The 72,089-nt window shown below is 48.4% G+C and overlaps 1 protein-coding gene across 1 annotated transcript; it reads right to left on the reverse strand.

Annotated features, from left to right (window-relative positions):
- Positions 1-18,262: 18,262 nt before the first annotated feature.
- Positions 18,263-37,540, reverse strand: NHERF1 (NHERF family PDZ scaffold protein 1). Its single transcript, XM_075349665.1, has 7 exons — positions 37,217-37,540; positions 31,018-31,053; positions 28,283-28,444; positions 24,654-24,807; positions 24,013-24,053; positions 23,033-23,140; positions 18,263-19,110 (listed from the first exon to the last, which is right to left on the reverse strand). Exons 1-7 carry the CDS (start codon positions 37,496-37,498, stop codon positions 18,940-18,942), a joined length of 954 nt encoding a protein of 317 aa, XP_075205780.1. The 5' UTR covers positions 37,499-37,540; the 3' UTR covers positions 18,263-18,939.
- Between the last annotated feature and the right edge of the window lie 34,549 nt (positions 37,541-72,089).

Genomic DNA, 72,089 nt, shown 5'->3' on the forward strand with positions numbered 1-72,089 from the left:
AATTGCATTTTTAAAAAGTGTTGTATTTCTTCACTAAATTGTTTCATCCTTATTGTGGTGCTATACTCCTTTCCTCTTGTTTATCATTAACATATTAGGCTATAGTTTAAACTTGATGGACTTGCTTCATTCACCCTGATTATTACACCTTGCTGTTAGTACTAATGTTTCCTTTTACTATACAGTTAGGTCCAGAAATATTTGGACAGTGACACAAGTTTTGTTATTTTTCTGTTTACAAAAACATGTTTAGAAATACAATTATATATATAATATGGGCTGAAAGTGCACACTCCCAGCTGCAATATGAGAGTTTTCACATCCAAATCGGAGAAAGGGTTTAGGAATCATAGCTCTGTAATGCATAGCCTCCTCTTTTTAAAGGGACCAAAAGTAATTGGACAAGGGACTCTAAGGGCTGCAATTAACTCTGAAGGCGTCTCCCTCGTTAACCTGTAATCAATGAAGTAGTTAAAAGGTCTGGGGTTGATTACAGGTGTGTGGTTTTGCATTTGGAAGCTGTTGCTGTGACCAGACAACATGCGGTCTAAGGAACTCTCAATTGAGGTGAAGCAGGACATCCTGAGGCTGAAAAAAAAGAAAAAATCCATCAGAGAGATAGCAGACATGCTTGGAGTAGCAAAATCAACAGTGGGTACATTCTGAGAAAAAAGGAATTGACTGGTGAGCTTGGGAACTCAAAAAGGCCTGGGCGTCCACGGATGACAACAGTGGTGGATGATCGCCGCATACTTTCTTTGGTGAAGAAGAACCCGTTCACAACATCAACTGAAGTCCAGAACACTCTCAGTGAAGTAGGTGTATCTGTCTCTAAGTCAACAGTAAAGAGAAGACTCCATGAAAGTAAATACAAAGGGTTCACATCTAGATGCAAACCATTCATCAATTCCAAAAATAGACTGGCCAGAGTTAAATTTGCTGAAAAACACCTCATGAAGCCAGCTCAGTTCTGGAAAAGTATTCTATGGACAGATGAGACAAAGATCAACCTGTACCAGAATGATGGGAAGAAAAAAGTTTGGAGAAGAAAGGGAACGGCACATGATCCAAGGCACACCACATCCTCTGTAAAACATGGTGGAGGCAACGTGATGGCATGGGCATGCATGGCTTTCAATGGCACTGGGTCACTTGTGTTTATTGATGATATAACAGCAGACAAGAGTAGCCGGATGAATTCTGAAGTGTACCGGGATATACTTTCAGCCCAGATTCAGCCAAATGCCGCAAAGTTGATCGGACGGCGCTTCATAGTACAGATGGACAATGACCCCAAGCATACAGCCAAAGCTACCCAGGAGTTCATGAGTGCAAAAAAGTGGAACATTCTGCAATGGCCAAGTCAATCACCAGATCTTAACCCAATTGAGCATGCATTTCACTTGCTCAAATCAAGACTTAAGACGGAAAGACCCACAAACAAGCAAGACCTGAAGGCTGCGGCTGTAAAGGCCTGGCAAAGCATTAAGAAGGAGGAAACCCAGCGTTTGGTGATGTCCATGGGTTCCAGACTTAAGGCAGTGATTGCCTCCAAAGGATTCGCAACAAAATATTGAAAATAAAAATATTTTGTTTGGGTTTGGTTTATTTGTCCAATTACTTTTGACCTCCTAAAATGTGGAGTGTTTGTAAAGAAATGTGTACAATTCCTACAATTTCTATCAGATATTTTTGTTCAAACCTTCAAATTAAACGTTACAATCTGCACTTGAATTCTGTTGTAGAGGTTTCATTTCAAATCCAATGTGGTGGCATGCAGAGACCAACTCGCGAAAATTGTGTCACTGTCCAAATATTTCTGGACCTAACTGTATATCGCTAATCAGTGTGTGTCTTTTACTAGATAATGGGCTGTTTGACCTTAAGGACACATTATTTGAGGTTCTGCCTTAGTAATGCCTATAAAAGTCATAGCAAATGAAAACAAAACAGTTGTACGTGTTTAAATGGGTGATACAGATATCATAGGTAATATATTGTAGTCGCACCATTATCATTGGCGTTATCAGATTACTTCGAAAGTTGTGCATTTGTTAACGGCTTCCTTACTCCCTTGCTATGTTAGCACTACCTCTCCTATACCGTAGCTGAGGTTACGTCCATTCTGTTAATTCCTCTTGATAACACATACGTTTGCCATGAGTATTCCACCCTGAGTACAAATACTAGTACAACTGTAGACAGGTACCAGAGATAGGCCAGGGCCACCCTGTGTACACAGTAGTGGCAGAAAATCTTCAAATATCAGTCACTGTACATCTGGAATCCTGCCTAAAATATTAAAGGGGTAATCCAGATTAGTTTATCACTAGTGATGATGCTTTCTACTCAAAACGAGCAGTTACATGCTCAGATGGGTGCGTCTGGAGTACCGAGTATAATGGAAGTCAATGGGGAACCCAAGCGTTTTTCCGGAAGATTTTCCATTGACTTCAATAATACTCGGTGCTAAATTTGTACCCATCCAAGCATTACCTGCTCGTTATGAGTACCGAGCCCCCAAGCATGGTAGTGCTCACTCATCACTAGTGATCACCAATCTATGCATCCAGGAGGAGATGACGTAGCAGGTCAAGCAAAAAATAAAAATAAACAACCTGAAAAACTCACCGGATGTTCTATGTGGACCCAGTCTTGCACTGGGCCGACATTATTCTAATGATCATCTCCTATCCAGTGGAGACCAATAGATTCCACTTTAGGCAATCTATTAGCGGACAACCACCTCAACCGAAAGCAAGCACTGTATGGACACCATAGTCTATCGATGGGTGTCTTATATAGATTCCTATTAAGTAGTGATGGGCAGACTTGCAGATAACCGGGACCGGCGGACCTAACCAGATTTTTTACCCCCAGGGAATTTTACGTATTTCATTTTTTGCTCCCCTTCTTCTAAGAGCCATAACTTTTTTATTTTTCTGTCAATCTTGCCATATGAGGGCTTATTTTTTGTGGGATGATTGGTACTTTTGAATGAGACCATTAGGTTTACCATATTATTTACTGAAAAACGGGAAAAAAATTCCAAGTGCAGTGAAATTGCAAAAAAATTGTTTTTGGGATATTTTATTCACCACGTTTACTTTATGGTAAAACTGATGTGTCGGTGTGATGCCTCAGGTCGGTACGAGTTCATAGATACCAAAAATGTATGCTTTTACATTTATCTAAGGGATTAAAAAAATGAAAAAGTTTGTCCAAATAAAGAATTGCGCTTTTTGCGCCATTTTCTGAAACCCATAGCACTCTCATTTTTTGGTATCTGGTGCTCAGTGATGGCTTATTTTTTGTGCCTTGAGCTGACATTTTTAATTATACCATTTTTATGCAGCTGCTACATTTTTATCGCCTGTTATTGCATTTTAAACAATGTTTGCAGCGACAAAAAACGTAATTTTGGCGCTTGGAATTTTTTTTTATCGCCACGCCGTATACCAATCAGATTAATTAATTTTATATTTTGATAGATCGGGCATTTCCGATGCCAAATATGTGTATATTTTTTTTTAAGTGTTTTATTTTCAGTGGGGCAAATGGGGTGTGATTTGAACTTTAAGGCTATGTGCGCACGTTGCGTACAAGCCCTGCAGAAATTTCTGCAGCGATCTGAAGAGCACATGTGCGCTTTAGATCGCTGCAGAAATGTCCGTAGTGAGCGCCGATTCCATGCGCTCTGCCTGCAGCTCCTGCCATAGACAGAGCAGGAGCTGCCGGCAAAGCGCAGGAAAGAAGTGACATGTCACTTCTTTTTGCGCAGCGCTTCGGCAGTAGCCGAAGCGCTGCGCTCTTAGACGCCACGTGCGCACGGCCCCTGCACAATCTCCATAGACTGTGCAGGGGCCGCAGGACGCATGCAGTTACGCTGCGCTACAAAGCGCAGCGTAACTGCATGTTTTTACGCAACGTGCGCACATAGCCTTAGGGTTCTTTTTATTTCTTCATAGTTTTAAAAAAAAATTATTTTACATTTTTTATTTGTTTTACTAGTTCCCCTAGGGGACTTTATCAGCCTGATTGCTTGTGCATTTCTGTTGGCGACGGAGAACGGCGCACTCCCCACTGTGGCTATTTAAATCGCACTGACACATTTTGACAGCACAATCTAAGTGGCAACTAGGTGCGGGTGGATCACGGATCCACCAGCGCCTGTTAGCCCCACATGTCTGCTGTTCAAATCAACAGACATATGCAGGGATCATCCCGAAGTGATTACCACAATACAACCAAGGATGAACAAGTACATCATTGGATGTAAAGGGGTAAAAAAAAATTCCGGTTCTGGCCCGGAATTTATTCCAGATATCTGGCTGAACATCGGTCCCCATATAAGTCTGGGGGGACCAGAATCTGGCGATTAAAAATGGTGATAGAAGGAATGGGGGGATAGGAGCAGGAGCGTTATACTTACCGAGGCTCCAGCGCTGTGGAAACTGCTCCTGTGGCCGTCCATTAACTTCCAGGGCCGCACATTAGGCTCATGCATATGCACCTCTTTCCCCGTCCACCGGCGTCTGTGATTGGCTGCAGTCAGATGCGCACCCACCCTAAGTGGCAGCTGACTGCTTCCAATCACAGACGCTACGTGCATCTATCGTGGTATAAAACTAAATAACTAAAATGGTGCTGAAATCTGGTGCAGACATTTCAGCACGAAATTTGCACCTCCTGTAAGAAAACTGCACCGAAATGGCATCAAAACTGTTTTTGTGCATTTTTTTTGCGAAGAGATGCATATTTGGTGCTGAAATGTTTACACCATATTCCTGCACCCACTCTACACCTCTTGGCAAAAAAAAACAGATCACTACCGCATCATACCGCATGCGGTAGTGTTGCATTTTTTTGCCAGAAGGTGTAGATTGGGTGCAGGAATATGGTATAAAAATTTCAGTACCAGTCTGCATCTCTTAGCAAAAAACACAGTTTTCTACCAGGAGATGCAGGTCTGTGAGAGTTCATTGAGGTCAGGGGTGTTTTGGGGGTTAATAATGGGGTGAAAGAGGGTAGTTTTTTTTGTCTATTTCAAACAGAGGATTTTTTTCGGTGTCTATTTACTTTCACTTACAGATTAGTAATGGGTGGGGGGGGTCTCATAGATGCCTGGCATTACTAATATAGGGCTTAGTAGCAGCTGTGGGCTGTGATTAACCCCTTATTACTCTGAATGCCACCGCACCAGGACAATTGGGAAGAGGCTGGTAAAGTGCTGGGATTGTTGCATGTAATGGATGTGGCAATCCCGGGTGGTTGCAGGCTGCTATTTTTAGGCTGGTGGGCTCCCTATAACTATGGGTCTTCTCAACCTGAGAATACCAGCCCCCAGCTGTTGGACTTTATCATGGCTGGGTATCAAAATTAGGGGGGACCCCTTTTTAAAAATTATTTAATTAATAATAAAAAATAAAAAAAAAAGCTGCATGCCTCCCCTCTTATTTTGATACACAGCCAAGATAAGTGCAGGGCTGGGGGCTGCAGACGTAGGCTTTATCTGTGTTGGTATCATAATATGGGGAGACCTTACGCCAATTTATTTTTACTGTACGATATAGTCCCGCAGACATGGTCTGTGATTGGAAGGGTCAGAGATGCTGTCACTCAGTGTGGGGGCACGTCTGACTGTAACTAATCATAGGCGCCAATAGGCAGGGAAAGCAGTACATATGCAGGAGTCTACTGAATGGCCTCGGAAGTGAATGGGCGGCCGCTGGAACGTACAGCCGCACCGGAGCTTCAATAAGTATGAAGCACCGCTTTCTTTATTATTTTTCTTCTTTATTTTTTGTATTACCAGAGTGCCAAACCCAGATAATTAGCCGGAATTCCCTGAGAATTCCGGGTCCAGCACCCAAATACTTTTGAAACAACGCGGATTCGGACTTATGACTATTAAGTAAAAAATCATTTCCATGCACCATTAACATTTCACTATTTACCCCTTGTGCTGACTCGCCTGCAACACCAAATAGTAACCATCTGAAATGGCACCAATGCGGGCTCTATAGAGAAACCAAGCTGATTTTAGCAGTAATTTCTCAGACGTTGGAGTGCCATTTTATCTTGCACTAGCTGTGATATGGTCATATCTTAGGCTAGTTTCACACTTGCGCTATTTTGACGCAAACGGAATCCGTCACTAATGTAGTACAGTTCATTTATTTACAGTGGAAGCGCGACATCATGTGGACACAAGCGGGTACTGCATGACACACACGCGCCATAGTAACGCGCTTCCACTGTAAATAAATGAACTGTACTACATTAGTGACGGATTCCGTTTGCGTCAAAATAGCGCAAGTGTGAAACTAGCCTTAGTATGTTGTAGGAACACAAACTTAGGCCTCATTCATTCATCAGTTTCTGCCACAGTTTTTTTAGCTAGGTTGTCCGGAAGATGTGTGTGTGGTGGGGGGGGGAGGTTGTATGGAGACACCCACCAAAACACAGTCATGTTTGCTGACTAAACTCTATTCAAAGTGAGTCCTTACACCCCCCTGCAGGAGACCAACGATCAGGACCATTTTTTACTTGTTGGTCTCCCGCTGTGCAGCACGCATTGGCGTTTTTGACAGCGGGAGACCAACGAGTGCCGATTCTGAGTGTGCAGTGAGCCGTCGTTACACAGGTTGCTGGTGGCTGGTTACTGTGGAGATCTGCCTGACTGACAGCCCAACAGCAACCATGTAGCGACATTCCAGCGATCCCTGCCAGGTCGGATCGCTGGTACGTCGCTGTGTGTAACAGGACCCTAAGAAAGGAAAACAGATAACACTGTGCCATCTGTGCTGTTTGTTTTTCAATGACTCTTTGATAGTAGAAGCTTGGGAAACTTCCATCAGTTTATTTTTTTTTAAATACAAGAAAAACAGATGACAGTTACTGAAATCAAAAACACATGAGCCAGAAGACAAAGAAAAAATTGTTTTGCAGATGACAAATCATGTATGTGTAAATAAGGCCTATGAATGCGGGTTTATTGGAAATTCGTGAGTTTTACGAGAGCAGGCCAGGTCACTCCAGGTTTGTGTTAGCTTGTGGACTACAAGGGTTTGCTAACCATTCTGAAACCTTAAATCTGTAAAGCCTCTTTCACACATCCGTGAAAACCATGCACGTTTTGCACGGACATGTAAAAGGTGTCTATTGCCCTCCGTGTGCTGTGATTTTGGCACACGTGTGTTATCCGTGTGCTATCCGTGATAACACACGGAGAACAGGAACTTTCTGCTCACCTGTCCCTGGCGTTGCTGTCCGTGATGCTGATCTACGGTCTCCGACCCTGCTGCTGCTTCCGGTTCTCTGTGCCGTGCATATGCGATGAGCATAATGAGCGGGGGTCGGAAGCAAGCGATAGCAGCGGCAAAGACAGAAATGCTGGAGAAGGGGAGTAAAGAAATTCATTTTATTTCACAGACACGTGTGTTTTCTCTGGTACATGTCACACTGATTCCACACCCGTGAGGTCCATGTGACACCCGTGCTGCCGGAGAGAAAAAAACAAAAAAAAAACCCCAAAAACAGTTCTACATGTTGAGCACACAGACACACGTATGCTCCACCCGGACCATGGGAAAACACACACGTGTGCACAAACCCATTGATTTTAACGGGTCTACGTGTGCTCAGGTCTCCGGTACATGTGAAAACGGACGTCACACATACCGGAGACACAGATGTTGATCCTTCTTCTAGCCAGGTCTAGGGTCAGTTAGGGTAGGCCATCTGAAGCGGGAGGGGGTGGGGGGGGGTGGGGGTTCCAAAAAAGTAAGACACTCTCTGCTGTCAGGAAGGGATAGTTAGGATGCATTTATGTAGGCCCCATCCCTTGCAAATTCTGGCATTACCAAAGACTCCTATTTTTAATTCCTTCTATCTAATACAGTTATAAGTTTTCATTGGCACCTACACTTATTTTGTGTCTTAGTGCGTCTATGTGCTGCATCGGAGTATATTGTGTGTTTTTAATTGAGATTAATAAAGAGGATTAATTTTAGAGGTATTTTCTATTGGTGTTTTTGCATATAATATACCTCAGTATGTATTATCAATTTTTGGGTGTGATAATTTTTAGACACCAGATGTTTTTGAAACAGAAGTCTTCATGAAAACACGGGTGGCGTTTTTCCAGAAGCTCCCTTTTTGACATCTCGTCTAACTTTGAGACGCTTTGACACAGTTTTTGTTCTGATGGCCTTTGTAAAACGTCTCCAAACAGAAGCTGCCAGAAGAATAGTCAAGCCCCTTGTATTAGCAGGCTTAATTGCTATTGAAGCTTGAAGTGGTTAAGGGAAGCTGAAAAGGGTGGAGCATACACATCACGTCAGTTTTACATTGTTTTGCACCATGTTCATTCATTTTAGCATTTTTCTAGGCAGTTTTCAGCAGAAAAAGGTGTCATGTGCACATACTCTTAAAGGGAACTTACCACCAGACTTGGTGACTCTAAGCTGCAGCCACCACCACTGAGCTCATATACAGTATTCTGTAATGTTGTATATAAAAGCCCAGGCCGCTCTGTATAATGTAAAAATCACTTTTATTATACTCACCTAGGGGAGGTCCGGTCCGATGGGTGTCACTTCTGTCTAGTCCAGCGCCTCCTGTCTGCTGCGATCTCCATCCTTCTGCCCAGCCCAGTATGGATCACGTGTCCTATATCATGCACACAGGCCGGCATTGCGGTCCAGCCCAGGCGCACTTTGATCTGCCCTGGTGATGGCAGATCAAAGTACTGTAATGCGCAGGCGCGAGGAAAGGTTAAAGACCATCCACACACTACAATACTCTAATTTGCCATGAGCAGGGCAGATCAAAATGCGCCTGTGCAGGACCTGAGCCGGCCTGTGTGGATGACATAGGCCACGTCACGCACACAGACCTCAGAAAAATGACAGCAATCGACAGAGAGGAGGCACTGGATCGGACCGCCCCTTAGGGGAGTATTAAAAAGGGTTTGTTTGTTTTTTTTACATTCAGCACAGCACCCTGGGTTCCAATATACAGCATTCCAAATTGCTGTATATAAGAGCTCAGTGGTGGTGGCCACAGCTTATAGTCCCCAAATCTGGTGACATGTTCCCTTTAAAAGTCTATCAGAATCAAGCATTTACACCTTACATTATACAGAGAGCTAATAGATATTCTTGAATATGCTGAGTTAACCTTTTAAGTCCCCCAAAGGCTTGCAGACATAAAATAAACTCAGCAGTTACTCTTTTGAAATCCAGCTCCATCTCTCCACCACTATCCCAATCTTTGATGACTGCTGTGATGAGGTCGCAACTGCAGTACACACGACTTCTGTAGCCAATCACTAACCTCAGCTCATGTAGACAGCACAAGGTAGAGTCCAGTGATTGACTGCAGTGGTCCTGTGCATTTTAGTTGTGAAACCACCACTTTAACCTGACGAGCAGGACAGTGATACATGTAAATAGTGGAAAATGCAGTAGTTGCCTCTTGCCAATAGACTATGTAAATTCACAGTTTCCATGTTCCGTTTTATTATAGTGCACACAGAACCACCAAGTCATAACAATGATTGTCTGACAAATGGAAGGGTAATGAGAGTGTAACGACAATTCAAACAAGGGGCACAAGACCCTTGTTCTAAGGTTGTGTGTCCCCCAGTGATTGTAAATTGATCACCTATCCACAGAATAGGTAACGGTTGCGCAAGTGAGCCAGCTCCTTTTAATTTCTCCATATTGTCAGCCTTCTCCAGAAAGTAGGTGATAAAATTACACTTTGAACTATAAGCAGTGACTCCATGTTCTTGGATACGTTCCATGCATGGAATAGTTTCTCCCATTGATATTAACAGAAACCATTTAAATATGTTTATAAGAAGAGATTTTCTCTCCCACCCCACGGCTTTTTATGACAAACAAAATAAAGTTATTTACCCCATGTAAATCAGGATCTTCTACACCACATTAGTTTCACTGCCCTCTTTAAACTCACTCCAGACTCTAAGTTCCTTTTTTATATGGCTTGATGCCTAAAACAGGGACTATCTACTCAAGATGGAGTTGCACCAAATAGAACAAGTCACCATGAAAACAGTCCAGGTCTACAGGAAAGACGTTATCAAGGAGGGGAAGCTGAGGAACTCATAATATAATATATGCAGCTACCCCTGCTCTATAATTGGATGCATTTTCATGATGACAGGTTCCCTTTAAGGAAGTTGTCTTCCTCTTACAAACTTTTCACTGTATGCTCAGTTACAAGTAAAACACAAAAAGAGAAAGGATTCAGAAGGATGTAGATAAGCTGGAACAATGGGCAGCAACTGCTGGAATGGTATTTAACAGGGAGAAATGCAGAATTCTACATCTGGGCAAGAATGGGAGGAATAGAACTAAGCAACAGCTTATGTCAAAAAGGCAGGTATACTAATGGATCACAGACTGTACATGAGTAAACAGTGTGATGCAGCAGCAAAAAAAGCAAACAGTTCTGAGATTTATAAAGAGAAGCAGAGTCTAGATCACATGAAGTAATTATCTCTCTTGTTCAGGAAGAGCTACTGCATGCAATATCCTACAAGAAAAGGTTAAAGGATCTGGGAATGTTTAGCTGGCAAAAAAGAAGGCCAATAGAAGACTTAAGGAGTAGTCCGAAAGCAAGACATTTTTCTACTACTTCCCCACCTATTTGGGCTAATAATTTAGCAATTTTCTAATATTCTTGCTTTCAAAATTCCCTACCTACACTAGCAGCTACTGCATTTAAGGTTTTTTTCTTTTCTATTTCTTGTCTGATGCTGATTAGTTTGAGTGCCCCAGTGCATGCTGGGATATTCAAAGCGTCACCAGGGGGAAGAGGCTGCAATCACTTCCAGAGCCTCTGCCTCTCCCTGAAACAAAAGGTCTTCAGTGATGCTCATTTCAGGGGTGGTACGGTCACTGCTAAGTCCTGTATTGTCTCAAACCTACCCCTCATACACTGCCTTCCTTGTTCAGTATCTCATTCTGTACCCTGTGCAATGAGTGCAGCGTCCAGACTTGTCTGCTTCTGAACAGTAATAAGCTTGCAGCAGAGAGCAGTCACCATACTTAGTGGTGCAGGAGATCACCACCATCCCACAGGTGGCATCACTGGTCACGGTCTGCCCGGGAGAGATACCGCCCTGCGGCAAGCTTATTACTAAACATAAGTTGACAACAGTCCAGATGCAGGGGAAGGTGGACACAGCAGTGACAGCACTACCCCTGAAATGAGTGTTGCTTAGTTTCAGGGAGGAACAGAGGCTGTGAGTGACCACAGCCTCTGCCCCTTGATGCGGCTTTGAATATCCCAGCATGCACTGGGGTACTTAAATAGACGGGAAATAGAAAAGAAAAAAAACACTATAGTGGTTAGATACTGTAGTATAGTTAGTGAATAGTAGGGAATTTTTAAAGCAAGTATATTAGGACAATTGCTTAGATTAGGGATACAGGTTAGATATTACAAAAAACCTTTAGACAGCGAGAGTGATCAATGAGTGGAACAGGCTGCAACAAGAGGTGAAGAGTTCTCTTTCAATTAAGTCTTCAGAGGCTGGACAGACATCTATCTAAGATGGTTTAGTGAATCCTGTTTTGAGCAGGGGCTTTGACACAGTGACCCTGGGAGGTCTCTTCCATCTCTAACATTCTAGGATTGTATGAAAAATATAAAGTGCTGCTTGTATGTGTTGATCAGTGGTGAAATGATTGGCTCCAGCGCTGTCAGTCATCAAACTTAGCACATCTTAGGCTAGGTTCACATTTCCGTTGTTTTGAATCAGTCACATGTGTTGCTTGACGCTTGTGACTGATGCGTTGTACAATGGATGACCAGAAAGAATTCATTCTCGGACTCAGTTATAAAACGTGAGAGAGCGATCAGCTGATCGCTCACCGCAGGCGATAAGCTAATCGTTCGGCCACGAGAGAGCATGCGCAGTGAAATCCTAAGGATTCCGCTGCTCAAAAAAGTTACACTCTGCGTTCCTGCCGCCCGACGGTCAGTCGTTCCACGACTGATCAGTCGGGCGCAGGATGCAACGCAAGGTCATCAGTCACAATCCCCACTCATACAAGTCTATGGGAACAACGGAATCTGCCAAACGGATTCCGTTGTGTTACCAGAGCCGCGGATTGTGACTGATAGAAATTGACAGAAATGTGAACCTAGCCTTACAGTGTAGGCAGCACAAGGCGCTGAAGTCCGCTCCATTATTTGCATTAGAGCTGTTGATATGTCACAGCTGCAGCTAATCCTTGACCAGGACAGAAAGGCAGCACTGGCCCGTGGACGGAATGTGAAGCTTAAACAGGTAACAGCCTTTGGGCAAGTTTGTTGAATGAGGACACTGACAAATACCTTCAACTCGAAGCCATGCATTTCTTAGTCATGTTGGCTTTTGATACCAAAGACTGGTTATAAGCAGGGCTGTGGAGTCGGTAAGTCAAACCTTCGACTGACTCAGACTCCTCAATTTCCCTTGCTCCGACTCAGACTCCACGACTCCGACATATATTGCTTATAGTCAAGTGAAAAATGTATTGTAGTACATGAACATGTGTATGTGAACATCAGACATTTAATCATTTTTATGATACAATAATCAAGATATTTAGATAAAATATATTGGATACAACTTTAGAACACAAAAAACTGTAAATATGTAATACACTATGTAATACAGTAGATTACATAAATATCTTGTGTATATTATATATATGTACCGTATTTTTCAGATTATAAGACACACCGGACTATAAGACGCACCCTGGTTTTAGAGGAGGAAAATAAAACTTTAAGCAAAAAAATGTGGTCATGACAAACTGTTATGGGGCGAGGATCTGCTGCTGACACTGTTATGAGGGTAATGTCCCCAAATTCACTACTAAGGTACCCCATCCTGGTAATGATCCTCCTGCCTTGTATATGATCATGCTATAAACCCCCATCCTGCTCATATACCCCCATCCTGCTCATATACCCCCCATCCTGCTCATATACCCCCCCATCCTGCTCATATACCCCCCCATCCTGCTCATATACCCCCCCATCCTGCTCATATACCCCCCCATCCTGCTCATATACCCCCCCATCCTGCTCATATACCCCCCCCCCATCCTGCTCATATACCCCCCCCATCCTATTGATATACCCCCCCATCCATCCTGCTCATATACTCCCATCCTGTTCATATACTCCCATCCTGTTCATATACCCCCCCATCCATCCTGCTCATATACTCCCATCCTGCTATATGCCCCCATCGTGCTCATATACCATCCTGGTATATGGCCTGTATCCTATAGCACAGAGAAAAAATATAAACGTTTATACTCACCTGTTCCTCACTCCCTGCAGCACCGGTCATCTTCCTCTCTGCGCCGCTGACCTGTGTGTGGAGCCGTTCCCCTGCAGCATCGCGATGTCTTCCTGTCTGTGCCGATCAGCTGACTGGCACAGACAGGAAGACATCGCGTGCTGCAGGGGGACGGCTCCACACACGGGGACGGGTGAGTACACTGATTCACTGCACCCCACGCTGATGATGACGCTCGGGAAGCAGTGAATACAGCCGCACATGCTCACTCCAGGCTGTAATTGCCTGGGGTGATCATGCGGACCGGCTCTTTACTATGCGCGCGTCCACGCTCGTCCTCCCGCCCACCTGTCAGTGTCGGCTTCTGCGCTGAGAAATGGGCGGGAGGATGGGCGTGCATATGTAATGAGCGGGCCCACGTGGTCACAGCAGGCTGCTACAGCCTGCTCGTGCCCCCAATGACCCGCTCCACCGCAGCACCCTCATTCCCAGCCGCAGCCCTATAGTCAGACCATAAGACGCACCCCCAACTTTCCCCCAACATTTGGGGGGAAAAAAGTGCGTCTTATGGTCCGAAAAATACGCTATATTATATTACAGATTTACAATTAGTTTTGTGTTCTAAAGTTGTATTCTAATAAATATATTTTATGATCTACCGTAAATATCTTTATTGTGTCATAAAAATGATTAAATGTCTGATGTTCACATTGTACTACAATACATTTTTCACTTAAATATAAGCAATATACTTAATGTTATTATTTAGTATGTTTTTGTTGAAAACTGTTTTTTGCCACACAGTGTATTACATAGTGTTTTATATATAACGCCATGTAATACACTATGTAAGTGGCAAAAAAACAGTTTTTAACAAAAACATATTAAACATTTGTGCAGTCTATAAATTTGTTGTAAGAAATAGAATTGCCTCCATCAGATCCTCCTTTGCATATGACCTCAAATCTGACCTAATAATTTTAAGGCTAGATAACCTCTCTACAGTAACTTGGGTTGGAGGCAAAGCCGTAACCACATAGGCAACATCTGACAATTTCCGGGTATAAAGGAATTGCCTCATGCAGTCAGTTTTGATGAATGGTTGAATTTTTCTATTTCTTTGAGAGCAAGTGAAAATTTTTACTGAAATCTGGTCAATCTGCTGCTATAGGAGACGGAGTGAAATCTTTTTCCTTGCGGCAACGCTTTGCCTGCTCCATGTCATCCAAATACTTGTCAAAGTTAAACTCCTCATCTGATGAGGATGAAGATATGGCAGCAGTAGCACTGTCAGGACCCAAGTACTCTTGCGCCTGGCAGTGATGTAGCCACTCATCCTAACTGCTACCTCACTCAAAGCTTCTTTTCCTTTAGTAAGCTGATCATCAAGCAGTATACAATGACTTGGGGCCACAAACAGCTGCCAGAAGAAGTTTATTTCCCAATAGCTGTGTCTCTCTCCGTTTCATTGAAGCAGAAATGCCATCTGGGATTAAACTTCCTCTTTGGGACAGGCAAAATAGCAAGTTCTTCTACTCCCTTATGAAAATGCCAGGCGTTAAATCCTCAGTTTGTAATGTTTTAGTCACGGTAAATGGGTAATTAAGAAATTCCTTCAATTCAGCCACCTGTGTCTATTAACCTTCATTTAAGGTTACTTGAGGGCTCATATCTATAAGAAATCATTTTAGTTCAAGCAAATCGCTCAGTCATTAAATAAGTGCTGCCTCACCGAGTGGCTTGATCAACAATTGCCCCTTTCCCAGCACGTCTCTTCAAGATGGAATCAATGTTAGGGGATCTAGCGGCAATAACCAATTTCCTCACTTTTCCAATCAATTTCCAACATGTCCGCCCAGTTTCACACATCCGGCTTTTCGCCGGTTTGGTGGATGCGACGCATGCCGATACAGTACAGTGGCAGCGCCGCAACTTCCGGGTCACATGACAGCATGTGACCGGCGTTTGGCAGCGCTGCCACTGTACTGAAGTGCGCCGCATCCGCCAAACCGGCGAAAAGCCGGATATGTGAAATCGGGGTCCCTCTTGCAGACTTATTGCCAGCTGCAGCGTGTGCACCACACAGCGCATGTGATGAATATGAAAGTGTTTTGAAGCAGCTTCAACAAGATCTAATTCTAAAGTATCATTTTGCTGTTCTGTTGTAATATCTGTTCCTCAGTTAAATGAGCAGCGCTGTGGCTCCATCTCTAACATACTAAATCCTAAATTTTCTTCTAGATGTTGTTCATTACTCATTCATCAGTTTAATTGTATTTATGGTTGAAGCATTGTCCTTTACAATGGCAAGAACCTGTTCGAGTTTGTAATCTTGCAGAACTTTTTCCACCAAGGCCTGAAGAAACTGGCTGGTGTGACGAGCTTTAGTATCTTTTACTGCCAGTGTCTTGCTAACAACTTTCTTGTCACAAAAATATCGAACATTGATGGCAAAATAATTCAGTGAAATGCAGTGACTCCGGGCATCCCAGCAAAGGCAATGGGTGAAAAGATATGACATTCAGACACAGCGTTTTGTGTGGATCAGTTTGTGCTCAAAAACAGATCCTCACAAAAGAATGAGCAGTCAGTTTGTGGTGTTTTCTAATCTGCTTTTGCTATTGAAAGAATCATTTATGAGCTCAAAAACCTTTCAGGTGATGTGGGTTTAACCCCTTCAGCCCCAGGGCACTTTCAGTTTTTGTTTTTTGCTCCCCTTCTTTCGAGAGCTGTAACTTTATTTTTCTGTCATCTTGCCATATGAGGGCCTGTTTTTTTGCGGGACAAGTTGTACTTTTAAATGAAACCATAAGTTTTACCATATGGTGTACTGAAAAACGAAATTTTGATGCTAAGTGTGGAAAAACTGCAAAAAAAGTGTGTTGGCACAATAGTTTTTGGGATGTTTTATTCACAGTGTTCACTAGATGTTAATATTAATGTGTGGGTATGATGGCTGAGGTCAGTGAGAGTTTGTAGACACCAAACATGTATAGGTTTACTTGTATCTAAGGGGTTAAAAAAAATTCACAAGCTTGTCCAATAAAAGTGGCGTACATTTTGCGCCATTTTCCGAAACCCGTAGAGTTCTCATTTTTTGGGATCTATGGCTGATAGCTCGAGATGCAAAAAATAAGCAGACGTTTCTAATGGTACCATTTTTGCGCAGATGCTACGTTTTGATCGCCTGTTATTGCATTTTGCGTAAAACTTGCGGCGTAAAAAACGTAATTTTGGCGTTTGGAATTTTTTGCCACTACGCCGTTTACCAGATTAATTGATTTTATAATTTTAATAGATTGGGTATTTCTTAACGCAGCGATACCAAATGTGTATATTTATTTTTTAACCCTTTAATTTTTAATGGGGGGGAAAGTGGGGGGGTGATTTGAACTTTTAGGCTATGTGCCCACGCTGCGGAAAATGCGCGGATTTTGCCACGGATTTCTCGCGGAAAAGCCGCGGATTTTCCAGAATCTACAGCACAGCTACTCCCCAGCCATTTCTATGGCATTTGGGAAATGCTGTGCCCACGCTGCGGATTTTTCCGCAGCGGAAATAGTGCGGAAAAATCTGCAGCATGTCAATTATTGTTGCGGATTTCTCTGCAGGGTTCCATATACTTACCTGCCTCACCGGAGTCACTCCTTCCGGTGTACAGGAGCGGTGAATCCAGGTACAGGAAGGAAGAGGTGGGCGGAGCCTGCACGAGCTCTGGTCATGTGACAGCCGGAGCTAGTTCAGGCCCACCCACCTTCTCCTGCAGACGCTGAGAGTGACCCGGCTGCCGGAAAGTGAGGTGCTGCATGGAGGCAAGTATGAACTCCCCCGATCACTGCAGCACTTGTTCTGCATTGAGGATGCAGAGCCTAAGCCATGGTACGGTATCCTCAATGCAGAATGCCCGCACCATATCCGCACGACATTCCGCAGCATGGAAACAGACAAAAGTTGTGGTGCAGTTTCCTGGGAGCACCTGCGGAATGTCCTGCAGATATATCCGCAGGACACTGTCCCCGTGGGCACAGCCTTAGGTTTTTCTATTTTTTTTTTATTTTTTAACTTTTTTAATTTTACTAGTCCCCTTAGGGGGCTATAGCGATCAGCAATCCGATAGCTCTTATCCATCTGCTGATCACAGCTATACAGCTGTAAACAGCAGATACAGTCACTTCCTGTTTCCCTCTGCTCCGGGCCGAGGGAAAACGAAAGTGAAACGTCATAGCTGCAGGCGTCATCACATGACCCTGTGCTACGATGGCAACCACCTAAAGTCATGTCATCACACATGACTTCCGGTGGGGGCGGCGGTAAGTGAAAATCTTCACCGTGCGTATATACATCTCCCTGCCAGACTTTGGCAGCGAGATGTAAGGGGTTAATGTTATGGGTGGAATGAGATTCCACTCGTAACATGTAGGCACACATGTCAGCTGTTGAAAACAGCTGATGCGTGCCGATCCACGCTGCCTGCCTGTGGCAGGGGGCGGGGCTTAACGGGACACGCTCCATGACGGATATATCCGTCCATGGTTGTGAAGGGGTTAAAAAGCTGATCTACTTTTGCAGCTGAAAAAGGCATCCTCAAAAAACGCAGCAAAAACGGTGTGAATGTAGCCTTAGATTATAGGACATATCATAACTTTCCCAAATTCCTATGAATAAATATTCAGCACATTCTGCATTGCACTACTGTCCTTAATTTATTATATATTTTAGGAGTGTGCATTTTATACCGACTCCACCAAAATGAGCTCCGACTCCACAGCCCTCGTTATAAGACAAATTTATAGAACCCACTGCCAATTAAACCCTAAGGCGAGTGATTCGGGTGTATTATATGGACTCGCTACAGGCCTAAGCTCAAAGGACCGCGCCAATATTCATGTTATGACAAGTCTGATGTTCTAAAAGTAAAATCCAACACAATTGTTAAAAGTATAATTATCTGTATTCATCTACATAGCAAAATATCTGTTGACAGTTTCACAATCCATTAGAAAAACTTTAAACCGACAAAATGAGTGAAACAAAAATGGAAATTCAGTAGGACCTTAAGACTTTCTCAAATAGAACCTTCTAACAGAATTATACAGCTTTTAGACTGCAAAATACAGAAAAGAAAAAATGGCTCCGGACTCTAATAAAAGGCTTGTTCCAACGAGCAGTCTGATGCCTACAAAGCCCCTGAAGCAGCATTTCTGGCCAAACAGGACATCAGTACAGTGTTGTGACTATTGGGGTCATTGATCTACAAGGCTTTAACTCTCCGCAGTTGTAGGCAATGGGACCATGCAACTACAGTGCTTTCCATGTAAACAAAGAGGCAATCAGCCAAGGTGATCAATGACCCCAATGGTTGTAGGATATTACTGTGGCCACCACATTAACACTTGCCCCATGTTAGCATGGCATTACTGCGGCAAAGTTTTACTCGCTCTCCTACACCTTCTCTTAACGCCAGATAAATGGACGGATTCACAGGTTAAGCATCTTCCTTCACTGGCAGACCCCACAGAACAGGGGTAATGTCCAACAGGAACGGGAATGACTGCTGATTCAGATCACAGGAATATTGCTGGGTGCAGACCAGGGCTACCCCGGGCTCACAGGCTACTGAACACTTCCTTCCTTTTATTCCAGTCCATTGTCGGTGCCTTTTTTTGGGAACGCTTTTGGTGGGCTCGCTCCTTGGCCAAGGCCAGTGACATGTTAAGATCAAGGGTTTCAGCTGGAGGCCCGGGATCAATGCTGGGTGCTGGGTCAGACTCAGGCTCCTAGGAAAAAAATATTAATGTCTTAATTTTACATTAACAGCTGATGTTTGTACTAAAAACAAAATAGAGACGAGATGACCTTGTTATACAGAGAAGTAACAAAGCCATCAAGGTGAAACAAAAGGTATACACACACAGGGGTGAGACAGGAGGCAGAACTGTTCCCAATACACGAGGATCCTGTAATAGGGGCAAGGAAAGGCTCAGCTGCCCCCAATACCTGTTCTCAATAGCCCCCCCAGGACTGGTTTCAGCAGTCTCATCTACTGTTTAGTTTGCATTTTAAAGGGGTTGCCCTGTACTTTCTACAGATTGTCTATCCTAAGGAACGGTCATCACCAGATCGGTGGGGTACGACACCCAGCACCCTTACCGATCAGCTTTTTTGTGTCGGTGGCAACCAGATGTGATAAATTGGGGAGAGGAACAGCACAGCCCTAAACTGAATAATGTCTAATATTATATATATATATATTTGGACATTATTTTTATTATATTATATATATATATATATATATATATATATATATATATATATATATACACACATATATACACACACACAGCACATCTGCCCCTATTGCAATGAATGGGAATGGATCTCCATTTCTCTATTGAGCTATGAAACTTGGAGCTTCCGTCAGGCCCCATAAACATTACATTGATCGGGGGGGGGGGGGGGGGGAGGCTGCTCACAGCTTCTCTATTGATCATTAGTGGTGCTAACAATCAGATATTCATCTTGTGGGTCATACAATGACTGATAACAGTCTGAAACGAGTTTGTGTTAACTTGGATGTTTTTGGCCATTCTATTTTTTTCACTTTTTTCCCCCATATGGATTGTACATTTTTAATGTTGTCACAATAAAATGTCTATTTATGGATCTTGGATGCCGGATTACCTTCTTTATGGATTACTCTTAGGCGGGCTTTGCACACTAAGACATCGCAGGCCGATGCTGCGATGCCGAGTGCGATAGTGCCCGCCCCCGTCGCAGCAGCGATATGTGGTGATAGCTGGCGTAGCGAAAGTTATCGCTACGCCAGCTTCACACACACACTCACCTGCCGTGCGACGTCCCTGTGGCCGGCGACCCGCCTCCTTGTTAAGGGGGCGGGTCGTGCGGCGTCACTGCGACGTCACACGGCAGGCGGCCAATCAGAGCGGAGGGGCGGAGATGAGCGGGATATAAACATCCTGCCCACCTCCTTCCTTCCGCATATCCTACGGAAGCCGCAGTGAGGCCGGTAGGAGATGTTCCTCGCTCCTGCGACTTCACACACAGCGATGTGTGCTGCCGCAGGAGCGAGGAACAACATCGGACCGTCGCGTCAGCGTAATCATGGATTACGCCGACGCTGCACCGATGATACGATTACGACGCTTTTGCGCTCGTTAATCGTATCATCCAGCCTTTACACACTGCGATGTCGCATGCGATGCCGGAAGTGCGTAATTTTCAATTTGACCCCACCGACATCGCACCTGCGATGTCGCAGTGTGCAAAGTGCCCCTTAGTCTACCCAAGCTGAATCCACTGCACAGTTCCACGGATGGGTGAACTGACTGAATCTGTTTCTACGTGGATTTATGGTTTCCATTTTTTGGATACCGCAAGGTGCCCATATAACCAGATATATGTTAATTGATGTCCTGCTGACATACATTTGACCAGTATGCTTCAGAACTCTGCAGTCCAAATGTGTTTTAAAGCAATTGTGAAATTAATTTATAATCCATTTGCTGGGAGTTAGTAGAGCAGTGTACACTAAGTAAATGGAATGGGCACAAGCAAACTAAAGGGTACTTTACACGCTGCGACATCGCTAACGATTTATAGTCGGGGTCACGGTTTGTGACGCACATCCGGCGTAGTTAGCGACATCGCAGTGCGTGACACATACGTACAACCTTCAACGATCGCAAAAGTGGTAAAAATCGTTGGTGTTGAGAGGTCATTCAAACACCAAATATCGTTGTCTGGTGAGTAGTGATGTTCGTCGTTCCTGCGGCAGCACACATCGCTGTGTGTGACACCGCAGGAATGAGGAACCTCACCGTACCTGCGGCCGCCGGCAATGAGGAAGGAAGGTGGGCGGGAAGTTCGGCCCGCTCATCTCCGCTCCTCCTCTGCTATTGGGCGGCCGCTTAGTGCCGTCGCTATGACGTTGAACGAACCGCCCCCTTAGAAAAGAGGCGGTTCACCGGACACCGCAACGTCGCTAGGCAGGCAAGTGTGTGTGTGTGACAGCTATTGGCGCACAACCGACGGGGGCGGGTACACTTGCTAACGATATCGCAGCGTGTAAAGTACCCTTAAGGGTATGGTGTCAACGATTAGTTTTCCTGGCGTTCTGGACGTAAATTTTCTTGTGGAGATGGTGGTGTCCTTTGCGGGAGAATGCGTTGTACATTCCCACAATCAGGATTACTGACAGTGTATTTTCGCTGTATTATCCCTCTTATAACATTAGCGCCTGCACAAGAATAAAATGGATTTGCGGTGGCTCGGAAACCTGCGCAGCAGATCAGTTTATGCAGCATTTAAGAGAATCACAGTGGGCAGGAAATTTCTATTATATAATAATAGAAACATTTATTCACTTATATAGTGCAATTCCACAGCGCTTTACATAAATCAACACTCAGTGTGGAAGAAAACCAGAGTACCCAGAGGAAACCCACACAAACACTGGGAGAACATACAAACTCCTTGCAGATTGTGTTCTTGGTGGGATTTGAACTCAGGACTGAGTGGCTAACCACTAAGGCTAAGTTCACATTTACGCTAAAATCTATCAGTCACAATCCGCTGCTCTTGTAAACAGCGGAATCCGTTTAGCGGATTCCGTTGCTCCCATAGACTTGTATGAGCAGCGGATTGTGACTGATGATGCTGTGTTGCACCCTCCGCCCGACTGATCAGTCGTGGAACGACTGACCGCCGGGCAGGGGGAACGCAGCATGTAACGTTTTTTGAGCAGCGAGATCCGTCGGATTTCGCTGCGCATGCTCTCTGGCTCCCTGCACACGTCACCAGCTTTGGTTGGTTACCCGATATTTACCCTGGTTACGGTGCAAGGAGCCAGCGCTAAGCGGTGTAGGCCCGTAACCAAGGTAAATATCGGGTAACCAAGGTAAACATCGGGTGCTTTGCTGTTACCCGATATTTAGGCTGGTTACGTGTGCAGGGAGGCCGACACCTCCCCGCTCGGCCCCGCCCCCTCCCGCACTCCGCACATGTATGTACACACACACACACACACACACACACACACACCTGTCCCCAGCCATGCAGACAAGCACTGCCACTGACACCCTCGTCTGGCCCCGCCCCCCGCTCGGCTCCGCCCCCTCCCGCACTTTGCATGTGCACACACATACATACATACATACATACATACACACACTCACTCACAGATACACTCACCTGTCCCCAGCCATGCAGACCGCAGCACTTCCACTGACATCCTCAGCGCCTGGCCCCGCCCCCCGCTCGGCTCTGCCCCCGAACTCCGCCCCCCGCACACAACGGAATCCGACAAAGAATTCTGTTCTTTGTCATCCGTTGTACAGCGTTGAACAGCGCATCAGTCACATGCGTCAAGCGACGCATGTGACTGATACAAATCAACGGAAATGTGAACGTAGCCTAAGCCACCGTGCCAATTCCACCACTGCTTGTACTGTACAAAGCAGTGTTTTGGATACAGCAAAAACATGCAAAGTTCAAAACGCTGCTAAAACAAATTATGGACACGGGTCCTAAAGCTTTAGTCCCACAAGAAAATTTGGAACCACGGGAGTTGCGATTAGTGGGCCGTCAATAGTCAAACCTCCGAAGGTCATGCATTTATCCACAAAACAGGTGATAAAGGCACTAAGCGGAAATGATTACAACATACATCTTCCCAGTTACCTTTTCGCTCTTTTGTGAGGGCGACATATCTAGTGGCAGAGGCTCCGGAGAGGACACAGGGGAGTCTCTTGAAACATCATTCTCCAAATGCACATCAGCCTGTTCCTCCTGAAACGCAAGAAAGTACTGACGTTTAAAGGGCTTACTCCCCTCCTAAAACAAAAGAACTTGGGCATTGCGGGGTGAAGGGGAGGGATTGGCCTCTTGGCATCAACCGTGCCGGCATGGGAGGGATGTGCATTTATTTCATTTTGCTCGAGGGACTATTACATTTAAGAAGGGGTTGTCCAAGTACTCTATAACCCCTTTAAAAGGGAACCTGTCACCAGTTTTTTGCCCTATAAGCTGCAGCCACCACTGGGCTCTTATATACAGTATTCTAACATGCTGTATATAAGAGCCCAGGCCGCTGTGTAGAACGTAAAACAAACTTATAATACTTACCTAAACTGCTCACTTCGGTGGATGTGGCTCAGATGAGAGTCTTCGTCCTCCGGTGCCGCCTCTTTCAGCCATCTTTGTTGCCACCTATGATCCTCCTGAAGCTGCAGTGCAAGACGCATCCGAAGTAATACACACTCACCAGCATTCAGGTCCTGCGCAGGCGCACTTTGATCTGCCTTACTCAGGGCAGATCAAAGTATTGTAGTGCGCCTGCGCGGGACCGGCGAATGTGTATGGCGTAGACGCGTCATGCACACAGGCTTCAGAAGGAGGACGAAGATGGCCAAAAGGAGGCGACGGCACTGGAGAACGAAGACGCCCATCTGACCCAACTCCACCGCAGCGACCGGTTTAAGTGATTTTTTTACATTCTACACAGCGGCCTAGGATCTTATATACAGCATGTTAGAATGCTGTATATAAAAGTCCACTGGTGGGGGCCACAGCTTATACGGCAAAAAACTGATGACTGGTTCCCTTTAACAATCACATGTATGGTTAAGAAATAACAGTGCAGATATAAGGGACTCCGTTACCTTTTCAATGTCTCCATTGGCAACTTTTTCTGGCAAAGGACCTAGAAAATACAACATTGTTAAAAATCCAAAATGTAAATAATTCTAACCACAATAAAAAAAATTAAAGGTTATTATTATGGGACTATGGCACAATAGTTTATTTTTTGTAACTACTGTACAGTAAAGCATGAGAAGTGATGATGTGAGACCCAGAGGCTAATTTAGTTCTCCAGTTAGGGCCACATTCTTTGTAATACGCTCCTGAAGTGTATGGTTACCTCTGTACAGCGCTATGGACTATGATGGCACTTTAGTCGGCATGCTTGTATAGTTATTTGTATTCTCCAATAAAAATTCTGATCAAAGGAAGGTTGAAAAGCATTACCATGGACTGGGATTAGTGTGACCCAGGAGGGAGAAAAGTAATAGAGGAAATTTAAATCTCTCCAAACAAGCCAACATTGTGGGAGGCATGTCAGGAAGGGCTCAGATCAAAGCTCCGAGCAAACTGCTAGATGAGCAAATTGCTGGACGGCTTCATACAGCCCCCACATGGAACAGAACTTACAGTTCAGACTCATTCCCTATAATCCAGCTAAGCAGATTGGAGACGAGAGGAGGGAGCAAGGATCAACCCCTCACAATCCCATCTTACTCACCTGTCAAGTGCTCCCGTCCAGGGGTGACATGGCATTCCTGGAAGTATTTGTCCGTCTCTGGATCCACCACAAGAAGGGTGGTCTCCTCACCCCCGGATTTGATGGCACTCACCACATCAGTATGCTGCTTTCCCAACATGCTCTCCCCATTGACCTGAATGAAACAAAAGGCACATTAGTACTGCATGACCGCTGCCACTTTACCCTGACAACCATTTAGAGGGTCTTTAAACAGTGTTCTCCACTTCTTTGAAGGGTCTCTTGACAATATTCAGATAAGGTTGTAGTACGTGTTCAATGGCCCTCCAGTGCCATTACAGGGAAGGTTAGTGTCTGCTAAAATCAATTGTATTTAAAGGGGTTGTCCAGTCTAAAGTCATAAGTCTCCAGTCACATTGTCTACTAATGGCCGGATCTCAGCCTGAAACACCGCTACACTAGAGATCCAAGGCTTCCTTTAGAAGCGGAGAAGTAGATCTGATCTAGTCTGAGATGTAAGGGGTTAAAGCGAGAGGTGCAGATGTCTGGAGCTCACATCCAAAACACTCAGCTTCAAAATGAACACATAATGGCTTCTGTAGCTGTTTTATTGTCCAGACATCATAAAACTATAAAGTTTGTGGTCTGGTTAATCCATAGTAACAAATTAAAGGGAATCTGTCACCACTTTTTTGGCCTATAAGCTGAAGCCACCACTGGGCTCTTATATACAGCATGTTAGAAGGCTGTATATAAGAGCCCAGGCCGCTGTGAACATAAAAAAAACAAAACACTTTATAATACTTGCCTAACGGTCACGTGGTTGACCATAAGGGAGTCTCAGTTCTCCGGTGCCTCCTCTTTCGGCCATCTTTGTCCTTCTTCTGAAGCTTGTGTCCATGACGCGGCTACGTCATACACTTGCCGATCCTGCGCAGGCGCACTACAATACTTTGATCTGCCCTGCTCAAGTTAGATTAAAGTGCACCTGCTCAGGACCTGAATCCGGTGAGTGTGTATGATGTCGGACCAGTCATGTACCGCAGCTAGAGAAGGAGAACAAAGATGGCCATAAGGAGGTGGCGCCGGCACCGGACAACAGACGCCCATAAGGCCCACTGCGCGACCGTTAAGTATTATAAAGTGTATAAAGCGGCCTGGGCTCTTATATACAGCATGTTAGAATGCTGTATATAAGAGCCCGGTGGTGGCTGCAGCTTATAGGCCAAAAAAGTGGCAACAGGTTCCCTTAAGTTAAAGAGGTTTTCCTGGCTGAGGACAAAACTTTGCAGTTACTCTATGCCGGCCAAATTACTCAGCATTCCCACTTTCACATAGAATGATTATAGCATAAAAACAGCCCACTGTTCCAATTCTGCAGTCACAGACAACCCCTTCAATATTTCACTTATGCCATGCAGTTAACATCAAGAGGGGAAACAAAAAAATAAATAAATAATTATGTAGATATAACCTAATGCACAACAGTGAGCACACCCCTCTTATTTGTGAATATTTTAGTATATCTTTTCATGGAATGCTGGAGATATGTCACATGTCAGTGTACAGCTTGTATAAGTGTAAATTTGATGTATCCTCTAAATAACTCACCACACAGCCATTAATGTCTAAACCGCTGGCAAAAGTGAGTACACGCCTAAGTGAAAATGGCCAAATTGTGAACAAAGTATGATTTTGTGTGACCACTTACTTTCAAGCACTGCCTTGTCACGCGAGTTCATTTGAGCTTCACAGAAGCAACTGGAATACTCTTCCACCACCTCCGTGATGTCGTCATGGAGGTTGGATGTTCAAGACCTTGCGCTCCTCCACCTTCCGTTCGAGGAGGCCCCACAGATGCTCAATAGGGTTTAGGTCTGGAGACATGCTTTGCTAGTTCAGCACCTTTACTCTCAGTTTCTTTAGCAAGACTGTAGGAATCTTGGAGGTGTGTGTGGTTATTATGTTGGAATACTGCCTTGCAGGGCCTAGCTTCTGAATGGGAGGGGGTAGGGAAATCATGCTCTGCTTCAGTATGTCATAGTACATTGGCCCTCAATGAACATAGCTAGTAGCACTCATGCAGCCCTAAACCATGACCCTTCCTCCACCATGCTTAACTGTAGGCAAGACACATTAGTCTGTACTCCTCGCTTGGTTGCTGAAACACACTAAAATTTATTTTGGTCTCATCAAACCACAGGATGTAGTTCCAGTATTCCATGTCCTTAGTCTGCTTGTCTTTCTTGTGCATCATCTTTAGAAGAGACTTCCTTCTCGGACAACAGCCATGCAGACAAAATGATGCAGTGTATATGGTCTGAGCACTGAGGCCGATTCCCCCCCCCCCCCACACTCCTGTACCCTCTGCAGCAATACTGGCAGCACTCAAACATTTATTTTGAAAAGACAACCTCTGGATATGACAGAGCACGTGCACTAAGCATCTTTGGTCAACCATGGCAAGGTCTGGTCTAAATGAAGCCTGTCTTGTTAAACTACTGTATGGTCTTGGCCACCATGCTGCAGCTCAGTTTCAGGGTGTTGACAATCTTCTAGCTGAGGCCATCTTTACGTTGAGCAACAATTTTATTCAGATTCTCAGAATTCTTTGCCATGAGGTGCCATGTTAAACTTTGTGACCAGTATAAGAGTGTGTGAGCGATAACACCAAGTGTAACACACCTGCCCCCCCATTCACACCTGAAACCTTGTGACTGCTACATGATACTGGGGAGGGAAAAAAGTCTAATTGGGCACAAGTTGGCCATTTTCATTTAGGGGTGTACTCACTTTTGTTGCCTGCAGTTTAGACATGAATAGCTGTGTTTTATGCTATTTAGAGGGCACACCAATTGTACCCTGTTATACAAGCTGTACACTGGCTACTGTACATTGTGTCAGTGTCATTCAGTGTTGTCCCATGAAATGAGAAATGAGAACACACACTCACACTCACACACACTCACACACACTCACACACACTCACACACACTCACACACACTCACACACACTCACACACACTCACACACACTCACACACACTCACACACACTCACACACACTCACACACACTCACACACACTCACACACACTCACACACACTCACACACACTCACACACACTCACACACACTCACACACACTCACACACACTCACACACACTCACACACACTCACACACACTCACACACACTCACACACACTCACACACACTCACACACACTCACACACACTCACACACACTCACACACACTCACACACACTCACACACACTCACACACACTCACACACACTCACACACACTCACACACACTCACACACACTCACACACACTCACACACACTCACACACACTCACACACACTCACACACACTCACACACACTCACACACACTCACACACACTCACACACACTCACACACACTCACACACTCACACACTCACACACTCACACACTCACACACTCACACACTCACACACTCACACACTCACACACTCACACACTCACACACTCACACACTCACACACTCACGTGTTGCCACCATTTATATTAATTCGAAAACACTTATATTAGCAAGTCAGCTGATATCCTCCATCACTACATAGCTAAAGAACAGCAGTCTAGTAAGTCACTAGAAAACGACCATACCTCCAATATACGATCTTTCGGAAGAAGCCCGGACCGCTCAGCTGGGGAGTCAGGATCAACGGCTCGGACATACTGCCCTGGATGATTCTTGTCACTGTGGAGATTGAATCCATACCCTCCGGAGCTCTTCTTCATGACACACAGCCTGGGACGTCCTTCACTCTGAAGTGAGAAACTTAAATTCATACTGTCCACATTTATGTATATTTATCAAGGTTGGCACCAAACAGTTGGAAAATTATTAAGCACCACCCAAGCAAATAAGATTACGATGAAGGCAAGGTCCCTCAGAGGTCACACCCTCAGCGTCGGACTTGGATCACTGCCATCAACAGGGCATAAAGACTTTTATGCCAGCCATACTCTTGCCTGCATGCCGAGACATGCCACACAAATCCGTTTCATTCTGTATTGGCAGCTTAGACCTGAGCATAACTGACATTAGAATGGTAACCATCAGAGGATGCACGAGTAGTGTGCCCACATTATACATACAGAACAAAACTTCTCTTATCTCCAGCCTGCACATCGGACGCAGGAGGATTATTAGTCACCTGGCAGCTAAAGAGGAAGTGCTGCAGCCACCAAGACAGTGACAGCTGGGTGGAGGACACAGCGGCACAGAACATGCACAGCGATAAAGGTACATACAGGCGCAGATCAGAAAAACACACACCTACCTATATGTGTGTGCACGTGCATGTAGACACACACCTATATGTGTGCGTGCATGTAGATATATACACACACACACACACACACACACACACACAACCTACCTATATATGTGCGTGCATGTAGATACATACACACGTAGATCACAAATACATATACACACGTAGATAACACACACACACCTACCTATTTGTGTGTGCGTGCATGTAGACACACACACACACACACACACACACACACACACACAATTTATCAGCATCCACATGTGGACTATAGGCAGCATCAATTTGAGAAATGGCCTATAGTCCCAGGCAGACTTTTTAGACAGGGACCTAACTAGTCTGGTGTAATCCCCCAGCCATCTAGGGTCTGCCCACATAGATCTACTTACAGACCCCTCCCTACGAGCACATATGGGAGAGGCCTGTCAATCAACTGGAGGAGTTGTACAGGAAGAAACCGGCCAGGGACGGCATCGGATTAGTCAGGTCCCCCCTTATAGTCCATCACCGGGTTCTCCCTGCACGGCTCTAGTTGATGGGTCTCTCCCATGTGTATGTAGGGAGAGATCGGTCAGCTGGTGCTCTGTGCGGAGAGGCCAGCTGGGAGTTGAATGTATATAGTCTGCCAATAGCTTATCACACAATTTTTTCCTGAAACCCTGCAATGTTTCAAAGGAAACCATTACCTGGCTGCAATTGCACAGCCTGGCTCAGATTCATGCCACCTGTGGAAGGATCCCATTAAGATATGGTAGATTATTGCCCTATACTTTGCCCACTTGCGTATGTGCAAGGGAGCGAAGGAAGATTACTCATGAGTCACCCGACTGATAGCCGCCATGAGCAGCAGGTGTTGTGCACTTCATGAGAATAGGACAGAAGAGTGGTACCTGGCACTTGGAAATCCAACAAGGCAGATCTCTATAGACAAGACATCACTTTCTCCGCTCATATACAAATGCAGAAGTCCACAATCACACAGAGTGGGTGATAAATACAGAAGTGGTGACAGAAGTGGTGCCTGGGTTTCCATTATACTTCTCCGATTGTTCCACTTCTGGTTTTAGCTTACAAATACTGAGGTAAAAATCTCAAATACTCCACATGTGCACGGGGCCTAAGGCCATGTGCCCACAGGAGATCGGACCCGTGGACTTTTCTGCAGGTATTTCCACAGGTTCTCGCAGCAACTCCCCGGAATCCGCAGCTATCCATTGCTGTGGTAACTCTGCGGAATTGTTGGGGTAAACCTGCGGAAATCGTGCAGCTTTTGTGCGGAAGTCAGGTCTCCATCTCCATAGTGGAAAGGCGGGAATTCCGTAGATATTTCCACATTAATAATGGACATGCAGTTATGTGCGGCTGTGGGAGATCCGCAGCATATTCCGCATCCGCAAATACCGCAGCATTGCTACGGCACTCCCCAAATCTCATAGGATAACATGGGGAGTGTCTGTACTTACGTAAAGCCGCGGATTTATCTGGAAAATCTGCGGGTTTTCCGCAAAAAAAAAAATCAGCAGTTACTTTCTCCCATGGGCATATTGAGATGAATGGTGAGAGTAGGGAAAGGTGCAAGATGAGGATCAGGTCGTTGAAATCCCAATGCCTGATGAGCACAGCAGAGGCTTACTTCTAAATGAAGACACAAACATTGGGCAGAGTCCAGCGTCCATGTGTATGGAATGTGAGACATTGCAGACAGCAATCACGTGTATGGCAGCCACAATGGAGGCCGACTACTTAGTGCTGTCTACATCATACCCATTATCAATCATATGGGCAAACCCTTCACATTGTTATACACTGCATAGTTTTCTTCCATGTAGAAGCTGATGACCCCAGTCTGTACACTGGGGCCCCATGAAGGTGACAGTGCACCCTGTACACCGCTAGGGTCTGAACCCTTGACCTTTCACCTCACTCATTCTGCACAGTCAGAACTGAATACCTAGGCCTTGTACAACTTCCTATATATTACCAAGAATGGCAGAGACAATACTAGCTACCGTAAGTGTGGAAGTGGCAGAAGAAAGAAAACCCCCAAAATAGACTCACCTTTTCAGTAATCGATGCAGTGGGTTCTTTAACAATCTGGAAAAAGACATTAAAGAGGTGGTCACCAGTTAATATGAATTATACAGATAAATTAGCAATATCTTAGGTTTATATGAATTATTATTGCAGCAATGAGGATTTATGGCATGTCATTACATCATGTGCCGCCATTATATGCTCACAGTGTATAGCAGATACATAATTAGCAGGGTGCTGGAGGACACTGCTCAGATACTGACCCCTCTGCTGGATTCCAGGCCTTGGCATAGTGATGATCTGCTCAATTAACAGAAGCCTATACAAACCAAGGTGCAGCAGTATAAACACTAAACTTGTGAGCAGGTCATTTTTATAGAATATACTTTGAGATCGATTAATATGGGATTCCATATATGTGGAGGTAATGGGAACTAGATTTAAAGCTGCCAGAGGGGGAAGTAGACTGACTGGCACTTGAAACAATCAACCTTTTTGATCAAGACTGGTGTCATACACCAGTGTTCATGGAGTAACAGATGGAACAGGATGAACCTAATTCATTAAAGGGACTATGTCACCAGGTTTTTGCTCCCCTATCTGAGCAGCAAAATGTAAAGACAGAGACCCCGATTCCAGTGATGTGTCACTTACTGAACTGCTTGCTGTCATTTTGATAAAATCAATGTTTTTTTTCTGCTGCAGATCTACAGAGCTCATGAATACACTGGACTACCTGGCAACAGGCCAAGTAGTCCTGTAATGATAATCTACTACTGATTAAACAGTGATTTTTATCAAAACTGCACTAAGTGTATCCTAACCAGCCTCTTTACCCCTATGGGAATAGACTATAGAGCCCCTAGTAAATCCCCAGAAAAGCTTTCTGGAGATTCCATCGTCCAAGAGGGGTGAGTGGGGGGGAATAAAAGGTAACGTGCTGCAATGAGGAGCAAACAGGGATTTTTTTACGTGAATCTGATTTATGGGATAACCCCCTTATGTAGCTACTACAAAATTCATGAACTGAATATGATATTCAGCTTTATGATACCGTACAGTGGTGCCTATAAAACGTTCCCTTGAAGCCCTCCATGAGGGGGTCTGACTGATGTAGCAGATAGGAATAACGTTTGGAACACCATTCTAAGTCCGAACTGGGTGCAAAAACCTAAAAAAACACTATGGGGAGATAAGGTATGCACACCAGTGACTATGGAAGGGGAATACATGGAATAGCAGAAACTGCTGTGTGAATACTGACTTGAAAAATCCAATAGCTATATGTAAGAATGAAATGTGAAAAATGGAATCTGCATTACTGCCATGAACATATGAATCAAGAGAAATTTAGCTACTGAATTGATCAATGCAATAGAGCCCCAACACTACGCCAAAGTATTTCTCTACGTTGGGGTCCCTAGCTTGTGTGTGTCCTCTCATGCAATTAAAAAAAAAAACTTACCGTGTATGGGACGCTGAGACCCAGGCTATTTATGCGTATGATATGGATTGGCAATAGGTGTGGTGGGGAGGGTTCACAAACGAAAAAATATAACCCATAGTGATTTTTTTTAGGTTTTTGCACCCAGTTCGGACTTAGAATGGTGTTCCAAACGTTATTTCTTATTTGTTAGTAGTTTTTCGTTTGTGAACCCTCCCCATACACACCTATTGCCAATCCACATCGTATATATAGCCTGGGTCTCAGCTTCCCATACACGGTAAGTTTTTTAACTGCATGAGAGGACACACACAAGCTAGGGACCCCAACGTAGAGAAATACTTTGGCGTAGTGTTGGGGCTCTATTGCATTGATCAATTAAGTAGCTAAATTTCTCTTGATTCATATATTCATGGCAGTAATGCAGATTCCATTTTTCACATATTCACTCTTGCATATAGCTATTGAATTTTTCATGTCAGTATTCACACAGCAGTTCCTGCTATTTCATGTATTCCCCTTACATAGTCACTGCTGACTGATGTAGCAGAGCTGAGCTTATGTAAGCAGTAGCCCTGCACCATACTGTAGCCCCCCCACTTACACTGTCCAGTCTCCACTCCCCTAGACTTTAGGGAGGGTGGTAAGCAGAGACTCCAATTACTTAGGCCCCATTGTAAATTTACAGAATGCCATTCATTTCTAGCAATTCTCATGTCCTTTCTGCACATAAAGAAAACATTTACACTGTAGTCCTTACCCTTCCTTAACTCATGAAGTAACTATTCTGAGCGCAGTGTCAGTGCCTTGGCTCAGCTCTGACAATGGGGGGTGGGGGTCTGCAGGAAGGAAATCACCAAACAATCTGGACAGAAGGGCAACCTGCTAAATCTCAAAGCCGGCGGGTGACAAGAGGATGGAGATCTGCAGTTGTCACCCAGTGCACGCATGAGCTGTTGCCGAGCGACAGGGGCAGATTTCTGCCCTAAGACAGGACAAACTCCTCTGTAGACATCATGATCCCTGGTTTCTACTCTGTCAGAAGCAGCCATTGTAAAGGTTGTGTCTGGTAAAAAGCCCCAAAACCTAATATGTCTGAAGTTTGGTGTGGTGGCAATACAGTGTTTTATTCCCCAAGGATGACAATCTGTATGGAAAATGGCTGACAGAACTACAGCAGGTGTCACCCCAACTTATAGGCGTAGGGGGGAGACTGGTTTGGTAAGGGATCATTCAGACGACCGTTCCGTTTGTCCTGGTCAGTTCCTGTTTTTTTGCGGACCTACTGACAGGACCTTGTTTTCAATGCCTTTTGTGCATGATCAGATGCCACAGAAGCACCTCAGTGTGCATCCGATCCTACAAAAAAAAACAAAAAAAAAAAAAACATCAGATGCCGTATGTCCGTTCCGTTATTATGGAACATGTCCTATTCTGTTCCGTAATTGCAGACCGTGACTCAATACAAGTCAATGGGCCCACGTAAATCCCTGGAAGCTGCATAGAAGCAGTTCCGTGTGGCTTCTGTTGGGTGCTCATGCAGTCTGAACTGCTCCCGCCTCAGCTGCCCGCCCTGCAGCGTGTCAGCAGCTGCCATCAGGAGGTTAGCTCAGATCATTACCTGTGGTGAAGAAGTCAGCTGCCCTCCTGACATCAGCGCTCGCCACTGACTTCCATGCCCGCCGCGTTCTCACATCAAGTCTCACAGGCGGCCCGAGAATGACGTCACAGGCCGCTCGCGATACTTCACTTGTGAGCGCTGCGGACAATGGAAGTCACGGACGAGCGCTGACGTCAGGAGTGCAGCTGCGTTCATTACCCAGGTAACGTAGCTCGCTAACCTCATGACATCGGCGCTTGTCATGCCCTGCAGGGACCTGGGCTCGCCTCATGAGTCACTGCACTGCTCTCCTAGCAATGGGGAACATTCTGTTCTTCACTGACTGGGACAGTGACTATAGTATGGATCGTCGTGGGACCCTCTTATTGTATTATGCGGGACCGGATTTGATTTTTCTTTCCAATAAATTGGTGACAGGGAATGTGTTGGGGAGTGTTTTTTCAAAGAAAAATTTGTCTTTTCTTTTTTTTACTGACTGGGTTAGTGATATTTGGTATCTGATAGACGCCAATAACCTCTGGGCTTGATGCCAGGTGACATTATACAGCTGGTATCAACCCAATATATTGCCACTGCACCTGGACAGTCGGGAAGAGCTGGGTAAAGTCAAGAGACTCTCGCATCTAATGGATGTGTCAATTCCGGGCGGCTGCTGGCTGATATCTCTAAAGCAGGTAAAATTGTGCATTATGATGAGTTATTGGACTGAAGAGGCCTATATATACGGTTCTTGCACAGGGGCCTCTACCCTGCACACCCACACTGTGTGCATCCACACTAGCCGATTACCCAGTAATGGGCTAGTGTGGCTGCACACCAAGTCACCGTGATCCATCACCATTGGTGGCCATTATTTTTGTTTGGTTTTCGGTTACTATTACAGAACTGATGAGAATGTTGCACAAATCCACTGAACTTCCTCCGATGGGAAGGTCACGAGCACTTTCCTAAACTCAAAGCATAAAACATTATTCAGACAGAGATCGTTCGTGCCAATCATCATACATAAAGATGTGCTCTATACGGGGATAGTTCGTGCCGACCATCATACATAAAGACGTACGCTGTATAGGGATAGGTAGTGCCGACCATCATACATAATAGCGTCAATATATGATAAGTGGCACGAACCATCACACATCATCCATACAAAGATAAGCAATGACGCCATCTGTACAGGGATAGATAGTGCTGCCCATCATACATAAAGGTGTTGTTGTCCTATGGGGATTCGCTGTGCCGGCCATCATACATGAAGACGTCATCCTATAGGGATAAGCAGCGCTATCCATCATACATAAAGAAGTCATCCTATAGGGATACGTTGTGCCACATATCAGACATAGATGTTGTCCCTATAGTGATTCGCTGTGCTGCCATCATACATAGACGTTGTCCTATAGGGATACGCTGTGCTGCTCATCATACATAAAGAGGTCACCCCTAGAGGAATAAGCAGTGCCATCTATCATACATAAAAAGAGGTCGTCCCTATAAGGATACGCTGTGCCGCCGATCATACATAACCCTCATCCTACAGGGATAAGCAGTGTCATCCATCATACATAAAGACACCGCCCTATAGGGATAAGCAGAGCCATCCATCATACTTAAACCTCATCCTACTGGATAAGCAGTGCCATCAATCATACATAGACATTGTCGTATCTCTAGGGATTCGCTATGCCGGCCATCCTACACGAAGCCATCGTCCCTATAGGGATTCGCTATGCCGGCCATCCTACATGAAGCCATCGTCCCTATAGGGATTCGCTATGCCGGCCATCCTACATGAAGCCATCGTCCCTATAGGGATTCGCTATGCCGGCCATCCTACACGAAGCCATCGTCCCTATAGGGATTCGCTATGCCGGCCATCCTACATGAAGCCATCGTCCCTATAGGGATTCGCTATGCCGGCCATCCTACATGAAGGCATCGTCCCTATAGGGATTCGCTATGCCGGCCATCCTACATGAAGGCATCGTCCCTACAGGGATTCGCTATGCCGGCCATCCTACATGAAGGCATCGTCCCTACAGGGATTCGCTATGCCGGCCATCCTACATGAACATGAAGGCATCGTCCCTCTAGGGATTCGCTATGCCGGCCATCCTACATGAAGCCATCGTCCCTATAGGGATTCGCTATGCCGGCCATCCTACATGAAGCCATCGTCCCTATAGGGATTCGCTATGCCGGCCATCCTACATGAAGGCATCGTCCCTACAGGGATTCGCTATGCCGGCCATCCTACATGAACATGAAGGCATCGTCCCTCTAGGGATTCGCTATGCCGGCCATCCTACATGAAGCCATCGTCCCTCTAGGGATTCGCTATGGTGGCCATCCTACATGAAGCCATCGTCCCTCTAGGGATTCGCTATGCCGGCCATCCTACATGAAGCCATCGTCCCTCTAGGGATTCGCTATGCCGGCCATCCTACATGAAGGCATCGTCCCTCTAGGGATTCGCTATGCCGGCCATCCTACATGAAGGCATCGTCCCTCTAGGGATTCGCTATGCCGGCCATCCTACATGAAGGCATCGTCCCTCTAGGGATTCGCTATGCCGGTTATCCTACATGAAGCCATCGTCCCTCTAGGGATTCGCTATGCCGGCCATCCTACATGAAGCCATCGTCCCTCTAGGGATTCGCTATGCCGGCCATCCTACATGAAGCCATCGTCCCTCTAGGGATTCGCTATGCCGGCCATCCTACATGAAGCCATCGTCCCTCTAGGGATTCGCTATGCCGGCCATCCTACATGAAGCCATCGTCCCTCTAGGGATTCGCTATGCTGGCCATCCTACATGAAGCCATCGTCCCTCTAGGGATTCGCTATGCCGGCCATCCTACATGAAGCCATCGTCCCTATGGGGATTCGCTATGCCGGCCATCCTACATGAAGCCATCGTCCCTCTAGGGATTCGCTATGCCGGCCATCCTACATGAAGGCATCATCCCTGTAGGGTTTCGCTGTGCTGCTAACCATACGTATGGCCATAACGGATGCAGACAGCCCCTTTGTACACTGACATTGTGGGAACAGAAAGTGACAGAAGGCGAGTGTCACAGAAGTGGGAGTGCAGCCATTGATGACGTCACCCGCCCACAGCCGCCTATAGCGGGGATACCCCGAAATACCGCATATACCTGGGGGGGCTCCGCACTCTGCTCCTCGGACCCCTCCACCTCCAGGATGAGCCCCTCTGTGGCCGCCCGGATCTTGCCGACCACCTGCTGATGGCCGAGCTCCCGCACATCCTCCCCGCACACCCGGATCAGCCGATCCCCCGCCCGGAGCCCGGACTTCTCGGCGGTGGAGCCCGGCTCCACAAGTCTCACAAACTGTCCCGGCCGGCTCTTCTCGCTGTGCAGGTGGAAGCCGTAGCCCCCGGGCCCCTTCTCCAGGACGCACGTCCGCTCCGCAGACATTCTCCTGCCGCTACCTTACTCTACTGTCCCGAAACTCTTCGGAGAACGTCACTTATAACAGCGGAGGGACAACTTTCTAGACTGACAGCAAGCTCCACCAATCAGCGGCCCGGGAGAATGCAATGTGGGCTTCTAATTGGAGGAGAAAGTCAAAGTAAGTGATCATGCAAATAAAGGAAAGTGTGAGCCGCACCCACTTCTTGTTTAATCGCCGCAAATCACTCACATGACCCTGATTATTACCAGGACCTCGTGACACCGGCCGTGCGCTGCCCATAGGCTGTCACCGCATGCACCTGCTGGACCTGTCATCCGGTGTGCGGGGCGTGCACGCTATTGCTCCCTGATAGCAGCCATAATAGCATAGCCCCAATGTGTATTTTATGCCAAGGCAGTACAGTAACCTCCCCTAGTTCTTTACATGAGTCCACACTGAATACTGCTCCCAGTGACGCCCACTAATGTTCCCACACAGTATAGTGGCCCCCACAGTGCTCCCCATACAGTAAGAAGCTCCCACAGACCCTGTTCACATAGGATACTGCCCCCACAGACCCTGTTCACATAGGATGCTGCCCCCACAGACCCTGTTCACATAGGATACTGCCCCCACAGACCCTGTTCACATAGGATACTGCCCCCACAGACCCTGTTCACATAGGATATTGCCCCCACAGACCCTGTTCACATAGGATACTGCCCCCACAGACCCTGTTCACATAGGATGCTGCCCCCACAGACCCTGTTCACATAGGATACTGCCCCCACAGACCCTGTTCACATAGGATACTGCCCCCACAGACCCTGTTCACATAGGATAATGCCCCCACAGACCCTGTTCACATAGGATACTGCCCCCACAGACCCTGTTCACATAGGACACTGCCCCCACAGACCCTGTTCACATAGGATGCTGCCCCCACAGACCCTGTTCACATAGGATACTGCCCCCACAGACCCTGTTCACATAGGATACTGCCCCCACAGACCCTGTTCACATAGGATAATGCCCCCACAGACCCTGTTCACATAGGATACTGCCCCCACAGACCCTGTTCACATAGGACACTGCCCCCACAGACCCTGTTCACATAGGATGCTGCCCCCACAGACCCTGTTCACATAGGATGCTGCCCCCACAGACCCTGTTCACATAGGATACTGCCCCCACAGACCCTGTTCACATAGGATAATGCCCCCACAGACCCTGTTCACATAGGACACTGCCCCCACAGACCCTGTTCACATAGGATACTGCCCCCACAGACCCTGTTCACATAGGATACTGCCCCCACAGACCCTGTTCACATAGGATAATGCCCCCACAGACCCTGTTCACATAGGATACTGCCCCCACAGACCCTGTTCACATAGGATTCTGCCCCCACAGACCCTGTTCACATAGGACACTGCCCCCACAGACCCTGTTCACATAGGATGCTGCCCCCACAGACCCTGTTCACATAGGACACTGCCCCCACAGACCCTGTTCACATAGGATACTGCCCCCACAGACCCTGTTCACATAGGATACTGCCCCCACAGACCCTGTTCACATAGGATAATGCCCCCACAGACCCTGTTCACATAGGATACTGCCCCCACAGACCCTGTTCACATAGGATTCTGCCCCCACAGACCCTGTTCACATAGGACACTGCCCCCACAGACCCTGTTCACATAGGATACTGCCCCCACAGACCCTGTTCACATAGGATAATGCCCCCACAGACCCTGTTCACATAGGATGCTGCCCCCACAGACCCTGTTCACATAGGATACTGCCCCCACAGACCCTGTTCACATAGGATGCTGCCCCCACAGACCCTGTTCACATAGGATACTGCCCCCACAGACCCTGTTCACATAGGACACTGCCCCCACAGACCCTGTTCACATAGGATAATGCCCCCACAGACCCTGTTCACATAGGATACTGCCCCCACAGACCCTGTTCACATAGGATACTGCCCCCACAGACCCTGTTCACATAGGATACTGCCCCCACAGACCCTGTTCACATAGGATATTGCCCCCACAGACCCTGTTCACATAGGATGCTGCCCCCACAGACCCTGTTCACATAGGATACTGCCCCCACAGACCCTGTTCACATAGGATAATGCCCCCACAGACCCTGTTCACATAGGACACTGCCCCCACAGACCCTGTTCACATAGGATACTGCCCCCACAGACCCTGTTCACATAGGATACTGCCCCCACAGACCCTGTTCACATAGGATAATGCCCCCACAGACCCTGTTCACATAGGATACTGCCCCCACAGACCCTGTTCACATAGGATTCTGCCCCCACAGACCCTGTTCACATAGGACACTGCCCCCACAGACCCTGTTCACATAGGATGCTGCCCCCACAGACCCTGTTCACATAGGACACTGCCCCCACAGACCCTGTTCACATAGGATACTGCCCCCACAGACCCTGTTCACATAGGATACTGCCCCCACAGACCCTGTTCACATAGGATAATGCCCCCACAGACCCTGTTCACATAGGATACTGCCCCCACAGACCCTGTTCACATAGGATTCTGCCCCCACAGACCCTGTTCACATAGGACACTGCCCCCACAGACCCTGTTCACATAGGATACTGCCCCCACAGACCCTGTTCACATAGGATAATGCCCCCACAGACCCTGTTCACATAGGATTCTGCCCCCACAGACCCTGTTCACATAGGATACTGCCCCCACAGACCCTGTTCACATAGGATGCTGCCCCCACAGACCCTGTTCACATAGGATACTGCCCCCACAGACCCTGTTCACATAGGACACTGCCCCCACAGACCCTGTTCACATAGGATAATGCCCCCACAGACCCTGTTCACATAGGATACTGCCCCCACAGACCCTGTTCACATAGGATACTGCCCCCACAGACCCTGTTCACATAGGATACTGCCCCCACAGACCCTGTTCACATAGGATATTGCCCCCACAGACCCTGTTCACATAGGATGCTGCCCCCACAGACCCTGTTCACATAGGATACTGCCCCCACAGACCCTGTTCACATAGGACACTGCCCCCACAGACCCTGTTCACATAGGATAATGCCCCCACAGACCCTGTTCACATAGGATACTGCCCCCACAGACCCTGTTCACATAGGATACTGCCCCCACAGACCCTGTTCACATAGGATACTGCCCCCACAGACCCTGTTCACATAGGATATTGCCCCCACAGACCCTGTTCACATAGGACACTGCCCCCACAGACCCTGTTCACATAGGATACTGCCCCCACAGACCCTGTTCACATAGGATACTGCCCCCACAGACCCTGTTCACATAGGATACTGCCCCCACAGACCCTGTTCACATAGGATACTGCCCCCACAGATCCTGTTCACATAGGACACTGCCCCCACAGACCCTGTTCACATACGACACTGCCCCCACAGACCCTGTTCACATAGGACACTGCCCCCACAGACCCTGTTCACATAGGACACTGCCCCCACAGACCCTGTTCACATAGGACACTGCCCCCACAGACCCTGTTCACATAGGATACTGCCCCCACAGACCCTGTTCACATAGGACACTGCCCCCACAGACCCTGTTCACATAGGACACTGCCCCCACAGACCCTGTTCACATAGGACACTGCCCCCACAGACCCTGTTCACATAGGACACTGCCCCCACAGACCCTGTTCACATAGGATACTGCCCCCACAGACCCTGTTCACATAGGACACTGCCCCCACAGATCCTGTTCACATAGGATACTGCCCCCACAGACCCTCTTCACATAGGATACTGCCCCCACAGACCCTCTTCACATAGGATACTGCCCCCACAGACCCTGTTCACATAGGACACTGCCCCCACAGATCCTGTTCACATAGGATAATGCCCCCACAGACCCTCTTCACATAGGACACTGCCCCCACAGACCCTGTTCACATAGGATACTACCCCCACAGACCCTGTTCACATAGGATACTGCCCCCACAGACCCTGTTCACATAGGACACTGCCCCCACAGACCCTCTTCACATAGGACACTGCCCCCACAGACCCTGTTCACATAGGATACTGCCCCTACAGACCCTGTTCACATAGGATACTGCCCCCACAGACCCTGTTCACATAGGATACTGCCCCCATAGACCCTGTTCACATAGGATACTGCCCCCACAGACCCTGTTCACATAGGATACTGCCCCTACAGACCCTGTTCACATAGGACACTGCCCCCACAGACCCTCTTCACATAGGACACTGCCCCCACAGACCCTGTTCACATAGGATAATGCCCCCACAGACCCTGTTCACATAGGACACTGCCCCCACAGACCCTGTTCACATAGGATACTGCCCCCACAGACCCTGTTCACATAGGATACTGCCCCCACAGACCCTGTTCACATAGGATAATGCCCCCACAGACCCTGTTCACATAGGATACTGCCCCCACAGACCCTGTTCACATAGGATTCTGCCCCCACAGACCCTGTTCACATAGGACGCTGCCCCCACAGACCCTGTTCACATAGGATGCTGCCCCCACAGACCCTGTTCACATAGGACACTGCCCCCACAGACCCTGTTCACATAGGATACTGCCCCCACAGACCCTGTTCACATAGGATACTGCCCCCACAGACCCTGTTCACATAGGATAATGCCCCCACAGACCCTGTTCACATAGGATACTGCCCCCACAGACCCTGTTCACATAGGATTCTGCCCCCACAGACCCTGTTCACATAGGACACTGCCCCCACAGACCCTGTTCACATAGGATACTGCCCCCACAGACCCTGTTCACATAGGATAATGCCCCCACAGACCCTGTTCACATAGGATGCTGCCCCCACAGACCCTGTTCACATAGGATACTGCCCCCACAGACCCTGTTCACATAGGATGCTGCCCCCACAGACCCTGTTCACATAGGATACTGCCCCCACAGACCCTGTTCACATAGGACACTGCCCCCACAGACCCTGTTCACATAGGATAATGCCCCCACAGACCCTGTTCACATAGGATACTGCCCCCACAGACCCTGTTCACATAGGATACTGCCCCCACAGACCCTGTTCACATAGGATACTGCCCCCACAGACCCTGTTCACATAGGATGTTGCCCCCACAGACCCTGTTCACATAGGATGCTGCCCCCACAGACCCTGTTCACATAGGATACTGCCCCCACAGACCCTGTTCACATAGGACACTGCCCCCACAGACCCTGTTCACATAGGATAATGCCCCCACAGACCCTGTTCACATAGGATACTGCCCCCACAGACCCTGTTCACATAGGATACTGCCCCCACAGACCCTGTTCACATAGGATACTGCCCCCACAGACCCTGTTCACATAGGATATTGCCCCCACAGACCCTGTTCACATAGGACACTGCCCCCACAGACCCTGTTCACATAGGATACTGCCCCCACAGACCCTGTTCACATAGGATACTGCCCCCACAGACCCTGTTCACATAGGATACTGCCCCCACAGACCCTGTTCACATAGGATACTGCCCCCACAGATCCTGTTCACATAGGACACTGCCCCCACAGACCCTGTTCACATACGACACTGCCCCCACAGACCCTGTTCACATAGGACACTGCCCCCACAGACCCTGTTCACATAGGACACTGCCCCCACAAACCCTGTTCACATAGGACACTGCCCCCACAGACCCTGTTCACATAGGATACTGCCCCCACAGACCCTGTTCACATAGGATACTGCCCCCACAGACCCTGTTCACATAGGACACTGCCCCCACAGACCCTGTTCACATAGGACACTGCCCCCACAGACCCTGTTCACATAGGACACTGCCCCCACAGACCCTGTTCACATAGGACACTGCCCCCACAGACCCTGTTCACATAGGATACTGCCCCCACAGACCCTGTTCACATAGGACACTGCCCCCACAGATCCTGTTCACATAGGATACTGCCCCCACAGACCCTCTTCACATAGGATACTGCCCCCACAGACCCTCTTCACATAGGATACTGCCCCCACAGACCCTGTTCACATAGGACACTGCCCCCACAGATCCTGTTCACATAGGATAATGCCCCCACAGACCCTCTTCACATAGGACACTGCCCCCACAGACCCTGTTCACATAGGATACTGCCCCCACAGACCCTGTTCACATAGGATACTGCCCCCACAGACCCTGTTCACATAGGACACTGCCCCCACAGACCCTCTTCACATAGGACACTGCCCCCACAGACCCTGTTCACATAGGATACTGCCCCTACAGACCCTGTTGTGACGGGGTGTACATCAGAGCAAAGAGAGACAACAGGCCGAGGATGATCCAACAGGTTTACTAACAGGAATACAAGAACAGCACACGATAAGTCCACGTAAAACAGATTCGGGGGCCCTTCCCGACAATCCTCGGACCGGATAACAAAGCAAATGTCCTTACAGTAGTCCAAAGAGTTCCACACAATCCCACGGGCCGCCACACAGGCCTAGCTCCGTCCGTGTCCACAGCCACCCAGGCTGGGGCTCCTGCTCTCTTCAAGTTTTAGCTCACTCTGAAGTTACAAAAAGGGGAATGCATTGTCTGTGCTCCTTGACCAGCCCACCATGTTCAGGGGGTGGGGGTCACACATCCTATCATCAATGGTTTGGTCCATCACAGGGCTCCGATATGTCTGCCAGCCACAGTAGATGAAGGGATCCCCTGCTGTGCAGAACAATGACTATTCCTTCACTGGCCAATTCAATTACAGATTAGATACACAACTCTGGAAAGAAGAGGACAGGCTATTTACATAATCACATTAGATGCCAAGACTACAATTGTATGAGAGAGACACATTGAGATCAGTAGCTCCCCCAAGGAAATACATGAATTACAACTAATACAACCAGGGAAATATGCATATCATGACATAGTATCACAGCATATACAGTGAGAGGGTAAATTACATCTTCACAATCCCTCCCCCTCCCAACTTGTGTACGTACTAGGGACCTCTACAGGTCACTGGTTAAGTACACACAGGCAGAGCGTTACTTACATGTGGCTTCATGCAGCCACGAATTGGCATCGTAGCTCTCCCACATCATTGCCCAGGAGAACAGCTGCAGGCAGACCACCCATCACCCCAACCACACATCGCCTGACCCCAAAACCAAAGTTCAGATCCACAGTGGCTGTGGGAATAGTCCTCCATTGTCCACCAGCCAGTTCAATAACAATCCCAGGTCCTCTATGGATTGCCTCAGGCCGAACCACTCGGGGATCAGCCAGTGTGAGGAAAGCACCCGAGTCACAAAATCCAACAAGTCTCTGTCCATCCAGCACAACCTCCTGCAAGTGCTTACCTCGATGAGCAGAAGTCGTCATAACTGCGGGTCGCACCCCGTAAACTCCTGGTGGTGCAACATGGGGGGCTGAGTCACTAGGCCAGTCCTCACATAACGGTGCCACATCTTCCTCCATGGCACTGGGCTGTAAATAATTAACAATCCGATTGGGTGCAGGATCAGTCCTCATTTGAACAGCTGGGCAGGAGACTTGCCGATGCCCTGGCTGTCCACATTGATAGCATCTGAGCTGGGTCTCCCTCCATCCAAGGCGTCCTCTTGGGTAAGGGGTAGGGGAACTTGGAGGCCGGCTCCCACCTGAAGGTGCTGTAGGGGTTTGAGGATGATTCCTCCATGGCCTGGCTGGGCATGAGGCCTGCAAATGCCCGGGATGCCTACAAACATAACACCTGCGCTCTGTTACTTCCTCTCCCCGGCGTATTCCAGAAAGTGCAGTAGAAGCAACTGGAGGCACATTAACACGGGTATCAACATGTGGTGGCTTAGAGGAACGGGGAACAATGGGGACAGAATAACTGGGGGCATCCGGTGTTGTGGAGCTGTTAGGCGTCTCTCCATCCTCCAACAGAACCCTCCACTGAGGCTTGATGGTGAGAGCCTCATCAGCGAGAGCAGCAGCTTCCTCCACTGTCGCTGGTTTTCTCTCACGCACCCATTCCCGGATCTCAGCGGGGCACTGGGCAAAGAATTGTTCTTTTAGGATGACCTGCAGGAAGGTCTCCCAAGATAAGGCCTCCTCTGCCTCCAGCCAGCGATTACATATTTGTTTGAGTCTATGAGCATATATCTTAAAAGACACTTCCCCATCACAGGCTAAAGCACGGAACTGAGTCCTGTAAGTGTCTGGGGTCACAGCATAATGTTTTAGAATAGTCTGTTTAATCTCCGCATACTCACAGTTCCACCGAGGGTCCATAGCTCTATAGGCTTCAGCAGCTCCTCCCTCTAGGAGCCCAACCAGATGCCGGACGCGCTCCCTGTCCGGGACTTCCATTAATCGACACTGATGCTCAAAGTCCTGGAAGAAGCCCTCAATGTCGCCTGCAGCCTCATTAAACGGCTTGAAGTCTTTGCGGGACACCCTGGGAAGTTCCCTCATGATGGGTGCTGGGGTTACAGTCTGTCTGGAACCTCTCGCGGCTTCCACAGCGAGCTGCTTATCCAGCAATGCCATCTCCTCCATCCTGCGCTCCTTCTCTTCAGCTCCACGCATGGCCTCCCTCTTATCTTCTATGGTGGTCTCATCTCCAAGCAGTGCCATCTTTTCCTTGTACCACACAACCCATTGACTTTTTTGGGTATTCACCTCCGGCTCCCGTCTTTGCTCCCCTTGCTGTGGAAATTGTTCCTCGGTGCCATCTTGCAGGCAAGCGTGTTCCAATGCCTCAATTAGTTGCTCCTTAGAGAGTCCTTTGTAGCCGACACCTAATTCACGGGCCTTTGTTTGTAGACTCGCCACAGTCCAGTTCCTGTATCCTGAGGTTCTGGTTTCAGACGTCGATTGGCTGTTGTCCTCCATTTCTTCTGCTCTGATCCCGCCGCTGCCACCAGTTTGTGACGGGGTGTACATCAGAGCAAAGAGAGACAACAGGCCGAGGATGATCCAACAGGTTTACTAACAGGAATACAAGAACAGCACACGATAAGTCCACGTAAAACAGATTCGGGGGCCCTTCCCGACAATCCTCGGACCGGATAACAAAGCAAATGTCCTTACAGTAGTCCAAAGAGTTCCACACAATCCCACGGGCCGCCACACAGGCCTAGCTCCGTCCGTGTCCACAGCCACCCAGGCTGGGGCTCCTGCTCTCTTCAAGTTTTAGCTCACTCTGAAGTTACAAAAAGGGGAATGCATTGTCTGTGCTCCTTGACCAGCCCACCATGTTCAGGGGGTGGGGGTCACACATCCTATCATCAATGGTTTGGTCCATCACAGGGCTCCGATATGTCTGCCAGCCACAGTAGATGAAGGGATCCCCTGCTGTGCAGAACAATGACTATTCCTTCACTGGCCAATTCAATTACAGATTAGATACACAACTCTGGAAAGAAGAGGACAGGCTATTTACATAATCACATTAGATGCCAAGACTACAATTGTATGAGAGAGACACATTGAGATCAGTAGCTCCCCCAAGGAAATACATGAATTACAACTAATACAACCAGGGAAATATGCATATCATGACATAGTATCACAGCATATACAGTGAGAGGGTAAATTACATCTTCACACCTGTTCACATAGGATACTGCCCCCACAGACCCTGTTCACATAGGATACTGCCCCCATAGACCCTGTTCACATAGGATACTGCCCCCACAGACCCTGTTCACATAGGATACTGCCCCTACAGACCCTGTTCACATAGGACACTGCCCCCACAGACCCTCTTCACATAGGACACTGCCCCCACAGACCCTGTTCACATAGGATACTGCCCCTACAGACCCTGTTCACATAGGATACTGCCCCCACAGACCCTGTTCACATAGGATACTGCCCCCACAGACCCTGTTCACATAGGATACTGCCCCCACAGACCCTGTTCACATAGGATACTGCCCCCACAGACCCTGGTCACATAGGATACTGCCCCCACAGACCCTGTTCACATAGGATAATGCCCCCACAGACCCTGTTCACATAGGATACTGCCCCCACAGACCCTGTTCACATAGGATACTGCCCCCACAGACCCTGTTCACATAGGATACTGCCCCCACAGACCCTGTTCACATAGGATACTGCCCCCACAGACCCTGTTCACATAGGATACTGCCCCCACAGACCCTGTTCACATAGGATAATGCCCCCACAGACCCTGTTCACATAGGATAATGCCCCCACAGACCCTGTTCACATAGGATAATGCCCCCACAGACCCTGTTCACATAGGATAATGCCCCCACAGACCCTGTTCACATAGGATAATGCCCCCACAGACCCTGTTCACATAGGATACTGCCCCCACAGACCCTGTTCACATAGGATACTGCCCCCACAGACCCTGTTCACATAGGATACTGCCCCCACAGACCCTGTTCACATAAGATAATGCCCCCACAGACCCTGTTCACATAGGATTATGCCCCCACAGACCCTGTTCACATAGGATACTGCCCCCACAGACCCTGTTCACATAGGATAATGCCCCCACAGACCCTGTTCACATAGGATAATGCCCCCACAGACCCTGTTCACACAGGATAATGCCCCCACAGACCCTGTTCACATAGGATAATGCCCCCACAGACCCTGTTCACATAGGATAATGCCCCCACAGACCCTGTTCATATAAGATAATGCCCCCACAGACCCCTGCAGTAACACAGTGTACACATGTAAACAGGTGTTCTGATGCTGTCGCGTTCCACTCCATGAAGACACCAATCGCGTCGTATTCAGGGGTGGACACTGACAGCTTGGGACCCCTGTGTGAGAAATTGCGCCTGGACCCCCTTCTTTTATGGTGACAAAGCTGCATATATATGTATATACATATATATTACATAATGCCCTCTTTTGTTATGTACAGCACCATCCCATATTGGAAACTCTTGTTATTTTTGCTATTTATTGCGCCTTTTCTTTATTTCTTAACGTTCTCTCTTGTTGAATATAAAATGACGACTGCTGATAGAACATGGTAAGGCTAAGCGAGAGAGGATAAGACAGGGTGCTGTGAATAACAAAAATAACGAGAATACGCTATATAAGAGACGGTGCTATACATAACAAGAGAGGACACTATATAATAAGAGACAGCGTCATACATAACTAGCGAGGATGCTAATAAGGGACAGTGTTATACATAATAAAAGAAGAAACTATGTAACTAAGGACAACGCTTTATATAGTGAATACACTAACTACTAATGTACAGTGCCTTGCGAAAGTATTCGTCCCCCTTGAATTTTTCACCCTTCTCCCACATTTCAGGCTTCAAACATAAAGATAAAAATGTTAATGTTATGGTGAAGAATCAGCAACAAGTGGGACACAATTGTGAAGTTGAACGATATTTATTGCTTATTTTAAACTTTTGTAAAAAAATAACTGAAAATTGAGGCGTGCAATATTATTCAGCCCCTTTACTTTCAGTGCAGCAGACTCACTCCAGAAGTTCATTGAGGATCTCTGAATGATCCAATGCTGTCCTAAATGACTGATGATGATAAATATAAGCCACATATGTGTGTAATCAAGTCTCCGTATAAATGCATCTGCTCTGTGATAGCCTCAGTGTTCTGTTTAAAGCACAGAGAGCATCATGAAGACCAAGGAACACAACAGGCAGGTCCGTGATACTGTTGTGGAGAAGTTTAAAGCCGGATTTGGTTACAAAAAGATTTCCAAAACTTTAAACATCCCAAGGAGCACTGTGCAAGGGATCATATTGAAATGGAAGGAGTATCATACCACTGCAAATCTACCAAGACCCGGCCGTCCATCCAAACTTTCATCTCAAACAAGGAGAAGACTGATCAGAGATGCAGCCAAGAGGCCCATGATCACTCTGGATGAACTGCAGAGATCTACAGCTGAGGTGGGAGAGTCTGTCCATAGGACAACAATCAGTCGTACACTGCACAAATCTGGCCTTTATGGAAGAGTGGCAAGGAGAAAGCCATTTCTGAAAGATATCCATAAAAAGTGTCGTTTAAAGTTTGCCACAAGCCTCCTGGGAGACACTAAACATGTAGAAGAAGGTGCTCTGGTCAGATGAAACCAAAATTGGGCACAATGCCAAACGATATGTTTGGTGTAAATGCAGCATAGCTCATCACCCTGAACACACCATCCCCACTGTCAAACATGGTGGTGGCAGTATCATGGTTTGGGCCTGCTTTTCTTCAGCAGGGACAGGGAAGATGGTTAAAATTGATGGGAAGATGGATGGAGCCAAATACAGGACCATTCTTGAAGAAAACCTGTTGGAGTCTGCAAAAGACCTGAGACTGGGACGGAGATTTGTCTTCCAACAAGAAAATGATCCCAAACATAAAGCAAAATCTACAATGGAATGGTTCACAAATAAACGTATCCAGGTGTTAGAATGGCCAAGTCACAGTCCAGACCTGAATCCAATCGAGAATCTGTGGAAAGAGCTGAAAACTGCTCTTCACAAACGCTCTCCATCCAACCTCACTCAGCTCCAGCTGTTTGCAAAGGAAGAATGGGCGAGAATTTCAGTCTCTCGATGTGCAAAACTGATAGACACATACCCCAAGCAACTTGCAGCTGTAATCTCAGCAAAAGGTAGCGCTACAAAGTATTAAGTTAAAGGGGATGAATAATATTGCACGCCCCAATTTTCAGTTATGTTTTATAAAAGTTTAAAATAAGCAATACATTTCGTTCAAATTCACAATTGTGTCCCACTTGTTGTTGATTCTTCACCATAAAATTTACATTTTTATCTTTATGTTTGAAGCCTGAAATGTGGGAAAAGGCTGAAAAATTCAAGGCCGAATACTTACACAAGGCACTGTAATGTATGGTGCTATACATAATAAGGCTACATTCCTGCATCCGTGTGCAGTGTCAGTGTGCTACCTGACCTTTTTTTCTTGGACAGCGTACAGACCCATGGAGTATGTCCTATTCCACATAATCGGGATCAGAACAGCACATGCTCCGAGTCTCACAGATCTCGTTCCTGGCTCAGTGATTTTCCCGGATATATGAATGGATCTATCAAACTCTAAAGGGCACTTTACACACAGCGACATCGCTAGCGATGTCGCTGGTGAAAGCACCCGCCCCCGTCGGTTGTGCGTCACAGGCATATCGCTGCCTGTGGCGTACAACATCGCTAACAGCCTTCACACATACTTACCTGCCTAGCAACGTCGCTGTGGCCGGCGAACTGCCTCCTTTCTAAGGGGGCGGTCTGTGCGGCGTCACTAAGCGGCCGCCCAATTGAAGCGGAGGGGAGGAGATGAGCGGCCGTAACATCCCACCCACCTCCTTCCTTCCTCATTGCCGGCGACCGCAGGGACGGTGATGTTCCTCATTCCTGCGGTGTCACACATAGCGATGTTTGCTGCCGCAGGAACGACGAGCAACATCGTACCTGTAGCAGCAACGATATTTGCGATTAAAACGACGTGTCAACGATCAACGATTAGGTGAGTATTTTTGATCGTTAACGGTCGTTCCTGCGTGTCACACGCATCGACGTCGCTAATGAGGCCGGATGTGCGTCACAAATTCTGTGACCCCAACGACATCTCGTTAGCTATGTCGTTGCGTGTAAAGTGGCTTTAAGAGTCCGTGTGCTGTCTGATAAAAACAAAGTCTGGCAGCATACGGACATATCATAGCATTACTCCAAGTCATACATTACACAATAAACATTTCTGTTCAGTGACTTACCGCTGACGTCTTATCTGATTAGTTTTCTGTTGTTTCTTCTCCATCTGGTCAGACCTTCATGTCGCCATCTTCCAGCCACAACTCATCTTGTATACATACTCATATTGTATACATACATTTGCCTCCTGAATAAACAATCCCCCACACTGCACCCCAGAATATAAATATGTACCAGACTTACAATTAGCCACTCACCATTCACAATATAAAGTGATAAATAAGTCGGCACTGAGCCCTCCATTAACTATATTGGCTGCCGCCCAATAAATACTGTATAAATTAATCAGTCTCTGTGACTCTCCCCCCAATTAATTTTAAGGCTATGTGCACACATTGTGATTTTGTAGCGGAAAATACACAGCATTTTAGGCCCCTTTCACACGTCAGTGATTCTGGGACGTTTGTGCTTTTTTTTAAACGTACCAGAATCACTGACATACGCAGACCAATTATAATGAATGGGTCTGCTCACACGTCAGTGATTTTTCACTGCACGTTTCTCCGTGCGGCGTACCCGCGTGTGCGTGATTGCCGCACGGAGACATGTCCATTTTTTTCTGGCATCACTGATGTTCCACGGACCACGCAGTGGTGTGGTCCGTGAAACACGTGCCAGAAAAAAACGTGCTTTTAAAATAAAAAACATTTTAACTCACCCGGCGTCCAGCGATGTCCTCTGCAGCCCGTGCAGCCTGCTCCTTCTGTGCCGGCTGAATACTGTCGCGCATATTCATTATGCGCGACACAGCCGACCCGGAAGCAGCTCCTGCAGGGGTCACCGCCGGCCGGATGCTGCGTCGCGGGAGCGATCAGCACCATGGACAGCGGGAGCGGGCGCAGGTGAGTGAATCTCTAAGTGCAATCACGGGCCACGGAGAACGGAGCCTGGATTGCACTTAGACAACCCACGTGTGCCGTGATTTTCGGCACACGCAGGGACAAGTGCGTGTTTTACACGCCAGTGAAAAACGTCAGTGTTTTTCACTGACGTGTGAAACGGGCCTTACCGTTACAAGCAAAGATAGTGATATTCCTGAAATCTTATGTTCACTTTGCTTATTTTTTTCCTTGCAGATTTGCAGCAGATTCAGATCTACAGCAGGTCAATTTTTGTAGATTTTTTGCAGCATATTTCACCCACATGAATAAGAGGAGAAAAATATGCAACAAAAACGCTTGTAAAAATTTATTATACAGTATTCTTCCTGTTGACACATCAGGATTTGCAACACAATTTTATGCGTCAAATCCTAAACACATTCACACAGCCTAAAGGCCCCATCACACACAGAGATAACTCTTTGGCAGATCTGTGGTTGCAGTGAAATCATGGACATATTGTTCCATTTGTACACAGCCACAAACCTGGCACTGATTGTCCACAATTTCACTGCAACCACAGATCTACCAAAGATTTATCTCTGTGTGTAAAGCGGCCTTTAGTCCCTGTCCTGGGTCCTCCACAATTTATCATGTCCCTTATAGCTTCATAATGAATTGTGGGGTGTGGGTAACAAGGCAAAGCCAGGGCCACATATAATGAATTGTTGGGTGGGGAGGACCCTGAGAGTCATACAATAAATTGTGGAGGGGAGATGCTATGAGGGCCATTGTCACGCTCCCCGGGTCCTCGGCTCCCCTCCCCGGGTCCTCAGCCCCGCTCCCCGGCTCACCTGCCACGCTCCCCTCGTCCCAGCCTCCGGTGCCCGTCCTCCATAGGTCCTCTGGTCGCCGATCCCGGCGTCCGACATCTTCCCAGGCCCTGGCCGGCTCTCCTGCGTCCTCCTCGCAGCCTCCTTCCCTGGCTTCTGGCACCCGGGCCGCGCGCATGCGCATTAGGGCACGCGCGCGGTCACTGACCCTTTCTTAAAGGGCCAGAGTCCAGTAACAGGAAATGAGGTTAGTCAGGTTCAGGGTATAAAGGGGGTTCTTGTCCAAGGGGGCGGGGCCTGATCTTCGTGTTCCCTGAGCTAGGAGTCAGGTCTCCTGGTGTTTATGTGCCTGTACTCACCTATCTCTCTTTGTAGAGCCGTACCTGCCTCGCCATCCAGTCTGCCGTATCCCGAACCCCGCACGCTGTCCGTCTGCCATCCGACAGCACCTGCCATCTCGGATCCCTGCGGTGACCCATCATCTTGCTCCAGAGGTTCCGGACTCCGCCTGATATCATCTCGGCCTCCGAACCTGAGCTACGTCACCAAGACTACCTTCTGTGACTCCGTGGTCCCAGGGACTCCTCCGCTGTCTTCACTTGCACGGACTATCCTGCTGCCCTTCAGTGCTTCAGCTGCCGGACTCCCTACCTCCATCTTAGAGTTCGGTCCAGTGGATCCACCTCCTGGGTCTGCCCGACCGCCCGGCCGTGACAGTAAGATCAGGCCATGGATCCCGCTGCTGCACTAATGGCCCTGCAAGAGGAACTCCAACGCCAGCGTGAAGTCCAGACCCGCATGCTGCAATTCATGACCTCCGTGGACACCCGCCTGTACACATTACAAGCATCAATGACGCCTGCGGCACCCAGGTCCCCCGCCAGGCAAGCCATGGCTCCCGTACCAGTGGCAGCCTCTTCAGATGCTTCCCGACTCCGTTTGGCGTCACCTCCTCGGTATGCTGGAGATCCCAAGACCTGCAGGGGCTTTATAAACCAATGTTCCCTTCACTTCACGCAGCTGCCACATCTGTTCGCCTCCGACCAAGCCAAGGTCGCCTTTATAATGTCCCACCTAGAGGGCGAGGCGCTGGCGTGGATGAACCCCTTGTGGGAGAAGGAGGACCCCATGACCAAGGATCTTCAACAGTTCCTACAGGCCTTCCGCAGTACCTTTGACGAGCCAGGACGCGCCTCTGCCTCTGCTTCATCACTCCTCCGCCTACGTCAAGGGACACTGACGGTGGGTCAATACGCCATCCGTTTCCGCACTTTGGCTTCAGAACTCGGGTGGAATAATGAGGCCCTAACAGCCGCCTTCTGGGAAGGACTCTCGAGTCGCATCAAGGATGAGTTGGCGGGTCGGGACGTGCCCTCCACCCTAGATGCACTGATCGCCCTAGCAACTCGTGTGGACATACGTTTTCAGGAGCGCTCCAAAGAGCTATCTCGGGAGAGACGCCCGGTACGGCATTCTCCTCCTCCGCAGAAGTCCTCCGTTCCTCAGTCATCAACAGCTGGGATTCCCGTCCACGAGCCCATGCAGATCGACCGAGTGCGGCAGTCTGAACGACGTCGAGCAGAGCGGCTCGCCCAGGGCCTCTGCTTTTACTGTGGTGAGGACACCCACCTGCTACGCTCCTGTCCAGAGAGGCCGGGAAACTCCAAAGCCTAGGGTTGGTAGGAGAGGCCACCCTAGGTGCTGGGACCCTCTCTGACCCAGTTACATGGACAGTGCAAGTGACCACGGGAGAGACGCGGTTCACGGCTGATGCCTACCTCGATTCCGGGGCAGCAGGCAATTTCATCCAGCAGGCCACGGTGGACAAGTACCGGGTGCCTGTCATGCCACTCGACAAACCCCTAGTGATTGCCTCGGTGGATGGGAGGCCTCTCTCTGATACCATCTCCTTGATCACCAGGCCTGTCGAACTACGCATCGGTGCTCTTCACACCGAGAACATCGCTCTCTACGTTCTCCCACACATGTCCCACCAGATCCTGTTGGGACTCCCATGGTTGCGGACACATGAACCATCGGTTAGCTGGGGTACTGGCGAAGTCACCCGTTGGGGCTCTTCGTGTCATGAGAGGTGCCTAAAGTCCATACCACCCCTCCGACGACCTCCGGTTCCTGAGACCCTAACGGGGCTGCCTTCGGCCTATTGGTCCTTTGCCGATGTCTTTGACAAAAAGGAATCCGAGGTACTGCCGCCACATCGTCCATACGATTGTGCCATTGACCTGCTTCCAGGGACAACCCCACCTAGAGGACGGATATATCCTTTATCTCCAGCCGAAACCAGGGCCATGTCAGATTACATCTCAGAGAGCCTAGCAAGAGGGTTCATTCGGAGATCCTCCTCTCCTGCTGGAGCAGGTTTCTTCTTTGTCAAGAAGAAAGAGGGCGACTTACGCCCATGCATAGACTACCGGGGTCTCAACCAAATCACCGTGAAAAACAAATACCCCCTGCCGCTCATTCCCGAATTATTTGACCGGCTTAGAGGAGCTCGTGTGTTCACCAAGCTGGATCTTCGGGGTGCTTACAATCTGGTACGCATCCGCTCTGGTGACGAATGGAAAACCGCGTTTAATACGCGCGATGGACATTATGAGTACTGCGTGATGCCCTTCGGTCTGTGTAACGCTCCTGCCGTCTTCCAAGAACTGGTGAACGACGTGTTTCGGGACCTTCTCTACATCTGTGTGGTTGTTTATCTAGATGACATCCTTATCTTCTCTCCGGACCTCCAAACCCACAGAGAAAACGTACAGCTGGTCTTACAAAGACTGAGAGAGAATCGCCTGTACGCAAAGTATGAGAAGTGTGTCTTTGAGCAGTCTTCCCTCCCCTTTCTGGGGTACATCATCTCTGATACTGGACTGCAGATGGACCCCAAGAAGGTCTCCGCCATCATCAACTGGCCTCCGCCTTCTGGACTGAAGGCAATCCAACGCTTCCTGGGATTCGCCAACTACTACCGCCAGTTCATCCCGCACTTCTCTGCCTTGACCGCTCCTCTCTCCGCTTTGACCAAAAAGGAGGCTAATCCTAAGGACTGGTCACCTGCGGCAGACGCCGCATTTTGTTCTTTGAAGCGAGCATTCGCCTCCGCCCCTGTACTCCACCGACCGGAGTTAAACCGCCAGTTCACCTTGGAGGTGGATGCCTCCTCCTCAGGAGCCGGAGCAGTGCTCATGCAAAAATCCTCCTCCGGGAAGATGGTGACCTGCGGTTTCTTCTCTAAGAGCTTCTCAGCACCCGAACGTAATTACACCATCGGTGACCGAGAACTACTGGCGGTCAAACTGGCTCTGGAGGAGTGGCGCTACCTCCTGGAAGGAGCAGTGTACCCCGTGATTATCTACACGGACCACAAAAACCTGGAATACCTGCGGTCCGCTCAGCGACTGAACCCACGGCAAGCCAGGTGGTCCTTATTCTTTGCCAGGTTTGACTTCCAGCTCCACTTCCGACCAGCGGACAAGAATGTACGCGCTGATGCCTTGTCTAGGTCTCTCATGCCCATGGAACAGGAGGAAGAGACTATCCAGCCTATCATCTCTCCTAGCAAGATTGTTCCGGTGGCTCCTGTCACTCTGGCCCAGATACCACCTGGGAAGACCTATGTCTCGGAGACCGACAGGCTAACGGTCTTACACTGGGGTCATACCTCAAAAACAGCCGGCCATGCAGGCCAGAAGAGAACATGGGGTGCAATTGTACGCCATTACTGGTGGCCATCTCTTCGCACGGACGTCGCCGCCTTTGTCTCTGCCTGCTCCTCTTGTGCCAGAAACAAGACGCCCAAACACCTCCCACATGGCCGCCTTCTGCCTCTGCCGATACCTTCGATTCCGTGGCAACACATAGCAATGGACTTTATTACGGACTTGCCATTGTCATCCGGGCACACAGTCATATGGGTCGTGGTGGACCGGTTCTCAAAAATGGCCCATTTCGTTCCTATGGCTGGACTGCCCTCTGCTCAGGAACTCGCGGACGCTTTTATACAACACATCTTCCGCTTGCATGGCTTTCCATTACACATCGTGTCAGACAGAGGAACTCAGTTCACCTCCCGCTTCTGGAGGGCTCTCTGTAACCATCTGGGAGTGACTCTGGACTTTTCATCTGCATACCATCCTCAGTCTAATGGCCAAGTAGAGAGGGTCAATCAAATCTTGACCTCATTTCTACGTCACTATGTTAACGCCCATCACGACGACTGGTCCGCTCTTCTACCTTGGGCTGAGTTCTCCCACAACCACCACATCAGTGAGTCGTCCTCCAGCTCTCCCTTCCATGTTGTTTACGGACTTCAGCCTTCCATCCCATTGCCTGTATCCCCCTCTTCGGATGTCCCTGCTGCAGATACAGTAGCCCGTGACTTTGCCACCATTTGGGACTCTGTCAAGGTGTCTCTAGGACGTGCTTCTCTGCGGATGAAGAGACACGCAGACAAGAAACGCCTGGATCCTCCGTGTTTCTCTCCTGGAGACCTCGTCTGGCTTTCTTCCCAGTACGTCCGCCTGAAGATACCTTCATACAAGCTGGGTCCTCGCTACATTGGGCCGTTTAAAGTCCTCACCAGGATCAATGAGGTCTCCTACAAGCTGCAGCTCCCGGCCACGATGAGGATACCCAACTCGTTCCACGTCTCCCTGCTCAAGCCGGTGGTCCTTGGTCCCTTCTCCGCTGCTGCCAGTCCGGCTCCTCCACCTATTGCCGATGATGACATCTATGCGGTAAGGGATATCGTGGCCATGAAGACCGTACGAGGTCGGCAGTTCTTCCTGGTGGACTGGGAAGGGTATGGTCCTGAGGATAGGTCCTGGGAGCCCAGGGAGAACGTAGGCACTCCTCTTATCCGTGCCTTCTTGTCCCGGTTGCGGGGAGGGGGGCGTGGGGGGGGGGGGTACTGTCACGCTCCCCGGGTCCTCGGCTCCCCTCCCCGGGTCCTCAGCCCCGCTCCCCGGCTCACCTGCCACGCTCCCCTCGTCCCAGCCTCCGGTGCCCGTCCTCCATAGGTCCTCTGGTCGCCGATCCCGGCGTCCGACATCTTCCCAGGCCCTGGCCGGCTCTCCTGCGTCCTCCTCGCAGCCTCCTTCCCTGGCTTCTGGCACCCGGGCCGCGCGCATGCGCATTAGGGCACGCGCGCGGTCACTGACCCTTTCTTAAAGGGCCAGAGTCCAGTAACAGGAAATGAGGTTAGTCAGGTTCAGGGTATAAAGGGGGTTCTTGTCCAAGGGGGCGGGGCCTGATCTTCGTGTTCCCTGAGCTAGGAGTCAGGTCTCCTGGTGTTTATGTGCCTGTACTCACCTATCTCTCTTTGTAGAGCCGTACCTGCCTCGCCATCCAGTCTGCCGTATCCCGAACCCCGCACGCTGTCCGTCTGCCATCCGACAGCACCTGCCATCTCGGATCCCTGCGGTGACCCATCATCTTGCTCCAGAGGTTCCGGACTCCGCCTGATATCATCTCGGCCTCCGAACCTGAGCTACGTCACCAAGACTACCTTCTGTGACTCCGTGGTCCCAGGGACTCCTCCGCTGTCTTCACTTGCACGGACTATCCTGCTGCCCTTCAGTGCTTCAGCTGCCGGACTCCCTACCTCCATCTTAGAGTTCGGTCCAGTGGATCCACCTCCTGGGTCTGCCCGACCGCCCGGCCGTGACAGCCATTTAATGAATTATAGGATGCAGGGGACCCTCTTAGGGCCATATAATGAATTTGGTGGTGAGGAGGACACTGTGAGGGCCATATAATGAGTAGGATGCTGTGAGGGCCATATAATGAATTTTAGTGTGGGTAGGAGGTTATCAGGACTATATCATGAATTGTGGGGTGTGGAGGATGGTATGAGGGCCATATAATGAATTGTGGGGTGAGGAGGCTGCTATGAGGGCTATATAATGAATTTCAATGTGGGTAAGATGCTATCAAGGTCATATCATGAATTGTGCGGTCGTGAGGGCACTATGAGGGCCACATAATGAATTGTGGGGTTGGAGAGGACACTATGAGGGCCATGTAATGATGGGATGGGAAAGAGGCTATTAGGCAATATAATGAATTGTGGGGAGGAGGCTATGAGGAATTTAGCATCCTCCTCCTCCATCTAATTCATTTTAAATGGAACCCATCAGGTCCCCTATGCCCTCCAACCTAGCAGCATTCACATCTGTATGTCAAAATTCCTTGCCTAATCAGCCCTGTCTAATGTTAAACTAAAAAATGAATGTTTAAAAAACAGACTTATAAAGTGCGCTGTTTCTGTGCTAATTAGGGCCTTATCTAGTTGATGGGGCGTTGTTTCCTCAGACTAGTTGGCCCTCTTTCCATGGTATCTTGCCCCTGTGGGTGTAATAATATGATTTCCACGAGCCGGCATCACCGCCAGCCCCTAGAAATTCTGTGCATGCAGGTGGCTGTGTTCACTCACATTGAGCCTCATTTGAAGTCAGGTGTACGTACGCATCGGGTGGCTTCAGACAGATGCACTTCCGATCATGCACCAGTACTCCTCTCTGAAGCTGGGATGCGTACACCTGACTTCACATGAGGCTCAGTGTGAGTGAATACAGCCACGCGCATGCACAGAATTTACAGGGGTTGGGTGTGATGCCGGCTCGTGGAAATCATGTTATCACGCCCACAGGGGTGTGGAAAGAGGGCCGACTAGTCTGGGGAAACAACACCCCATCGACTAGTCAAGGCCCTAATTAGCACAGAAACAGCGCACTTTATAAGTCCATTTTTTAAACATTCATTTTTAGTTTAACATTACACGGCTGGTTAGGCAGGGAACTGAGATACTGTTGGAGAACATAGGGGGACCTGACAGGTTGCCTTTTAATTCACATATAATGTGAAGTGTATCTAAAGATGCTTTGTACAACTGAAACATGCTGGAAGTTATGTGCCCACTGTAATGCTCGCATGTGTAAGCGGGAGTGGACCCATTGGGCCGCAGTACCAGTTCACCTGAGGAGTGTGACTATGTGCACACCACACTGGGTTTTCACCAGAGCAGGACTGGCGTCAGCACCCACAAAGGAATTATGCTGACCTCAACCATTGTTAGTCTGGTGCTCAGGAGAAAAAAGTCAATATAAACTAGAGAAAAATCCTGGCACACAGTTCAGGAAAAAATTGAAAGAGTCAATGGTTTTGTGGTATGCTCAAGATTTATTCAAGGTTGTCAAAATGAGCTCCAGTTTCCCCATATAAATACAGTCCACATACTGAATTCACCTTCTTCCTAATTTCTTTGGACCCACATCTGGTGTCCTATCCTTTTCTAAAGGACGTGGCATACCTACCTCCTTCTCATATGTGCTCATTAGACTCTCCTCCCTTTTTTCGACTATACGGTATCAATTTGACCCTGATGAAGGCTCTTTTATGAGCCGAAGCGTTGACAGAGCCGTTTATGTGAATTATCATTTTGACAGCCTTGAATAAATCATGAGCATATCACAAAACCATTGACTGTTTAATTTTTTTCCTGAACTGTGTGCCAGGATTTTTCTCTAGTTTATATTGGTGTCAGCACCCGGCACACCCGGGCAAGTGCTAGGGCCCTGGACCACCAGGCGGGGGGCACTCACAGATGGCAGGGGCAGTGATGTATTCTGAAGCCTCTGGCCGATTTCCAGGGACCGCAGTGTTCGGGCTAACAGGCAGCCGCGCTCTCATGGCTGCCAGCATTTTAAATTGACACTTGCACGCAGTATTCCCTGCTGAACACTGCGTTCAGGGGCATTGAAGTTCATCTGTGGGTGAAGCTAATGCTCCGTGTGCTCCCGTCCCACAGATGAAGAGGAACCAATAGGAAAATGTTCCTTCCTGGTATCAGCTTTGTTGGGTGAGCCCTTTGAGATCACACAGGTCCTGGAAGAGAAAAGTTACATCGATTGTATAATACTTATGCTAATTCTAACAGGGGGAGGGGATAAGTATGAATCCCCCCCCCAGATATTATCTGATTCTCAGCTGCTGCCACTCAAGCAGCTGCCGATTTTCTAAACTTTACTTTCTTGGATTTCAAAAACTATACATCCGAGCTGACCACTACAGGTATGTATAGAATCAGCCTGATAGTGCCAGTATAGCACTGACTTTAGGTTATATACAAAAATCCTGATGATTGGTGTGCTTTAAGTTTTATTAAGCTCCATGCCCAAGAGAGTTAAGCCAATGCTTAAAAATAATGGTGGCCACACAAAGTATTAATGCTTTAGGTACAATTTGGCCATTTTCACTTAGGGGTGCACTCACTTTTGTTGCCAGCGGTTTGGTCATTAATGGCTGTATGTTGTGTTATTTAGAGGGCACCAAATTTACACTGTTATACAAGATGTACACTGACGACTTTACATTGTATCAAAGTGTCATATCTTCAGTGCTATCCTATGAAAAGATATACTAAAATATTTACAAAAATGTGAGCAGTGGATTCAGTTTTGTGATATACTGTATGTTCACATGCAAGGGTTTTTGGGTTTTTTCTACAGTCAAAACCTGCTCTCTATGCAGTATAAATGTGTTCAAAACTGCTGCTGCAAGTATCTACACCGGCCGCTTCCTACAATATCCACTGCCGTTGCTGCAAATGTCTACACCTGTCGCCTACTACAATATCCGCTGCCGCTACTGCAAGTATCCACTGTGGCTGCTGCTACTGCATCCATCCATCTCGGCCACGTCCACTACACCGGCTACTTGTGCTGTCAGTGTTCATACCCTAGGTCCAGCTGTCGCAGCATCAGTCTTCATGAGTGGCACCTGGTCTCACACCTGTAACGCAGCACCCTCACCATCAGAACCTCCGATGAAAACCAGGTGTGGTTACATAGTCAAGCCCCTTTGGGTTTTCTGTGTGCTGTGGCCTAGTGGGTCCGCTAATCCCTTGCTTGCTCTTTGAGCATTACAAGCTGTCTCAGAGTCAATGTTCAAGTGTCAGATACAGTGCTTCTAAAATAATGTGAAGAATTATGAATGATTCTGTCACTTTTCATGAGTATCAAACTCACGGCCCGAGGGCCAAATACAGCCCGCGATATCATTTTATGTTGCCCGTGAGGTCAGGACACAGAAGGGTTTAAATTTCATGTTGGCGCTGTCCTAGCCTCAGGCATTGCCTGCACAAATTGACTCATGGTGGACTTCAGTGTTATGCTCGCAAGGCGAGCATGGGATTAGTGGGTCCACTGGACTGAAAGTACCGTTCACTTGCCTGGAGGAGCGAACTGGACCAGCCGCCAAGTCTTCACTACTGTCACTGGAGGTGGCAGTAGGTACAAACTCTGGTACGCTGTCGGCAGAGTGCAGCCCCAGCGGATCTGTGGTACCTGGGCAGTCTCTGGTTGTAGCAAAGGCATAAGCAGTCAGTGTCATGGATTCGGCTGGATTGGATGGATGGATGCAGTAGCAGTGACTGATGAGGATACTTGCAGTAGCAGCAGCTGATGAGGATACTTGCGGTAGTGGGTATCATGGTAGGCGGCTGGCGTCAATACGCAGTAGGTATAGTAGTAGCCGGCCGGCGTGGATTGTCGGAGCAGCAGAAGCAGATTAGGATTGCACTGAAACACAAACACAAATCAGCAGCAGAATGTAGCACAGTGACAGCAGCAGCAACAGCAGCACTGAAGATCTGAGAACAAGCAATGTAACTAACTCATTGCCCAGGCACCTACCTAAAGGGGAAGGTGCCTTAAATACCTGAAAACTCTTAGCCTGAAAGGCACTTCCGGGTCAGGGTATACTGGCCCTTTATGAAAAGGGATGTGGCCACGCACACCCTACGGCGCATTCCCAAGAGACCTGTGTGGTGTGTGTAAGCCCCAGGACACAGCAGCATGAACCAAGGATGAGACCAGTGATTAACAGAGGAGTGGGGCCAGCAAAAGGGAGCTAGTGCTATCTTGGAATCTGAGCGGATGCAGCCTGTGCTTAATAGAGGGGGCAGTGCCAACACAAGAAGTGGGTGCCATCTTTGAAATAGGGGGGATGTAGTCAACAGACACTTAACAAACGGGGTGTCATAAACGCAGAGGCAACTATTGCTTGGCATAGGGTCCGGCAAATAGATAAGGGAGCAGGTTCCATCATTAGAGTATATGCAGCCAATACTGAGCACAGGGAGCAGTCTATCTTGCACTCTACAACCCAGGCACAGCGCCCTTAGCCCTACAACCCAGAGACAGAGCCCTTAGTTCTACAACCCAGGGACAGCACTCTCAGTGCTACTACCCTAGGGAGAGCTCTCATAGCCCTATTACTTAAGGACAGCACCCTTAGCCCTACAACCCAGGGACAGGGCCCTTAGTCCTACAATCCAGGGACAGGGCCCTTAGCCTACTACTACTCAGGGAGAGCTCGTACAGCCCTATTGTAATGGGATCAACAATTCAGACTGCATCATCAATGTAGAAAGGGATTTGAACATTGCTTCAGCACTTGCCCACAAGGGGGGCAGTGTCAGACTGTGCAATCACAGACACAGAGGTGGGAAATCCCCTACAGCTCGTGTGTTTTAACCAGGAAGAAAAAGAGCGGCAAGAGAGAACAGACCCGGAGCTCAGCCAGGACAGAGCTACGTGTGGTCTCCCTGAACAGAGGGCTCTTTTGCAACCGGATTCTTGGAAGAATCACCCTGTGGAAGTGGTTTCTGCCATCCCCGGTCTGCAGGACTTTGTTTTCACCGAGGATCTAACCGGACTGCAGAGTATCGCACCCTGAGTGCAAGTGCAGGGGCCGTTACCGACACAAGGGAGCCATCCGTGCAACCGTGACCTCCCTTCTTCTGCTCGGTGTGCCCCGGGACTAAGAGACTGACTAGAATCCGTTACCAGCGGGAGAAGATCAAAGGAGAAGACCGAGGAGCTGCATCCCTTCAGCGCTGCACCGGGACCCATCATCGTGAGACTCCAGGCCTGCGACGTGGGAGCGGCATCTTCTTCTGGTATAGACTGGTACGTGATTGTAGGGAAAGTTAGGGAAAGTTGCCGCCATTTCTTTGTTTTTTTCTCTTTTCTTTTTTTTTCCTTGCTGCGTACCCGGAAGGAGTGAAGATCCGGGGACTCCACCATACACATGTGCGCAGATAGTTGGGTTGACTGTGTTATAAATATGTTTCATAGTAAAGAAATGTTACTACCGGTAAAATCTGAGTATGGGGATTTTGTTGGAATAGAGCATACACACACACCCGCGGCCCTACCACCGGTCGCTTCATGTGGCGTAGTCGGCAGGATGTGTGACCAACAAAATCATCCCCTGGTAGTAACTTATAACCGGACAGCTCCCCCGACGTCTATTGTCAATCAGGTGAGAAAGTTTAACGGACGGAACTATCCTGTAACTGAATGGACTGAACAACTTAAGATAGTGGGGGAAATGTATAACACTGATCCTAAGACCTTAGCAGAAATGGCCATGCTAACATTAGAGGGGGAAGCGTGGACGACAGTCAGGCTGGAGACGGTCAGGGGCCAGCGTACGTTGGATGACTTGGTGCGGGTGCTGGAGAACACCTATGGGCCGACCACATATGCGGGAACATTGCGCTATATGTTCTTCCGGCATACTCAGCTCGAGTCGGAGGACATTCCTCAATATGCCAATGCCCTTCAAGTGCTGCTAGAACAAGCCTGTAGAAAAGAAGAACAGATAGCTAGTACGGGTGCCCGTGACCTGGTGTTGAGAGATCAGTTCGTGACCGGATTGATAGACCCGTACCTTAACCGCTCATTGCAAGATCTACTACGGATAAATCCGGCCTTTACGTTCGCTGAGGTCAAACAAGAAGCAATAGAACATTCAAGGGGATCTGTCGTGGAGACACAGACATATACCGCGGCTTGCAGGTCCATATCTGGTATCGGGACTCCGAACAGCGACACGGAAGAACTGAAGCAGATGGTGGCAGAGTTGCAGAAACAGGTGTTACAGCTCACCCTAGACCAACAGGCGGGCCGGCAAGCGAGACAACAACCCAGCCGGCCGATGGGAAGATGCTGGACATGCGGCGACCCCCGCCATAGAGCAAACCATTGCCCCCAGAACTTTCAAGTTCATCCACGGTCCGATCTACCAGAACCAGCAAGTCATGTCCCACAACAGCGGCCGCCTTTAAACTAGACGCCCCTGCCAAAGAGGCTCACTCGGCAGGGGAGGCCAAAGAGAGGGGTGTAGGAAAACAGAGCCAGCCGCGGAGCAAACTTGCATCAAATAGCCCCACCCTGGAAGTATTACTGGAAGGGATCGCCGTACAAGGGTTAATGGATACTGGGTCTCAGGTATCCACCATCTCCGAGCAGTTCTACGAAGAATGTCTAAAGCCGCGGGTTGCCTATGACCCTGATACCGCCATCAAGATCAAAGCAGCCAATAATCTACCCATTCCGGTGACGGGAGTTGCCTGGATGAACACCGAAATCTGTGGCCAAGATCTCGGGAAGAGAGGGATAATCGTGGTCAGGGAAGGCTTTGGATCAGAAACGCCCATGATTATTGGGATGAACATCTTGAAAGACCTGAATCTGGTGTTGTTTACCAAGAGGGGGCCCAAGTACTGGAAAGAAGTGACCGCACATAGGGCCACCCGCCGTGCCTTTCAGCAAGTGGTCTGGACCTGCAACCTCCAGCGAATGACAGAAGAACAACTGCCGCTGGCTACGATCACCGTACCCCGCCATACTAGGATCACCTTACCGGCTGGGAAAGAGACAGTTATCTCACTACCCCTTAGCACCACGAGACAGCTTGAAGGCGTGGAGGTGCTGATTGAGCCGCGCACCCCGAAGGAAGGGAAGCTGAATCCACTAGTCGCTCGAACTCTAGCAGTAGTGAGAAAGGGAAGAATTCCTGTCAGGCTGGGCAACACGGCTAACGTGAGCGTTGACCTAGAAGCCGGGACACAGCTCGCCCGAGTCTACGCTCTAACCGAAGAGGTGAACCCTATGAGCCCCCTCCAGTTTGTACCGTCTACAGAGGGAGATTGGACAGTGACGGTCTCTGCCATGGCCGCTGTCGCGGGTGACACCAACGCGGGGCGAGAACTACGAGAGAAGTGTCAGTTGGACGTATCCCAATACTCCAAACGGGAGGTGTCCCAGGTGGAAGAGCTACTTCAAGAGCATCAGGCGTCCTTTGCCCGGCATGACACCGACTTTGGGTGCACCACCAGTATCAAGCACGAAATCCCCACAGGTGACGCTGCTCCTATCCGTGAAAGGTACCGCCAAATACCTCCCCAGCAATACCAAGAAGTGAAAAATCTCCTGAATTCCATGCTACACGCTGGAGTGGTACGAGAAAGCCAGAGCCCCTGGGCTGCACCGGTGGTGATAGTCAAGAAGAAGGACGGGTCCCTGAGGTTCTGTGTGGACTACCGCCGTTTGAATGCTTGCACCACCCGGGACTCATACCCTTTGCCAAGGATCGAAGAATCCCTGACAGCCCTGAAGAAAGCCAAATACTTCTCTTCGTTGGATCTGGCCAGCGGATATTGGCAGGTACCCATGCACGAGAAAGATAGAGAGAAGACTGCTTTCATCCTACCCATGGGCCTGTACGAGTTCGACCGGATGCCCTTTGGTCTGAACAACACGCCGGGGACTTTCCAGTGGCTGATGGCGCGCTGCTTGGGAGACTTCAACTTCGACTTCACCCTCATCTACCTGGACGACATTGTAGTCTATTCGGCCACATTTGAAGAACACCTGCAGCAGCTGGGCCGTGTGTTCAGTATGTTGAGAGAACATGGCCTGAAGTTGAAACTCAGCAAGTGCCGTCTTCTGCAGCCCGAGATCAATTACCTGGGCCACCGGATCTCAGCCGAAGGTGTTCAGCCGTCTTCAGAGAAGATAGCCACCGTACGGGATTGGCCGCAGCCCACAAACGTCAAGGAGGTCAGGGCTTTCCTGGGGTTGGCCGGCTACTACCGCCGGTTCGTCAAAAACTTCGCCCGGCTTGCTGCACCCTTCCATGACCTGCTTCGAGGGACCACCAACAGCCCCAGAGGACGACCCATCAGCTGGGGACCCAGCCAGGAAGAGTCCTTCCAAGCCCTAAAGGGTGCCTTAACGTCTCCCCCCATCCTGGCATATGCGGACTACAACCTGCCCTTCAAATTCACACCGATGCCAGTCTACAGGGTCATGGGGCAGTACTTTCACAGGTACAAGAAGGCAAGGAACGGGTCATAGCCTATGCCAGTCGGTCCCTACATGAGGTCGAGAAGAACCCCACCAATTATAGCTCGTTCCGGCTGGAGCTGTTGGCCCTAACGTGGGCTATGGCGGAGAAATTTGCAGGGTACCTCACGGGGACCGAAGTACTAGTCCTGACCGATAACAACCCGTTGGCCCACTTAGAAAATGCGAAGCTCGGAGTCATGGAGCAGCGTTGGATGGCTCGGCTCTCCAAGTTCAATTACAAGATCAAATATAGGGCTGGAGCTGAGAATCAAAATGCGGACAGCCTGTCTAGAGTGTCATACCCCTTACTCAACCGAGACCGGGATGAAGAATTAGAAGGGGACGAGATGCCTGACTTTGCAAAGCTCACCCAACAGATGATGGATTACCGCCAGTTCGTTGTGGGCGAAGCTGGAACTCCAGTGGGGGTCGCCTTGCCACCCCAGGAGTGGTGCAGGCTCCAGGACCAGAACCCTGAATGGGCTCTACTCAAACAATGGGTGAAGCGGCAGCAGAAGCCTCCCGCCGATATGCGGGCACGACTGTCTACCGGGACCTTGACCCTGCTCAGTCAGTGGGACCGGCTGATTCTGAGAGAAGGAGTGCTATACCGGAAGGTTCTCTTGTCACACATGCTGGAGGAATGCACACAAGTTGTGGTGCCTGATCAATTGGCCCGTGAGATGGTGGCCAAAGCCCACAAAAGGAATGGACACTTCGGAATAGACAAGACCTTTCGGTGGATTCAACAGTCCATCTATTGTCCGGGGCTCCGCAAGCTGGTTGAAGACGTCTGCCAAACCTGTCGCACCTGTGAACTACACAAGTCCCCTGAGCAGCGTGCACCTGTCCAGACAATTAAAACATCCAGGCCCCTTGAGCTGTTGATGGTGGACTATCTGCTGATTGGGACGGCGAGCAGTGGCTATCAGTACTGCCTAGTCATGGTGGATCACTTCACAAAATTCGCTGTCGCTGTTGCTACCAAAGACCAGACGGCTGAATCGGCTGCACGGGCCATCTGTCGACAGTTCATCCACGTCTATGGGTGTCCGGAGAGGTTGCACTCCGACCAGGGGGCTTGTTTCGAAGGCCGAGTCATCGAAGAGCTGCATCGGATGTATGGGATCCAGAAGTCGAGGACCACTCCTTACCACCCACAAGGGAACGGTGCATGTGAACGCTTCAACCGGACTCTACTCCAGCTGATCCGCACCTTGGCCGATGATAAGAAAGACCAATGGCCCCAATTCCTTCCCGATCTAGTATGGGCCTACAACAACCAGGTCCACTCCGTGACTGGTTACACCCCACACACCCTTCTCTTTGGCCGCCCCGGAAAAGGGGTCCATGACCTGAAGCTATTCCGTCCTGGAGATGATGTCTGCCATAACTACCCCTCCTGGCTAAATTCTCACCGACAGAAGATGGAGACTGTACACCGGCTGGTGAGCCAACAAATCCGGGGCCAGATACATGCTGACCCACTCCCCGTGCAAGAGCAACCCTTGAAGTTGGGACAGCTAGTCCTGCTCCGTATCAAGAAGCCACAAGGGAAACTTCGAGCCAAGTAGGAGACTGAGGTCTACCGGGTAATCGAACGCCCCTACCCCAACGGGCATGTATACCGAGTGCAGGGTGAAGACAGTCGCAGCATCCGCACTGTGCACCGAAATATGTTGCTTCCCTGCCGATCCCAGCCTGACTCCCCTACCACAGTACCCGGAGGGGGTGACGCTGCCGACACGACTGACGTCACGGACGTTTCCCAGCATAGTGATCACGTCGACTCTGAGACCGGTGACCCACCTACACAACCCAGTTCTTCCCCCGGAGTGCTGACTGAAGAGGGGCGTAAAGACAGTGACGGGGAGGGGAACAACCGACCCTTGAGACGCACTGACCGCACCACTGCTGGGATCCCGCCCGGGCGGTCTTACAGGGACCAGTATGTATGGCTCACTTCTCAACCAACCCCTGTGACATCTGCAGTCATCACTGCCTGGGAACCAACGGTAGTTGACAGGGACTGCCAACCTTTAAGTGGGGGGGTATGTAATGGGATCAACAATTCAGACTGCATCATCAATGTAGAAAGGGATTTGAACATTGCTTCAGCACTTGCCCACAAGGGGGCAGTGTCAGACTGTGCAATCACAGACACAGAGGTGGGAAATCCCCTACAGCTCGTGTGTTTTAACCAGGAAGAAAAAGAGCGGCAAGAGAGAACAGACCCGGAGCTCAGCCAGGACAGAGCTACGTGTGGTCTCCCTGAACAGAGGGCTCTTTTGCAACCGGATTCTTGGAAGAATCACCCTGTGGAAGTGGTTTCTGCCATCCCCGGTCTGCAGGACTTTGTTTTCACCGAGGATCTAACCGGACTGCAGAGCATCGCACCCTGAGTGCAAGTGCAGGGGCCGTTACCGACACAAGGGAGCCATCCGTGCAACCGTGACCTCCCTTCTTCTGCTCGGTGTGCCCCGGGACTAAGAGACTGACTAGAATCCGTTACCAGCGGGAGAAGATCAAAGGAGAAGACCGAGGAGCTGCATCCCTTCAGCGCTGCACCGGGACCCATCATCGTGAAACTCCAGGCCTGCGACGTGGGAGCGGCATCTTCTTCTGGGATAGACTGGTACGTGATTGTAGGGAAAGTTAGGGAAAGTTGCCGCCATTTCTTTGTTTTTTTCTCTTTTCTTTTTTTTTCCTTGCTGCGTACCCGGAAGGAGTGAAGATCCGGGGACTCCACCATACACATGTGCGCAGATAGTTCGGTTGACTGTGTTATAAATATGTTTCATAGTAAAGAAATGTTACTACCGGTAAAATCTGAGTATGGGGATTTTGTTGGAATAGAGCATACACACACACCCGCGGCCCTACCACCGGTCGCTTCACTATGACTAAGCTGTCTTAGCCCTAATACCCAATGACAGGTCTCTTAGCCCTACTACCGAGGGACAGCTCTCATACAGCCGTACAACCCAGGGACAGCTCTCTTATAGCACTACTACCCAGGGACAGCACTCTTAAAACCCTACAACCTAAGGACAGCTATCATATAGAACATACTACCCAGTGGCACCTCTCTTATAGTCCTGCTACCCAGAGACAGCTGTCGTATATCCCTTCTACCCGTAAACAGCTCTCGTATAGCCCTACTACCCAGAAACAGCGCTCATATATCCCTTCCACCCAGAGACAACTCTCGTGTAGCAATACTACACAGGGAAAGCTCTCATACAGCACTTCTACCCAGGGAAAGCTCTCATACTGCTCTTCTACCCAGTGAAAGCTCTCATACTGCTCTTCTACCCGTGGACAGCCTTGTACAGCCCTAAAACCCAGAGACAGCTCGCTTATATCTCCTCCACACAGAGACAGCTCTCTTGTAGCCCTAGTACCCAGGGCAAGCTCTCATACAGCACTTCTACCCAAGGACAGCTCGCATACAGCACTTCTACGCATGGACAGCCTCTTACAGCCCTACTACCCAGAGACAGCTCTCATATATCCCTTCCACCCAGAGACAGCTCTCGTATAGCCCTAGTACCCTGGGGCTGGGACAGCTCTCATACAGCACTTATACCTGGGGACAGCTTTCGTACAGCCCTACTACCAAGGCACAGTTCTCTTATAGCCCTGGCCAGTTTGTGCATTGCAGTCCATGCTTGTACCTTGTTACATGGAGCTCTGCATGAGCCCATACAATTACAAGCGACCCTTTGAAGGTAATTATAATGCTGATGTGGTCCTTGGTAAAAACTTATTTTGACATCCCTGCTCTAATAGAAATAATCTTATGTGTAACAAGTCAAAGCAGCAACACAGTGCGAGTCCGGGGAGCCCATAATAATCTCCTTATGGCCCATACATATCCATGTCATCAAAAATAGAGATTCATGATATTGCTGCAATAATGCAAGTACAGTCATGAGAAACATTCAGTGGTTTTGCTTATCAGGACATACTGTAGTAAAAAGAACACCTGGTCATTAGAAAGTCTTACATTTAGGTAAACATAACTTCAGATGAACAGTAACGTGTCAAATTACACCGGTTTATTATTCAACAAAAATTAGACCAAAATGCAGAAGTAAGGCCACTTTACACGCTGCGATCTCGCTAGCGAAATTGCTAGCGAGCGTACCCGCCCCCGTCGCTTGTGCGTCACGGGCAAATCGTTGACCGTGGCGTACAAAATCGCTCGGACCCGTCACACTACTTACCTGCCTAGCGACGTTGCTGTGACCGGCGAACCTCCTCCTTTCTAAGGGGGCGGTTCGTTCGGCGTCACAGCGACGTCACTAAGCGGCCGCCCAATAGAAGTGGAGGGGTGGAGATGAGTGGGACGAACATCCCGCCCACCTCCTTCCTTCCTCATTACCGATGGACGCAGGTAAGTTGAGGTTCCTCAGGAACGACGAACAACCTGCGTCCTGCAACAGGAACGATATTTGGGAAATGGACAGCATGTCACACGCAACGATGTCGCTAACGAGAACGAATATGCGTCATGAATTCCATGACCCCAACGACATCTCATTAGCAATGTCGTTGCGTGTAAAGCGGCCTGTAGTGTGTGAAAAATGAAGTACACCCCATGTGTCAATAGTTTGGCGATCCAGCTATAGCAGTATAACATTGTTATTTTCTGACTATTGGTTTCTCATTGTTCTGGAGGAATTTTAGCCCACTCTTCTTTACAACATTGCTTAAGATCATTGAGATTTGTGGGCATTCCTTCATGCTTATGAGGTCTTATCACAGTATTTCAATTGGGTTGACGTTTGGACTTTGGCTCAGCCATTGCAACGCTTTGATTCTTTTCTTTTTTAGCCCTTTTTATGTAGACTAGCTGCTGTGTTTGGGATCATTGTCCTGCTCCAGTTTTGGCCTAGTTTCAGCTATTGGATAGATGGCCTCACATATGATTCTAGAACACTTTGGTCTACAGTTCATGGTTGTCTCAAT

The sequence above is a fragment of the Anomaloglossus baeobatrachus genome, chromosome 5 (assembly GCF_048569485.1).
Source record: "Anomaloglossus baeobatrachus isolate aAnoBae1 chromosome 5, aAnoBae1.hap1, whole genome shotgun sequence".
NCBI classification, from domain to species: domain Eukaryota; kingdom Metazoa; phylum Chordata; class Amphibia; order Anura; family Aromobatidae; genus Anomaloglossus; species Anomaloglossus baeobatrachus.

What these genes read in the sequence shown, in the direction of transcription:
- NHERF1 (XM_075349665.1), bottom strand. Translation starts at nt 37,498, where the DNA reads ATGTCTGCGGAGCGGACGTGCGTCCTGGAGAAGGGGCCCGGGGGCTAC. An exon ending in CGAAAGATCGTATATTGGAG is followed by an intron (nt 24,808 to 28,282) that starts GTATGGTCGTTT and finishes TGTTTCATTCAG; the next exon opens with GTCAATGGGGAGAGCATGTT. An exon ending in TGGACGGGAGCACTTGACAG is followed by an intron (nt 24,054 to 24,653) that starts GTGAGTAAGATG and finishes TGTATTTTCTAG; the next exon opens with GTCCTTTGCCAGAAAAAGTT.